Here is a 71712-nt window from a genome sequence, read left to right as displayed (position 1 = left end):
CAGAGGAGGAACCATGATGTAATCCCCAAGGGCACAGCCCCAGGGCTCCACCTCCAGCCACACCCACTGACCTGGGTCTCCACCCCCCCCCTAACCCATTAGAATGGATTTATCCACTGCTGGGCTTACAGCTCTCATGACTCAATTACTTCAGCTGCAAACATTAATAAATGAACCCTTTGGGGGACAGTTTGAATCTAATTAAAACAGATTCCCAAAACTGCTACCTCAGATGGCTTTCCCTAGTTCTTTCAGATGTGACAGCTTTGTTACCCAGCTACATAAAAATATATCTGAAGCAAAACCATGCATATCTCTTCTGTTCCCTACTGTTTCCTGGGCATTCAAGAAATACTTTGAGTGACTAACCACTCTGAGTATAAATATGTGGTTTTAAAATACATTGTCTTTGGTTAATGCATGTGTAAAATATATCAGTAATGCTTCCATTATGACCATTGAGAAGACCAGGTTCAGTGCGTGGTTCCCTGCCTTGTACCTCACTGGAAGGGCTTTAAAGCAAGCAAATTAAAACAAAAACAAAACGCTTCCTAGGCGACTTTGATCGGTCTCTGGGATAGGCTTGTCCCTGACACTGTCAAGCGCAGCCTCAGGCAGTGACCTGTTCAAACTTCCCCAGCGATTCTAACACACAGCACAGGGTGAGACCCTTGACACTGCTGGGTTAGTGATTTAAGTTGTTCCCGGGCCTTCTAAGATAAATAAGGCCGGATCACAGGACTCCCTTCCTTCCCCTAGGGCTAACAACCAAAGCAAATAAAAATTTTAACAGTGAAAAACAGTTTTTAAACAATCTACAGCAATGGGGCGGTGGAAGGAGTTCAACCTTGTTCCGTGCCCTAAGTTTCAAAAGATGACAGCCAGCCAGCTGGGTCAGTGGCACACATCAGTAATCCCAGTACTCAGGAGGCTGAGATAGGAGGATCCTAGGTTTGAGGCCAGCTTTGGCAAGTTAACAAGATACTGTTTCAAAATTTAAAAATAAAAAATAAAAAGGGCTGGGTTCAATTCCCAGTACTGGGGGGGAAAAAAAAGCCAAAGAAAGATAACAGATTTTCTGGAAAGAAAAAACACCTAATCCCCTCCACCACCACCCCCACACACATACACACAATGTACACACTGGGGAATTAGTACAATGCAGAATAAAATCTCAGGGGTTTTTTTTTTTTGTGTGTGTGTGTGTGTGGTACTGGGGTTCCTGGAAGCCCTTCTACCTCCGGGCTACACTCCCACGGGCTACACTCCCAGACCTATTTTTATTTATTTATTTATTTTTTTGGTGGTACTGGGGTTCCTGGAAGCCCTTCTTCCTCCGGGCTACACTCCCAGTCCTATTTTATATTTTTGAAACAGGGTCTCTTACGCCAGCATGGCTGGCTTCGAACCTGCGCGATCCTCCTGTCTCCTCCTCCCAAGCGCGGGGATTACAAGCGTGTGCCACCACGCCTGGCCATAAATCTCAGGTTTTAGAAGGGAATTGGCTGGCTGGGTGTGATGGTGCGTACCTGTGATCTCAGTACTTAGGAGGCTGAGACAGGAGGATGGAAGGTTCGACGCCAGCCTCAGCAACTTAGCAAGGCCCTAAACAACTCAGTGAGACCCTGTTTCAAAATAAAAATGGCTGGGGCTGAATCTCAGAGGTAGAACACCCCATCCCTGGGTTTAATCCCCAGTTCAAAAAGTAAAATATAAATACATAAAAAGGGTGAGATAAGCCGGGTGTGGTGGCGCACGCTTGTAATCCCAGCATTCAAGAGGCCTAGACAGGAGACGGCCTCATCTACTTAGGCCCTTTGTAACTTAGTGAGACCCTGTTTCAAAATAAAGAATAAAAAATAGGGCAGGGGGTGTAGCTCAGAGGTCGGAATGCTCCTGGCTTCCATCCCCAGACCCGCAAAAAAATGTGGGGTGCTTAGATGTGTAGCTTGGAGGTAGAATGCCTGTGTATTTAAGAAAGTTGGTTTAACTTAACTAATTTAAAGTTGGTTTAACTTAACTAATTTAAGAAAGTTGGTTGGTGAGCTGGGGCAGGGGCGGGGGTGGGAGCATCCTCGCCTCTTCCTGCCTCTGAGTGGAGTAACTGTGGGGCGGGGTTGAGGCGGGGTGAGGAAGATGGGGAGGAGTATATACTGGGAAGAGACAGGGGAGACAGGGCAGAAACTAGCTCATCCTTGAAATAAAATAAACACTCACATCCAAGGATCCCCCTCATAATATATAAAAAATATATCTCCCCTTCACTCGAAATTCACTAATTCAGGAGTTAATGAAAGGGTCAGGGGAGAGAGAGCAGAGTGCACAAGCCTCGTGCTGTAGTCTGGAATGTCCCTGGGCCCACGTGTTACAGGCCTGGTCCCGGGACTGTGCTGTCAGGAGGTGGTCGGCCTCCAAGGAACGAGGCTGGGGAGGTCTTCAGGCCATGAAGGCTGTGCCCTGAGAGATGTGGAGGCCCAGCTCTGCCTCTTCTCTCTCTTTCCTCTGGGTTCAATCCCCAGCACTACCAATGAATGAATGAATGAATGAATGAATGAATGAACGCACTGTGTTCTAAGAAATCCAATAGAAAGCACTAGAAAACAACACATCGGATGAAGCTACTAAGCTTGAAAAAGGAAGACATTCGGGCAGAAAAAGCAAGTCACCGAGGAATCTCAGACGTCCTCGTTACGGGGTTCAGTGACAGAGAACCAGGGAGTATTTCCAGTGTTCTGAGTCGGAAAAGCTCAAGCAGGTGATCGCAGCCAAGTCATCAGACGTAATGTCCATTCTTCTGAACAAAGACAGGAGGATGACGGGTTCAAGGCCAGCCTTGGCAACTTTCAAGGCCCCGTTAAAATATATATATATATGAATATAAATACGGCTGGAGCCATATCTATAAATAAATAGCATCACACGGTGTGGTTGGCCCCTGGCACATGCTGCCCCCTCTGATGAGGTGTGTCTTTTGGTTTAGATCTTAGGTGTCCCCTAGAGACCTTTAGGTAAGTCTTGGTCACCAGTCTATGGTATTGTGGGGACATGGTTGACACTATCTCTGGGGCTTAGTTGGAGGACATTAGGTCACTGGCTGGGGCCGTGCTCGACAGGAATGCTGGACCAAGGTCGGTCTGTCACCAAGGTCGGTCTGCCTGTCTCTCTGCCCCTCTCTCTCTCTGCTTCCCGTCTGCTCTGAGGCGAACAGCTCCCCTCCACTGAACCCTCCCACAATGAGGGCCTCCTCACCACAAGCCCAGAACTTGAGGGCCAAGCAATCATGGACCACAGCCATGAACCAAAATAAACCTTTCCTTCTTCGAGTCATTTCTCAGGTTTTTTGTCACAGTCACAGAAAGCTGACTCACTGCAAAACTCCTATCAAGTGACTTTACCGTGTTAACTTTATCTCACCACACTCCTTTTTCCCACTGATAGTTTCTTTCCTGAGCTGCTAATCTTTTACCCACACAGAAAAATTACTCATCTGAACATCCCATTTTATATAACTCATATTAGATGATCTAACATTTTTGGGGGGGTACAAGGAGAAAGCTGAACAGTGGTATAATACCCAGAAACTTGCCCAGCACGTCTGAAACATGAAAATTTGGGGGGAAAACCCCCATTTGGAATGGCTGACAGTCCTCTTACAAGAAGCCAGAAACATGCTTAGCAGCTTGGCAGTTTTGCACATGAATTGGCCATAGTCCATTGGAGGAGCTGAAAGCTTTCTTTATTTGAGCTGCTAGAGTTTAGAAATGAAATGTCAACCCTTCCCCTGCCTGGGTAAGATTGCTGGGCAGTAGAGGACGGGCTCCTGCTGCTCACCCAGCAGATGTGGAGGGGAGCCCCAGCTTTCCGCAGGACGTGATGGTAGAAGGGCCACTGGGCTCCTGGAACCCCGGGAGCCATGCATTCACCTGCTGCTGTGAGAGGGCAGCTCAGGACGTCCTCTCTCTCTCTCTGTCCCACAAAGTTTTAGACAGTCCCAAAGTCCCAAATCGTCATCTGGATGAGGGTGGGAAGGTGCTACAAGATGGTGAGGCCATGGGCCTTATTATTGCCTTCCCAAGGCTGTCTTAAGGCTCAGATGGAGAACTGTGTATAATGTGTGTAGCACAGAGCTTCACATGGCAAAGCGCTCCAGACCCATCCTGGATGTCAGAGCGCACGCCACGAGTCCCCGTGACTCAGGAGGCTGAGAAGGGAGGACCGCTTTGAGGCCAGCCTGGACAGCACAGTGAGACCCTGTCTCAAAATATAAATAAATAAGTAAATAAATAGCCAGCCAGGCATGGTGGCACATGCTCGTAATCCCAGCATTTGGGAGGCTGAGACAGGAGGATCTCAGTTTGCAGACAGCCTCAGCTACTTAGTGAGGCCCTTTGCAATTCAGTGAGACCCTGTTTCAAAATAATGAATAAAAAATAGGCCTGGGGGTGTAGCTTGGAGGTAGAATGCCCCTGGATTCTACCCCCAGTACTGAAAAACAAACAAACAAACAAACAAATAAATAAATATAAAGCTCTGAGCTAGGCATGATGGCATATACCTATCATCTCAGTACTTGAGAGGCTGAGACAGAAGGATGGCAGTTTGCAGCCAGCCTCAGCAACTGATTTATCAAGGCCCTCAGTAACTTAGTGAGACACTGTTTCAAAAATAAAATAAAATAAGGCAGGGGACGGTGCCATATACTTGTAATACCAGCGCTTGGGAGGCAGAGACAGGAGGATCGCACGGGTTCGAAGCCAGCCTCAGCTACTTAGTGAGGCTCTCAGCAACTTAGTGAGACCCTGTTTCCAAATAAAGTATAAATAGGGAATATTTTATACTGGGAGTATAGCCTGAAGGTAGAAAAATCCCTGGGTTCCACCCCTAGTACCACACACACACACACACAGAGGTGGAACGCCCCCCTGGGTTCAATTCCCAGTACTCAACAATAAATAAAAAGTGCTGCGAAGGGGGTGGTTATAATAGTCCCAGTTACTGAGGCTGGGCATGCCGGCGCCTTCCTTGCTGAAGAAGCCTACCTCCTTCAGGCCCCTGGCCCCGCACTCACCTGACACTCCCCACAGACCCGCACTCTCCGTCGTCCAGAGGACAACGTCTGATCCTTTCCTCTACCCGCCTCTTTCCTTTTCCTCAGGAGAACACACATTTCTTTGACCTGGAACTGAGTTCTGCCTGGTGGGCCAGTCCGGGTCCCCAGCCCTCCTGCCGCAGAGCATCCGTGCGGGAGCCAGCACAGGCCCGTCGTGGGCATTGCCTGGAGCTGGGTGCCTGGCACCAGACTGCCCCTGTCACCTAGGGTTACTAACAAGGACGGCAAGCCCACCGAAGCCTGCCCTCGCCCGGCCCCTCACAGTCTGCAGCCACGATGGAGGCCGAGCGGGGAGAACCAGAGGAGGGGGGGAGGATGTGGCTCTGACGTGGAGGCTGGCGCAAATCACGCCTGGGGCAGCCCCACACCTGACTTCCCAGTTACAGAAGCTGAGAAATCCCACTTTATTGGAAGATAACCGCAACCAGTGAAAGCCTCGGACTGAACCCAAGGGCACTCTACCTCCGAGCTACACCCCCCAGCTCTTTTTATTTTGAAATTAAATCTTGCTAGGTTGATGAGAGTCTTCCTAAGTTTCCGAGGCTGGCCTCAGACCCACAATCCTCCTGTCTCAGTCTCCCAAGTACCGGGATTACAGGTGCACCATCACACCCAGCTGCAAATTCTCTTTTTAAGCCTTCTACCTCCATGTACTATGTGGCTGTGGTCTCTTATGGAATTAACAGAAGAAAATTAAGAAGCACATCTCAACTAGGGCCAGCTAGTTTCTGATTTAAGTCACAAAAACTTGGTTCTGCTCCAGCACCAAGACACTGAGCTGAGTTTTGGGGTTTTTACCATCTTCCTAAAGAACAATTATCATCCTGAAGGCTTATGTAATATCCAGCACTGTGAGAAACTTGTGAAGATTATCTCATTTAATCCTCAGAATAACTACGAAGCCGATGCTATTATTAACTGCATTTGTAGGCGACAAAGGGACTTAGAATTGTTGCTTGTTATGCCCAAAGCAAGTGGTAACTTGTGAAAGGTAAGCAGCTCTGGTGGGAGCTAAGCGTTGGCTCTAGGGACAACATCTTGTTTATTAAAAAAAAAAAATTTATTTGGTATTGGGGATTGAATCCAGGTGCATCCTACCTCAAAGATACACCCCCAGCCCTATAAAAAAAATTATTTTTGTTTTGAAATAGCATCTCAAAAAAAAAAAGGACTCTCTGCTGAGTCTTGCTAAGTTGCCGAGGCTGGCCTCAAACCCATGATCCTCCTCTCTCAAGTCCTGGGATTGCAGGCATGCGCCACCAGACCTGGCTGATGACATTACTCTTCTATACCTACAGCTTTTCCTAAATTTCTCTTCAGCTGTTTGATTTAATCTGCTAAATATTCAGGATTGGTAGGAGAGCAAAATTATTTGAGCCAGGCGTGGTGGCGCATGCTTATAATCCCCGCGCTTGGGAGGAGGAGACAGGAGGATCGCGCAGGTTCGAAGCCAGCCACGCTGGCTTAGGAGACCCTGTTTCCAAATAAAAATATAAAAAAATAGGTCTGGGAGTGTAGCCCGGAGGTAGAAGGGCTTCCAGGAGCCCCAGTACCACAAAAAATAAAATAAAATAAAATCCTTAAAATTGGAAAAAAAATTATTTGATATATCTCAAACTTCAGAATAAGATATTTAATCACACAGCCAAATGGAAGATTCTCTGTCGAATGTAGATCCATGCCAGTTCCTGGCATTTTAAGACAGTTCTCTTAGCAGAAGAAAAAAAGAAGCGCGACACCAGGAACAAATGAATACCTGTGACAGGCAACTCCCCATATCGGGTGTTTGCGTGTTCCTAACAGGAGTTAGGAACACGCCCTCTGTTCGGGGAATTTGCAGGCTGAGGCTGAGGCGGGGCATAAGACATGTTCTTGAATGTATGCGCTGTAAAACAGAATGGAATGCAGACTCAGGAAATAGTATAAAGCAAGTGCTGTGAAAACCAGAGGAGAGAGTGTGTCCTTTCAGTTGGGGACATAACAGGCAGACTTTCTGAAGGAGGTGGCCATGAGGTTCCTGTGTAAGGAATCCCGTGCCAAATACTTTTTTTTGTCTGCAAGTAAACCTTAACCAACTTCACACCAATGGACATTTGTAAAACACCACAATTATTTGTGAGTACACATCCTTTTCAAGTACACATGAAACACTCCCCAAGTTAAGACACATGTTGGACCATTAAACAAGTCTGAAATGGCTTATACAAGGAAGGATCCTGGGAAGGGCAGGGAACCGGCCTCATGATCCTTCAGTCTCCTCCGAATGAATTCTTTTTTTTACGAGTCTGGGGATGGAACCCAGGGGCATTCTACCTCTGAGCTACACTCCCAGCCCCATTTTTTATTCTTTATTTTGAAACAGGGTCTCACTAAGTTGCAGAGGGCCTCACTAAGTAGCTGAGGCTGGCCGCGAACCTGCGACCCTCCTGTCTCAGCCTCCCAAGTACTGGGATTACAAGTGTGTGCCACCACGCCCGGCTTAGTCTCCAAATTCTCACATGAAAAAAACCAGACAGCAAACCCAGCTATCAATGAGCAGCTTTTACTACAAAACCAGGTTTTCATGCCCTACAGCAATAGTAAACTACCATCAACAAAGTGGCTTAAAACTACAGAAGTTTATCCTTCTGCTCTGGAGGCCAGAAGTCTGAAATTAGGTGTTGCAGGTGCGTCTCTCTCTAAAGACTCTAAGAAAGACCCTTCCTCGCCTCTTTTTATCTTCTAGTGGTTTTGGCGATCTTAGCGCCGCTTGGCTTGTGGCCACAGAACTCCATCTCTGCATCTCTGTGCACGGCCATCTTCTCTCTGCGCCTCCAAACATCTCTTTCCTTACAGGACACCAGTCACTGGATTGAGGGTCCACGCTAATTCCGTATGGCCTCACTGGAACCTGATTGCATCTACCGAGACCGCCTTCTCAAATAAGGGTGCATTCCCAGGTACCAGAGACTAGCATCGAAATACATCTTTTGGGGAAAAAATTCAACACACAACATGTGGATGTTATTAAATCTGCCAATATGACCGTGAAGGTTATTCCCCTACACCAGGAACAAGATAAAAATACCTGCTCTCGTTAGACCAGTAGAGTGATGGAACGCAATTGGTGTTCCTGATATATGAAGAACTCTAACAACTCCGCAGTAAAAAAAAAAAAAAAAAAAAAAAAAAGATAGAAAAACTGTCAGGGCTAAGGCTCAGTGTGGAACACTTGCCTGACATGTACAGGCCGCCGGGCTCAATTCCTTACACCATCACTCAATAAAAGCACAATGACTTTACTTGATCATGTATTTTACTAATGATTATATACAAATGTTAGTAAAGCACTTAAGGGGCCCAGTATCATCAGTCACCAGAGACATGCAAGTGAAAATTAAAATGAGCTGGGCGTGGTGGTGCACGCTTGTAATCCCAGCATTGGGGAGGCTGAGATGGGAGGCTCAGCTACTTAGTGAGGCCCTCTGCAACTTAGTGAGACCCTGTTTCAAAAATAAAGAATAAAAAATAGGGCAGGGGGTGTAGCTCGGAGGTCAAATGCCCCTGGGTTCCATCCCCAGGCCTGCAAACAAACAAACAAACAAAAATTAAAATGAGTCAGCACTATGCATCTACTAGTAACACACACACACACACACACACACACACACACACACACACATATGTTTAATATATATATTAAATATATATATATTTATATATATGTTGTATATATATATTGGATATATATATATATATATATATATATATATATATATATATTGGTGGTTGGTGTTATTGGGGTTCCTTTTTTCTTTGGAAACAGGGTCTCTTAAGCCAGCGCGGCTTGCTTCGAACCTGAGCCATCCTCCTGTCTCCGCCTCTCAAGCGCAGGTATGACAAGTATGCGCCAGCACGCCCGGCTAGTATGACTAATATTAAGAACAAAATAAATGTTTTTGCTCTTTCTCATGCCTTGCTAAATAGAGGATAAAATCATTTAACCACTCTGGGAATTGGTTCAGCAATTTTATTTAAAGTTGAACTTGTACCTACCCTATGACCCAGTTTGGGTCTAACTGGTGAAAACTCTGAGATTAATGAGTTGCTTTATTTTGTGGGGTTTTTTTTTGTTGTTTTTTTCTTTCTTTTTTGAATAGGGAAAGTAAGGTTTGCAACTCCCAGTTCAAGTTAGGAATCCAATCAAAATTTTATTTCTTCTCAAGTAATTCTAAGTTATAGTTTTCTAGGAAATTGTGCATTTGGTCTATGTTTTCAACTTCCTGATGGTTGGTGTTAGGTAGAATTGTGCATAACAACCCTGAGAACCTACCCTGGACCAGGAGCCAGCTAGGACCGGCCTGCCTTCTCCTAGGGAGAGGCTGCTCTGAGCTTAGCTTCCCACAGGACCAGTGGCTCCGTGCTTTGCGAGGAGAGCCTGCAGCTCCCCACAGTCCTCCTGTGCAGGGCAGCTGGCTTTCTCAGCAACTTCCTAATCAGCAAGTACATCGATCCGATCTGTATCACTCATGCCAAGCAGGCCATTTGCCTCCCACAGAAAAGACTGATTGATTTTCTGGCTCTGCAAGACGGTGGAGTAGCCAGGGGCGATGCTTCTCCATGAAACGCAAGCCTGCGATGGGTCTTGTTCATCCCTGCGCCTGCCCTGGCTCTCCCTGCAGTGAAGGGGGACACAGGACCACGGGCCTCCTTTGCGTCTGCTGACCTTTATATCGTAGAGCCTGTTCCTTATCCAAACTGTAACCCTGTGGAATTCATCCTGAGCCCTGGGCACTGACAGGTGCTGACAGTGAAGAGATCTACCATGGGCAGCGCTTGCACATGGCTGTTCTTGGCATTACGGTTTCACATATCTCTACTATTTTATAGTTTACTGTGTGTCATGCCTGATGTTTGATCTCACTCTCTTCCTCTCAATCAAGTGCCCTAAAGGTTTGTCATACTTATTTTTTACTTTTAGTTTGGAATAATTTTAGATTCATAGAAAAGTTGCAAAGATAGTGCAGAATTTTTGTTGAGGCCGCATCCAGCTTGCCCAATCTCACACAACTGCAATGCAACACTTTTACCTACACTCTTGGCATTAGTCAAGTGTCACCCATTCTTCCCCTTTTTATGTTCCAGGACCCAATACAGGATCCAATATTTTATTTAATGTCACTTTATTTAATCTTTCAAAACACAATTTTATTGAGGAAAAGCATATACCATAAAATCTGCCCACTTAAAAGTATGATTCAATGGTTTTTATTATACGTACAAAGTCATGCAGTTCTCATCATAATAAAATTTTAGAATATCTTTATATCCCATAAAAGACTCGCTGTGCCTATTAGTGCAGTCACTTCTAACCTCTCCCTCCTACCTAGCCAACCACTAATCTGCTGTCTCTATAGATTTTCCTGTGTGTGTGTGTGTGTGTGTGTGTGTGTGTGTGTGTGTGTGTGTGTGTCTGGCTCTGGGGATGGAACCCAGGAGCATTCTACCTCTCAGCTATACCCCCAGCCCTATTTCTTTTTTTAAATATATATATATATATATATATATATATATATATATATATATATATATATATATATATTGTGGTACTGGGGTTCCTGGAAGCCCTTCTACCTCCGGGCTACACTCCCAGACCTATTTTTACATTTTTATTTGGAAACGGGGTCTCCTAAGCCAGCGCGCACGGCTGGCTTCGAACCTGCGCGATCCTCCTGTCTCTGCCTCCCAAGCGCGGGGATGACAAGCGTGCGCCACCACGCCCGGCCTTTTAAATATATTTTTATTGGTGCATTTTAGTCAAACATCACAATAGATTACAAGATTAATAGATTACCGTCGCCGCTGCTGCCACTGCCATCTTGGTTCTCTCCCAAACACCTTTCCCACACGGATTATTTTCCAGAATTCCCGAGCAGTAGCGGTATACCTTTGAGGATATTTCTTTAAAATTATGAGATAGAATGGATTGAATATCTGCCTCTACCAAATGCTGACCACCGCTGCCGCTGCCACAGCCATCTCGGTTCTCTTCAGAGCACCCTCTTCACACAGCATGTTGTCCCAAGTTCCCGCAGCCATCTTGATCCCTCTCCAAATTTTTTTTTTTTTATTAAAAAAAAGAAGATAGTATGTGTGGTTTGAAGAGGTTGTAGATCAAGCACTTGGCAGCAATGAATTTTATCTCCCTTCCAGGAGCAGAGACCCACAGCCTCTCCACGCAGGCAGGATCTACTGTTCTGAGCGCTCCACGGGTCTGGGCGCAGCACAGTGGCAGCTCAGCCTTCCGTCCAGCCAGCGCCGGGCCTCTCAGTTCACGGGTTCGGCTTCCCGCCTGGCGCCGGGTCTCCTGGGATGCAGGCTTGGCCTTCTGCCCTGCGCCAGGCATCCCGGGATGCAGGCTTGGCCTCCCATCCGGTGCCTATTTCTTATTCTTCATTTTGAAACAAGGTCTCACTGAGTTGCAAAACATCTCACTAAGTAGCTGAGGCTGGCTGCGAACCACGATCCCCGTCTCAGCCTCCCAAATGCTGGCGTTACAAGCGTGCGCCACCACTCCCGGCTGGATAGATTTTTCTAATTTGAACCTCTCTTACAAGTGGAATTAGACAATATGTAGAAGTTTATGATTGAATTATTTTGCTTATCATTTTTAGGTTCAAACATATATATCATAGTATATGTATATTTTTGTTTGTTTGTTTGTTTGTTTTGGTGGTACTGGGGTTCCTGGAAACACTTCTACCTCTGGGCTTCACTCCCAGACCTATTTTATATTTTTATTTGGAAACAGGTTCTCTTAAGCCAGCACGGCTGGCTTCGAACCTGCGTGATCCTCCTGTCTCCGCCTCCCAAGCGCGGGGATGACAAGCGTGCGCCACCACAGCCGGCTATCATAGTATATTTTAAGATTTTATTTTTATTGTTGTATAACATTTTATTGCAGGGTGTGTTACTCAGTTCTTCATCACTGTGACAAAATACTTAGGAAAATAAACTCAAGTGAGGAAAGGTCACTTGTGACTCATGGGTCAGAGGTTTCAGTCCATAGTGGGCTGGCTCCATTGCTATGGGCCTGTTTCGGGGTAGAGCAAGTGTCCCGGGAGGGTGTGGTAGAACAGAGCTGTCAGCTCGTGGTGGCCTGGAGGCAGGTGGGGAAGGGGAACAAGGGACAGGATACAGTCCCCAAGGCCATGACCCCAAGACCCATTTCCGCCCACTAGGTCCCACGGCTTAGTTTCCTCTACCTCTCAATGGGCCATTCGGCTATGACTCTGTCAGTGGACGAATCCATCGTCAAGGCCAGAGCCCTCACCATCCAATCACTTCCCAAAGTCCCACCTCTGAACACTGCTGCCCTGGACACCGAGCCTCAACACGCACGCCTGTTGGGGACTCTTCAGGTCCAAACCCTAACATCTGAGTGCACCACATTTATTTATTTATTTATTTATTTATTTATTTATTTATTTATTTATTTATTTATTTATTTGCGGTACTAGGGATGGAACCTAGGGTCATTCTACCTCCGACCTTCACTCCCGGCCCTACTTTTTAGTTTTTATATCTTTTTTTTTTTTTTTTTTGGTGGTGGTGGTGGTGGTGCTGGGGTTCCTGGAAACCCTTCTACCTCCAGGCTACACTCCCAGACCCATTTTTATATTTTTATTTGGAAACAGGGTCTCTTGAGCCAGAGAGGCTGACTTCGAACCTGCGCAAACCTCCTGTCTCCGCCTCCCAAGCGCAGGGATTACAAGCGTGCGCCACCACGCCCGGCTAGTCTTTATATCTTTTGAAGCAGGGTGTCACCGAGTTGCAGAGGGCCTCACTAAGTAGCTGAGGCTGGCCATGAACCACGATTCTCCTGTCTCAGCTTCCCAAGTACTGGGTTTACAAGCGTGCACCACCAGGCCCGGCTTAAGCTTTCTTTTTAACCAGGCCTTCTCTTCCTTTTTTCTTCTTCTCTATCCTCTAGTGGATAGATTAAGTTTAATTCATTTTCCCCCTTCTCATTAGTTTAAAAGTTACATATTATATTTCTATCCTTTTAGTGGTTACCCTCGACATTTTAGCATGTATGCTTAACCAAGTCTAAAGTTTATCAATATATCTTTTCTCCAAAAGAATAAGTGACCTTTGAACTTCAACACCCTCCCACCTCTTACCTTACACATTCCTGTCCTCTGGTGTCTGTGTTTCTTATTTTTATGCATCTCGGATGAGTCACTGTTATCATTCGCAGCAGTAGAAGCCCGTGGCCAGTCAGGCTTACCCACATGTTTACTATTTCTTTGGAGATTATTATTTTTGCCTTCTAACTCTTTCTTCTGGTTTTGACTTCCTCTTCCTGAACTGTACCCATGATAATATTTTCTGTAAGGGGCGAACTCTGTAAGTGGTAAACTCCCTCGGTCTTTGCCTAAAAAGATCTTTCCTACCTCACTATGAACTCTGGCATGGCTCGTTAAAAATTCAAGCTTGTCCACTGTTTTCCCTCTAGTTTGAGGATATTTCCTTTTTGTCTTCTGGCCTCTGTCGAGGCTACTGAGCAGTGCGTTGTCAACCTACCTGTGCTCTGTAGACAATCTCTCTTTCATGTCTGGTCTCACCGCAGGTCGTCTCTTTGTCTGTTCTATGTCTCCCTGAGTTGTGTTTAGTGTGGATTTATTTTCCTTTCTTATGCTTGGACTCAGCATGTGCCTTTATTCTAAGGATGCCTTTCCTCAATTCTGGAAGCGTCTCAGCTGTTATCTCGTTGAACGCTGCCGCTCTGTGATTCTCCCCATTGCTATTTCTAGACATTCTGTTGGCTACCCATCGGACTCTTTCATTGGTGGGGTCATTTTCACCCGTTCCGTGTCTTCATCCTTTTGCTGCTTTTTACATAGTTTCCGGAGATGAGACTTCACATATATTAATTCTCTCTCCGGCTTCTTTTTTGCCAGGTTACTATTTTATTTCAGTGACTTGGGCTGGGAGGTAGCTCAGTAGTTGATCACTTGACTAACCTGTGCGAGCTGGGTTTTATCCCCAGCACCAGAAATAAATAAGTAAATAAAGAACTCTAATGACTCTAGTGTCCTTTCCAGGCATTATAAGTCCCCAGGCTTCTCCTCTGGTGCGGGTGCAGCCCTTCAGACACTGCTGCGGTTTTTACCTGGCCCAGCCCCCAGCTGCAGCAGCGTCTCAGTCTTCTCTCACTTCCCTGCTTTGTTGCCGACACACTTGGAACCTCTGTCTCTTTCTCTCTCTCTCTAGAGAGAGAGAGAGAGAGAGAGAGAGAGAGAGAGATTTTAAATGCATTTAAATATATATATAAAATATATATTATATATATAAAATATAAATATAAATATAAATATAAATATATTTTTATATTTATATTTTATAAATATAAAATATATATGTATTTTAAATGTATTTATTTTATATGTATTTTAAATGCATTTTAAATACATACATATATTATATATATATATTATTTATTTATTTATTTATTTATTTATTTTTGCAGTACTGGGGATAGAACCCAGGGGCATTCTACCTCCGAGCTACATCCCCCCAGCCCCATTTTTTTTATTCTTTATTTTGAAACAGGGCCTCACTGAGTTGCAAAGGGCCTCACTAAGTATCTGAGGCTGTCCACGAACCGTGATCCTCTGGTCTTAGCCTCCTGAGTGCTGGGATTACAAGCATGCGCCACCACGCCTGGCTCCTTCTTTCCTTTCTTAATGCAAGTTAGGTTCTGGAGACTCAAATGAGTTCCCAAGTTAGAGCCTTAAAATTTTTAGTGGAAGCAATATTCTTTAAGTACATTACTTTTGGTGTGTGTGTGTGTGTGTGTGTGTGTGTGTGTGTGTGTGTGACTGAAGATTAAACCCAGAGGCATTTTACCTTAGAGCTATACCCCCAGCCCAATTTTATTTCTTATTTAGAAACAAGGTCTCACTAAGTTGCAAAGGGCCTCGCTAAGTTGTCGAGGCTGGCTTTGAACCTGAGATCCTTTTGTCTTAGCCTCCCAAGTACTGGGATTACAAGCATGTGCCACCACGCCCGGCCTGCTTTTGAATTTTAAGTTTCAAAAGGTTGCACCCTTAAAAAGATCAAAGCCAAAAGTTTGTTGTCAATATATTAGAAAGAATAACTAGATGACTTCTTCCTCCAGAATGAAAATTGCCTGGACTTTAAGTCTGTGTGTGTGTGTGTGTGTGTGTGTGTGTGTGTGTGTGTGTGTGTGTTACTGGGGATGGAACCCAGGAGCATTCTACCCTGGAGCTCCATCTCCAGCCCTATTTTTTATTCTATTTTATTTTGAAACAGGGTCTCACTGAGTTGCAAACGGCCTAAGTAGCTGAGGCTGTGAACCGCGATCCTCCAGTCTCAGCCTCCCAAAAGCTGGGATTACAAGTGTGCACCTCCACACCTGGCTAATCTAAATCTTTTTAGTTAAAACAAACAACAACAACAACAACAAGCCAGGTATGGTGGCACAGGCCTGTAATCCCAGTATTTAGTAGGTTAAAACAGGAGGATCCCTGGTATGAGATCAGCCCTGGTAATATAGTGAGACACTGTTTCAAAATAAAATAGGGCTACAGTTTAAATGTATACCATTTATTTTCCATTTAAAAAGTAAGAAAACAAATAAATTTAAAAAGTAAGAAAACAAATAAAAATTGAAAAAATTGAAAGAAAACATTCAAAATCTATTTAAAAATAATAATATTTATGTTTATAATAAATTTTTAAATTACTTATTATAAAAAATAATAAAATAAAATAGGGCTGTGGGGTGGGGTGGGGGTAGCTCACAGGTAGAATGCTCCTGGCTTCAATGGGTTCAATGCCCAGTACACACACACACACACAAAAAAAAAGATAAAAATATTTAGATATTGGTGAGTTCCTAAAGGGGACATAAAACGTCTGACAGAGGTCACTGATGTGTGAGGCCTGTTGCTTAGAATAAGGTGGGGGTGGTCATGAGGATGTGGGGACTCAGGGAGATGACGCAGGACACGTCACACCTGGCCTACACCTCTCTCCAGGAGGACGGGCCTGGACTAGAGGCCCCCAAAGCCACGATGCCCAGGAAGCCCTGCAGGGCCATTCTGCAGAAAGGAGCCAGGTGAGGTATCCCAAGTCGGGAGGAGCCCAGAGGCCTTGGGAAGCAGGAAAGTGAGGAGTTTGTCCAGCACTTACTTGTTCTTCTGCCATCAGGTGGAACAAGGCCTCACAAGGGATATTAAATTGTGTTACAAGAAAACACAGTCCACCTGCTCACCTCTCTGACTCTGTGACCCGGGAAATGTGGTCCCTAGATGAGGATGACCCCCCGGGGGCGTTTGACATCACCACGCAGGTGGGGTCTCATGGGATCCGGGGGAGCGGGGGGGCCGGGCTCCCACAGGGCTGGAACTGGAAAGCCATGGCCGTCTCTCCAGCCCTCACTGCGGCCCTTCCTGCTCCCCGCTGCCCTCTTCTGAGGTCCAGATTTCTCCATCCCTCCTACCACAAGCCCGAACACAATGGTGTCAGGTCCAAGGTCGCGTGACACAGCTCTAGCCACGCAGTTCTAGTCTTGTGGCTTCGTTTCCAAATTCTTGGGCAGGAATCTGATTGGCCCTCTTCTGTCCCAGCCACGACTTCCGCTGTTCAGTCAGTGGTGGCCCAGAGGCGCCGAGGTGACTGCTGTGCGTCCACCACCTTGGGTCAGGGTACAGACGCCAGGGAGCTGGAAATGGTTGTGAGCCAGGAAGACACTCTAAAAGATGGTGACTTCTCTGCCACTAGGGGGCTGGAGTACTTTCCCCTCTGCAAAATAAAAGGAATACCGTCTATATTTTCTCTGCTTTAAGTGAAGGTGAAAGGAGCTAAGACATACTAACTTCTCTCCATGGACCAGACATTGTAAGAAGTTGACCAGAAAGCCGGGCGTGGTGGCGCACGTTGTAATCCCAGTATTTGGGAGGCTGAGACAGGAGGATCGTGGTTCGCGGACAGCCTCAGCTACTTAGTGAGGCTCTTTGCAACTCAGGGAGACCCGGTTTCAAAATAAAGAATAAAAAATAGGACTGGGGATTTAGCTTGGAGGTAGAATGCCCCTGGGTTCCATCCCTAGTACCGCAAAAAAGAAGAAGAAGGAGAAGAAGAAGGTTGACCAGGTTATCTTAGCACATCCTCAAAGCAACTCTAAGAGATGGGCACTTTAATTTCCAGCTTTATAGATAAGGAAATTGGCACTCACAGAATTTAAATCTCAGAGCTAGCAAGTGCAGAACTCAGATGTGAACCCAGACAGGACCAGCGCTGCTGTCTGGGAAAGAGCTATTATTACGACTGAGATAATGTCTGAGAGCCGAACATTACATTCTCAGCTATTAATAAATGGCCCGGGACACTATCACACATGTAGTAAACGCTCAGCTTTGGAAATCTCATTACCAAGAGCATCTCAGCCTTCAGTTACAGCACAAGTCTTATCGGCCTCGAGTGTTTCGCTCCCGTTAGTCCACCACACACCTCTGTGAAGTATGGCCCATCTGCCTTAAGAGATCTCTGCCAAGACACATTTTATTAAAAACGAAAGGGGAGATAAAAACATAGCCGATCCCCGTTTTAACTGTAATCGACCTTCAGGCATTTGCCGCTGTGGGTTCTCAAGCTTCTGTCCTGCTTCCTGTTGAGGTGTGAATTTGCCTGCCGAGGTTGTCTGCGATCTTCAGGATGTAATCACGTGCTCTGACCTTCCAACCTGAGCGAAATACAACTCTTTTTGGTACTGAGCCGATACACAAAGCTCAGGCTCTCTTTGTAAACAGAGATTTGTCAACAGGCAATGATTAATCACCTACTGTGTTCTCAACACTGAGGATATTTTACTCTAAAATTGTATCTTAGAGTAAAATATTGTATCTTAGAGGAGGATCTCAAACTCTAAGGGTGAGGTGAAGCTCTTAGAGACTTAAGTCTCTTCAATTATCTAAAAGCTAAGAACTAGTAGTTAGGGAAGGGCAAGTTAAAGTCACAGTGAGATACCTCTTCATATGATGGCTACAATTAGAAAAGATAAACCCAACAGGCGATAACAAGTGTTGACGAGGGTGTGGAGAAATTGGAACCTTTGTGTATTGGTGAGAATGCAAAACAGTGCAGCTGCCTCGGATGACAGTCTGTCCTTTCCTCAATAAGATAAACATAGAATTACCACACGCCCCTGCAATTCCACTCCCGGGTGTATCCCAGAAGAACTGACAGGTGTTCAAGCCCGGGCTCATGCACGAGTGACCAGAGCAGCGCTAGTAACAACAGGCAAAAGGTGGAAACACCCCAAGTGGCCATCGAGTGATGAACGAATGGAGAAACCAGATGTGGGGCAAAGGAATATTATTTAACCCTGAGAAGGATGAGGTACTGATACGAGCTACAACATGGGTGGTGCTTGACAACGCTGTGCTGAGTGAAAGGAGCCAGACACAAGATGCCACATCTTGCATGATTCCATTTATATCAAATATTTAGGTAAACCTGTAGAGACTGAAAGCAGACTCGGGTTTCCAGGGAGAATGGGATATGACCGTGGAATGACTATGAGGTGTCTCTCTGGGGTAGTGAAAACGATCCAGAACTAGGTGGTGGTTCTGGTTATACGACACTGTGAATGTACCGATGATCATAATGGTAAACTTTATGTTATATATGTGTTTATAATATGTATATGTATTTTGCCATAATTAATTTTGCACAAAAGCCTAAGAATCTTGCTTTAAAAATTAGCAGCACTTTTTCTTTCTCCTAAGGGCATAAGAGCAAATGGACGAGCTTAAAAGTATGTTTCAGTGTTTCACTGAATTTCTTTAAAATTCTCAGGAGGAAATTTTTATTGCTGAATCCCTCCCCTCTCTCTCTCCACATACCCACAGCTCCTCGTTGCTGGACAATCTGCCATCACATCTCCACGAAAGGCTCTTCATTCAATCTGACCCTCTCAGATTCAGAAATCGCAATCAGAAATCATAAGTTCTGGCTCTTCCTTTCCCCAAATCAATCGTGGTACATTTTGTCATCAGTCTGTTTTACTTGGGGGAAGAATAAAGCAAAACCCCACTCAGAGCCCAAGCTACACACAATCAGACTGGCAAACCGGAATGGCAGCAAGCATTCCCCATGCGGGGAAAACATCTCCAGACCCGCCTGTTCTTTGACCCACACACGTTTCCATTTCCCTCTCCTGGAGGCTGGTCAGAAAGCGGCGGCTCAGAGTAAACATCAGAAAAGATGCTGATCAGAAACAAACGAGAGAGGGGTGGACAGGCCAGAGGGATGGAGGACTTAGTTGATTGACCATCCTCTCTTCATGTGGAAATATGAGTTGGCTGCATTCATTTTTAACTTTCAACGTTTGTTTCTCTGCCCAGAGGCATATTTTGGAAAGGATGATGTTTACATTTCTAAATCAATAAATAATATGGTCAAAGATCTAAAAGTAGCTAACTGCGATTTCCAGGGCAAACGCTGGCCTTGGTGTGTGGTCTGTCCTGTGCTACAGGCGCCCACAGTTCTGCCCAGGCCTCGGGCTGCGCAAGCCATTCTGTAGGAGCCCCGCCCGTCCTGACGTCTGCGATGGCCTCAAGGGAGCTTTGAGCAAGGCTGAGCCAGGAGGACCTTAGAGACCCGCAGGGAAGAACTGTATGTTAGATGTTAGATGTTAGAGTACATATATGTTAGTTACACATACATTTACATATAGTATGTGTGTATGGATGGTCCCTGGCTTGATGGTTTGACTTACTGAAAGCAATACACACCATAGAAACCATACTTCCTGGACCAGAGGTCCTCCTCCTCTATTATTTCTCCTCCTTCTCCTCCTTCTCCTCCTCCTCTTCTTCTTTCTTCTCTGTTCCTCCTCTTCTCCTTTTTTTTTTTTTTTTTTGTGTGTGTGGGGGGGTACTGAGGGTTAAACCCATGGGCATTCTACCTTAAAGGTATACCTTCTTTTTTTTTTTTTTTTCAGTACTAGGGATGGAACCCAGGACATTCTACCTCCAAGTTACACCCCCAGCCCTATTTTTTTTATTCTTTATTTTGAAACGGGTTCTCACTAAGTTGCAAAGGGCCTCACTAACTAATAGCCGAGGCTGTCCACGAACTGTGATCCTCCTGTCTCAGTCATCCAAATGCTGGGATTACAAGCATGCACCACCACATCCGGCTTCCGTTTTTTATTTTGAAACGGGGTGCCACTAAGTTGCTGAGGGCCTCACTAACTTGCTAAGGCTGCCCTTGAACCTGGGATCCTCCTGTCTCAGGCTCTCGAGTATTGGGATTGCAGGCGCGCACTCCCACGCCCGGTTCCTGTCCCATCTCTATGCGAGGCAGTGGCAGGCCCCGGGAACAGCTCCTTGTCTGCTGGGTGATCACACGGGGAACCCCTGACACTCTACTGTGCAGAGCTGTGGGCTAGGATTTCAGTAGATAGAGGGATCAAATGCATTTTCAACTTCTATCTTATCAATTGTGATGGGCTTAAGGAGAGGTAGCCCCATCATTGGTCAAGAAGCATCTATATAAAGAACTCCAAGTGCTATGACCACAGAGATGAGGATGGGGACGTGCAGCTCACGACTCCGCCTGGGCCTCCGCCTGGGCCTCCGCCTGGGCCTCCGCCTGGGCCTCCACCTGATGGTCTTTCTTCTAAGAGGCAGGATCAGGACACACTGGCTTGGGGGTTGCTGTAAGAATTGGTCTATCTGGCTACTCTTACTACGTGGGAAAAAGAGAGCGTCAGATCTATATGCGCATGTCTGAGTGTCCTCACAGCCAGGCCCTAGAGCAGGCAAGGCCTGGGGATTGTGTAAGTGCTATACTTCAGGCTACAATTCCCACCAAGTGTTCCCCCACTCTTTTATTTAAATAGGGCTACTATGACTCATGTTCAGCTTCCTGTACTCAGGGAAGCCACCCCCTTCCAAGGATTTTTTTTTTTTTACATTATGACTGTCTATCTAAAAACCTTATAAAGTTCTTTCTTTACGATAGTACTTTGTGCTTTTGTGTATAGAAATATTATTCTGTCAAAACAGACGCCGTTTGGGAAGTCTTCCCAGCTCCCCCTTGCACTGAGCACCCCCCCGCCCCAGGCTGCTGTGTTTGTGAAGGATGACTGCGCTCTCTGGCCAGGAACAGACAGCGGACCCTGGAGGAGCCTGTCAAGCTGGGGCTGGATTCAGAGATGCTCGTCTAGCTGTGGCCGGGATGGAGGTCAGGGACACTGATGAGTAGAAGTCCTTACTACCCGTGAGCCCGGAGCAGCAGAGAGAGTGGACACTTATTTGTTTGTTTGTTTGTTTATTTTTGTGGTACTGGGATGGAACCCAGGGGCATTCTGCCTCCGAGCTACACCCCCAGCCCTATGTTTTTATTCTTTATTTTGAAACAGGGTCTCACTGAGTTGCAAAGGGCCTCACTAAGTGGAAGCTGAGGCTGTCATCGAACTGTGATCCTCCTATCTCAGCCTCCCGAATGCTGGGATTATAAGCGTGCACCACCAAGCCCAGTCTGAAAGTGGACAATTAAAGAGAAGAAAGAAACGGATGTGCAAAGAGCTAGATGGAAATATAATATGGACAGAGAGAAGGAGCCAGAAAGAGAAGGGGGATGGGGAGGAGAGAAAAATTAATTGCTCCTGGTGTTCTTGTAGTTCCTGGTTCTTGGTCCCATGAGGCCCATTCCTGTCCTTGGGTTCTGTGAGAAACTCTAGATTTTTATTCAGAATTCCCTGACATCTTCCCGCTCTCTTAGTTTAAATGTCTTTCTATTGCTGACAACCAGATGACCTTTGACTAAGTCAACTAGAACCTCCTTCTAGTTGGTTCTGAGCCCTGGAACAGAAAAGTGAACCTCGATTCTCTCTGGATTAGTGAAATACGGTCACAGAGATTTAGATCTGAAGTCATCTAATCCAGCTCATTTGTTTTGTCGTTGAAGTCGTGATGCCCAAGAAAGCCGCGGCCACACTGATAGGAGGGGTGTGACCAGAGCTAAGCCATGGGCCTCTGAACGCCAGTCTGGGTCCTCTCCACTAAGCACTGCTGCCTCGGCGTGGAAACATTTCTCATCACGCTCTCCTCAGAGAACACCTGATTTCTATTCCAAATGGTGTGGTCAGGCCAGCGTTCCCAAGTCGTGATCAGACGTGGGGGTGAGCAGGGGTCCAGGTTCAGCAATTGGGTAGCACGGCCTCTGTGCTAATAACTAGCCCAGAGATGGGCTTTAACTCCAAGCACCTAGATTTTCAGGAGAATAATCGGAAACTCAGAATGAGAGGCTATGAATCTCATTTTCTGAGCTCAGAGAAGCTGTGGACTGTATGAGCCTAGAGCTGCTTGGGGTTGTCCTTTCAGCAGGAGATGAAGGATTGCTGGAGAACAGAGCCAGTGCAGAGGAAGAGAGCTGAGCGGTGGGCAGAGACAGAGACCCAGGACCTTTACGTAGGCACCTGGATCCAGCCATGCCTAAAGTTGTGCATCTCCTGAACGTCTCAGTCACCAGGCTTTTCTAAGCATCTCAGTGTCTGCTTAGAAAAGTTTAAGTAACTGTCTAGCACAGCCATCCCTCAGTATCAGCAGGAGATTTCCAAACCCATGGTCGTTCAAGTCCCTTATATTAAATGATGGAATATTTGCATTTCGCCCATGGACTACTTCCTATGCACGTTAATTATCTCTAGATCACTTATAACACCTAACACAATATAAGTGCTGGGTAGATAATTGTTATACCATATTGTTTAGGAAATAATGACAAGGGAAAAATGTCTGTACCTGTTCAGTTAAAGATGCAATTTTTTTCCAAATAGTTTTGCCCAAGCTTGGTTGAATCTTTGTATACAAATCTCACAGACGAGGCGCTGACTGTATAGGTAATCAGTTAAGGTAGAATGCCAAAATATTGATAACTAATCATAACTTAATTTTGCTTTTTCTTCTCGTTTTTTAAAATAAATTTTTATTGGTGCATTGTAGTCATACATCTTAATGGGATAAAAAAAAACTTGTGGAGATATACATGCACACATCACCCAATCAGCCCCTACCCAATCTCTAATCCCTTCCCTCCCCCTCCCTCCTACCCATGCCTGGCTTCCTGATTGACTTTGATATGTCTAAGTCCATCATGTGCTTTAAAGAGTTTCCCTTCTCCTCCCTCTTATCCCCTCAGATATGTCACCTTCATTGCTCCTCTAGAGGGTCCCTTCTTCATCCAGAGTTCCTCCTGTTACCCATTTCTCCCTAATATTTTGCATGTTAAGAAAAGCATCTGATCTCCTATTTTTTGTGACATTTCACTGTAAATGCTATAATTCATTGTGTACACATCCCATAGTTTTGTAATCCACTCATCTGTTGAAGGACATCTTGGCTGGTTCCACAGTTAGGCAATGGTGAGCTGTGCAGCTATGAACGTGGTTGCTCACGCATTAGTTTGGTAGTTTGGTTCTCATTCTTTTTGGTATGGCGACCGTGGCCACAGCGGCAAGGGTAGGCAGCGGCCGATTAGGACATGTATTCCTCTGAGAAACCCTGGACAGCAGATTTTGGTTTAATATCTGATTGGGACAACATACAGAGACATTTCTTGTTTTTATATGTTACAGAGAGCTGTATCTTTGGGTCATTGCAAACAGATGTTATTAATTTGTGTTAAAGGTTTTATAAGCATGCGTCACTAAGGCTAACCTAAGAGCCATGGTAACAAAGAAATACATCTGTGCCCACTTTTATTTTCCAAAGGAAAAATAACTTTGTCCTAAAGCAGTAGTTCTTGGAGAGAGGAAGAGAGAGAGAGAGAGAGAGAGAGAGAGAGAGAGAGAGAGAGAGAGAGAGGAGAGAGAATGAGTGTGTGTGTGTGTGTGTGTGTGTGTGTGTGTGTGTCTGTATTTGAACCCAAGGCCTCACACATGCTAAGCAAATGCTCTACTGCTGAGCTCCATCCTCAGCCCGTTTTGCATTTTATTTTGAAATAGTGTTTCGCTAAATTACCCAGGCTGGCCTGGAACCTGTGATCCTCCTGCCTCAGCCTCCAGAGTACCTGGGATTACAGGTGTGTGCCAAGGTGCCAAGGTTTCTGGGACCTTTTTTTGTTAGGTTTCTGAGTTTTTTGTTCACTTAGCACTTACTGAGGACTCTAAATAACTATTTTATGTAGGTCAAAGCTATCAATATTTACTGTATTAAATATAGAACGCCCCAAATCTTAATGCTTAGCGACTCATTTGAAAGTACAATGATGAACACATTGCATGTTAATCCAAAAAACTAAAGAGCAGCGCTAATAAGCCAATTTCTATTATTATACTGTATTATTTGCTATTATTATGAAATTAGTTTTGACCCTGCAACCCCACCCCCCAGATCCATCCTAAAGAGAATCTGTGGTGTGCTGTGGGACATGAAAGGAGGATACAATTTGGAACGTGGGCTTAATTTATCTTCATTCATAATACTTGAGTCTGAAAAGTAGATGTGTAGTGGTGTTCAGTGTATTTGAATTTTAGTAAATTTCCCCCGAGTTGGTGGGCTTGTTTTCTTGATTAGCCTTTCCCTACAATGTTACCCATTGCTTGACATGTAATCTGCCTGAATAGTAAAGATTGTGGGTCTTTCTGGAAAAACTTAATGCTCTTTCTCTTGATTATTCATTTATTTATCGGTGCTGGAGGTTGACCCCAGTGTTGTAGTGCACCTCGCAATTAACTGATCACAGAGTCCGAATTGTCACACCAAGTCACACTTTATTGCAGATTCAAATCTGGACCCAAGCTCTTCTGACACGGCAGAGCTAGCAAGGGCCCCGATCTCTTACAAAGCGCAGCTTATATACTCTTTTTCCATCATGCTGACAGGTCATGACTTAACAGAACCAAGCAACTATGCATAGCACACAAGCAGACAGATGTTCAGGAAGATACAAGGCTGGGCGTTTAGCTTAAATTCCAGGATACAGGGGTGGGGTGAGCTAAGTAGAACTAGCTTATCAGAAAGAAAACGTTTCCATCCTCCCTTCCTGTTTATTGAACTTCATGTACGTCAAGATGGAGTCAGAGTTGTTAAACTTAAAAGAGTTATAAAGCTTAAAAGGACGCTTGTCTCTCAAGGATTTTGGGCAAATGCATCACATAACTCAAAAAGGGCAAAGGGATCATCTCATCACATCAGGAGCATTCTGTTTCTGAGCTACACCACTAGTCCTCTTTCCTTCCTTCTTTCCTTCCTTCCTTCCTTCCTTCCTTCCACCCCCCTCTCTTTCTTTCTTTTGCAGCAGGATTCCCAGAGGCATTCTACCTCCAAGCTACACCCTCAGCCCTTTTTTTTATTCTTTATTTTGAAACATTCTGGAACAGGGTCTCACTGAGTTGCAGAGGGCCTCACTAAGTAGCTGAGACTGGCCACAAACTGCTATCCTCCTGTCTCAGCCTCCAAAATGCTGGGATTACAAGTGTGAGCCACCATAGCTCGCTTTACTTTTTGTTTCAAAATAAGGTCTTTCAAGGTTGCCGAAGGTCTTGCTACATTGTTGAGGCTGGCCTCAAACCTGTGATGCCTCCCAAGTAGTAGATTATAGGTCTCTGTCACCACAGTGGACTTGACTTTACCTTTATTATTTAAGGAGGAAAAGTATAGAGTTCTTTGCTTGTGAAAGAAAGAAAGTTATTTATTTATTTATTATTTATTTATTTATTTGGTGGTACTAGGGGTGGAACCCAGAGGCTTTCTACCTCTGGGCTATACTCCCAGACCCATTATATATATATATATATTTTTTGGAAACAGGGTCGCGCTAAGTTGCTGAGAGTTGCACTAAGTAGCTGAGGCTGGCTTCGAACCTGTGCAATCCTCCCGTCTCAGCCTCCCAAGCGTGTGCCACCATGCCCGGCTCCAAGGTTCTTTTTAATCATGTTGCTGACTCTGTTTATTCTTAAATGCCAGATTTTAATTCCAACTAAATAGATAATAAAATATTGTTTCTAAAGAACTCATGATCCTGTCCTAACCAAGAATCCAAATATCTTCTGAAAACTTTTGGTAATTTTTACCCTCCCCCAAAAATGAGAACTTAAATTTAAAAAAAATAAAATAAAATTGGAGCCAGGCGTGGTGGCACACGCTTGTAATCCCTGCACTTGGGAGGCTGAGCCCGGAGGATTGCGGTTCAGGGACAGCCTCAGCTACTTAGTGAGGCCCTTTGAAACTGTGTGAGACCCTGTTTCAAAAGTAAAGAACAAAAAATTAGGCAGGGGGTGTAGCTCAGAGGTCAAATGCCCCTGGGTTCCATCCCCAGACCCCCCCCCCCACAGTATATATACAATATCTGGTAGTATATCCTGGAGGTAGAAAGCCCTGGGTTCTACCCTCAGTACCACCAGTAAATAAATAAATAAATAAATAAATAAATAAATAAATAAATAAAATTGGGATTTCTGGGGGTAACTTTTAATCATATTTTTATCTTTTTATTGTAATAAAATATTTTAAGCCGGGTGTGGTGGCACATGCTTGTAATCTCAGTGCTTGGGAGGCTGAAACAAGAGGATCTTAGGTTTGAGCCCCATCTCAGCAATTTAGCAAAACCACCAACAGCTTAGTAAGACCATATTTCAAAATAAAAAATACAAAGGCTGGAGTTGTAACTTGGAGGTAGAATGCCCCTGAGTTCAGTTACCAGTACACAAACGAAACAAAACAAATGACCATCTTAACCATGTTCACGTGTGCAGAAAAATCAGGATATTTTCACACGTCTTTGAGATTTTCCAGTGTGTCCCTGAAAAGCCACTAACACTAGATATTTGTCTGTCTGTGGTACTGGGGATTGAACCCAGCAGCATTCTCCCTCCAGGCTGCAGCCCCAGCCCTATTTTTATTTTTTATTTTGAAACAGGGTCTCACTAAGCTGCAGAGGGCTTAGCCAAGTTCCTGAGACTGGCCATAAATCTACACCCTCCTGTCTCAGTCTCCCAAGCACTGAGTTAACAAGCTTTTGCCACCACAACTAGTTTGAGACTGGTTCTTTCATCTCGTAGGACCCTAGGTGCTGGATTTCTTTAATGTGTTGCTATTGTAGGGTTTGCATGAAAAGGGTGATCAGGTCAGAAGAGAGGCTCAGCCTTTCCCGAGGCTAAATTTGTATCGATAAGAGCATCACTGATAAACATATTTCAGAAATGGCTTAGGAAGCCCCTGGAGATTTTTCAGCACCCTGACTGTCATGATTTGTTCTTATCCTTTAGAAAATGCTGACCAAAACTCTTCTGACATATTTTTGTTGTGTTTTCCTATATTTATCAAAGTCCTGGCACAGACTTTGCCTGGATTAGACGCCAGGATCGTGGTGTTCACAATCCTAAATGCAAATTCTAGTTAAATTCTATTACCTTGCGAGACACAGTGGTGCACACCTGTAATCCCAGTACTTGGGAGGCTGAGACAGGAGATCCCAGGTTTGAGCCCAGACTTTGCAACTTAGAGAGACCTCAGCAATTTAGTGAGGCCCTGCTTCAAAATTAAAAAAAAAAAAAAGAAATAAAAGAAAAGAAAAGGCCAGGGCTATAGTGTTTTTGTTTCTTTTCTTTTCTTTTTTTTTTTTTTCTTTTTTGTACTGGGGATGGAACCCAGGGCATTCTACCTCCAAGCTACACCCCAGCCTTATTTTTCATTCTTTATTTCGAAACAGGGTCTCACTGAGTTGCAAAGGGCCTTATTAAGTAGCTGAGGTGGTTTGCGAACCAAGATCCTCTTGTCTTAGCCTCCTGAATGCTGGGGTTGCAAGCATGCACCACCATCCCCGGCTCAGGGCTGTAGTTTAGAGGTAGAATACCCCTGGGTTCCATCCTCAGAACACCCCTTCCAAGAAAAAAATGAAGGAGTGGGTCTGCTACTGGCAGATGGCAGTTCTGGTTAGCAAATTGCCCGGATACGCACCTTTTCCTAGAGGAAATCCCACATTGGTGGACGAGTTCCGGAGTCGTGCTCTTGGGACACCTCTCCAGAGGGTGAGCTCACACAGCTGCGTCCCAACAGGCTCCAGCAGACAAGAAAATAGAGGCAGAACTGTAATTGTTATCAGAGGACAAACAGAAAAACGCACTAGCAGAACGGCTCTGCCCCCTCAAAAGCAGTGAGATACTGTGGAAGGGGAAGTTCGATGTGTTTTACTTTACCCAAGAAAGGCGGCACAAAGGATTAAACCAGGGGGAAGGAGAGACTATTTTGGTTGAAACTGAGGGAAAGGGGAGGAAATGACTGAGCAAACTAGAATCCCGAGTGGCAGGATAAGATGATAAAATTGAAAGACAGGTTGGAAGTAACTCTTTGTTTCTTTGACATATATAAAAGGAAATGCACGCAGGTGCTTTGGATTAAGGGGGCGTGCTCTAAGGCCCATGCAGCTAAGGGTGGGACCCATGACTCCCTCAGATTCAACACCCAAGCCTTAAAGATGCAGGATGACTCTGCCCAGCCAGAGAGTAGGAAGGAACATGCAATAAATCCGTCTGGGCTTTATTGACATTCGGGTTAAATTGCAGTGACTCATTCCTGTCGATTTTGAAGTTTTGCTGGCCTCCCAATTTCATTTTTCTTCTGGCTCTAGTTACAACAAAACAAACTTTGGCCTGAGCTTCCGTCTTGCATCTCTCTGTCCTCTGCTCACCCCCTGGGCCTGCTCCTGGGGTCCCAGGGCCTGCAGATGCAATGCCCTACCAGGGAGGGGATGGCCCTCATCCTTCTGTGTTGCTTCTTGAATCCCTGGGTCCCTTCCCCTCCTCCATCACTGCTGAGGCAAATCACACACTTCTCCGCCTATCTCACCTGCTGGCGTTTGGGGCACACCTTTTTTATTTTTAATTTTTTTTGTGTGTGTGGTACTGGGGTTAGAACCCAGGGGTCTTCTGTCTTCTACCTCCAGGCTACATCCCCAGAACTATTTTCTATTTTTTATTCGGAAACAGGGTCTCACTAAGCTGCCGAGAGCCTCACTAAGTAGCTGAGACTGGCTTCGAACCCGCCTGATCCTCCTGTCTCAGCCTCCCAAGTACTGGGATTTAAAATGTGCGCCACCACGCCTGGCTGGGGCACACCTATTATTGACTGCACTGGGCTCGGGCCAAAGGCGCATATGGCCACCAGCCTCTCTTCTGCTTCTAATTCCTCCTACCTCAGAACTGGAAGACTGTATACACAAAGAACATTTACCCAACAGCAAGGCTAATTAAATGCACTTCAAAGCGGGAGCGAATATAAGGTCAAATTGTAGGTGAACCGCAGCGCGAGGCCCGAGCTGACTCAGCGGAGTCTTAGGTGGGCCCTGCCCTCCACCTGGGCCCCGGGACCTAGGCCAGCGGGGTTTGCACAGGCCTTCTCTTCTTCCCCAGGACAAATGGCGCTTTTCAGAGAAGGCAAGTCTTGACTCATGAAGGAACAGAAATGTTTCTCTAAACACAATGAAGCCTGTGCAATGTTCCCCCAACCAATGAGATATGTTTTCATCTTCCTTCTATTTCCAAACTTTGCCCCAAACCTTACGGGAACAAAAGAAAGGGGTCTAGAGAGCCCCTCATGCTCCTTCACCCGCCAGCAGCACAGAAGCCCTGGAGGAAACTCGGAAACGGGCTCTGTCCTGTACCTGTGGCTGTAAACATCCCTCTTGTGGTCCTCCTGGGGAGGACTCTCCCCGGCAGGAGGGACCAGGTGGAGATGTGTGATCTTCACATCTCAGCAACCAGTGACATTGCCAGTTGCCTTATGAAAAGCATCATGCAAGTGACTCCTGTAGGCCGACTTCCCTGGCTGAGTTTCGGCTGATTTATAGCCATCCCTTTCCGACAGTTAATGAGAATTATCAAAAGAGAGCCGATGCAAGGCTTTCTCTCTGTTGTTCTTAAGTGGGAGCAATTGCATCCTCCAGAAGACATCTGCAGATGGGGTTTTCAGATGCATTTGGGGTTTTCAGAAAGGGAAGAGGGGAGCAGAGAGGGACATGCTACTGGCAACTAATGGGTAGAGGCTACTGGCAACTAATGGGTAGAGGCCGGCCAGGGTGCTAAGTGTCCTGCAATGCGCAGGAAGCCCTTGCAACGAAGGATCATCCCACGCCAAACGTCAGTGGTGATCCCGTTCAGAAACACTATCCTAAAGACTTGGAAAAACTGAGCCTGTGAGCAGTACTGACCATGCTATCACCACCGTGACTAGTACTCACCGTGACTACAGAGGGAGGACTCAGCCCAGCGGTGTATCTCTACTCCTCTGCTCCTCAAATTGATTCCTTCCTTCGGAAACCAACAAAATCCACTCAGTTCATTGAAACATTGTTCTATGCCTGGGAAACCTTTTTTTTTTTTCATCATGAGAAATACCTTTTTTTTTTTTTTTTTTTTTGCAGGTCTGGGGATGGAACCCAGGGGCATTCGACCTCGGAGCTACACCCCCTGCCCTATTTTTTATTCTTTATTTTGAAACAGGGTTTCACTGAGTTGCAAAGGGCCTCACTAAGTAGCTGAGGCTGGCCATGAACCGCGATCCTCTGGTCTCAGACTCCCAAATGCTTGGATTACAAGCGTGCGCCACCACGCCTGGCTGAGAAATACTTTCTGATTTAAAAAAAAAGTGCTTGTTAAATAAGTAGAACTTTAAAATTATGGTCACCTATCACTTGGAGCCAACTTGATAGGTGGGCTTTTAAAAACATACAGACTTAGCTCCTTTTCCAAAAAGGAGAAAAGCAATGTATTTTTACATAATTTCACCTCAAATTTAAGGATTTTTCATTTCTGGAGTTTACAGGCTGGGCTGACATATATTACTTTTTTGTGTGGTACTGGGGTTCCTGGAAGCCCTTCTACCTCCAGGCTACACTCCCAGACCTAATATATATACATATATATATATATATATATATATATATATATATATATTTTTTTTTTTTTTTAAACAGAGTCTCTTAAGCTAGCAAGGTTGGCTCCGAACCTGCGCATTCTCCTGTCTCCGCCTCCCAAGCGCGGGGATTACAAGCGTGCGCCACCACGCCTGGCCATATATTACTCTTTAAATGGCAGAACCAGGTAGAGTGGCAAGGAAATGTGCACTATCTTGAGGTGTGTGTGTGTTTAACATATAGACAGGGCTCCCTGGTCCCTGACAGGTGGCCCCCTCCATCTCCAAAGCCATCAGTGCAGGGAGGACCACTTCATGCTCTACATTTCTCTTCAGGAAGAGCCCAGTTTAAGAGCTCATCTGATTAGGCCAGGCCCATTAAGGATAATCTATCTTAAGGTTAATTGACTTGGGACTTTAATTATGTCGGCAAAAATCCCTCAGAGAAGCACCTAGGTTGACATTTGATTGAATAATTGGGAGAATATGTGTGTATACCCTGAGAAACAGGGATCCGGGAGCCATCTTAAAATCCTGACTAATTCAGAGTCTATAAGCTCCTCAGTGGCCAACAGCGGGCCTTGTGCACCTCTGTCTGGTAGTTGCTCCATAGCGGTTCACTGAGCTAAATTGCCTTAAAGGAAGACGGATGGAGCCAAGAAGCTTTTTCACAGGAGTGTGAGCTTTTAGGTAAGGATAGCTCTCAACAGGAAAGAAGATCAGAAAAGATGCAATGCCCAGGATGCCTGTGGGCTGATCACTATTCAATTTACTAAGGGAGGAATTCTTACCCCAGATATGTGCAAAGTGGGCAATTTGTGGTATCGCATCTGTTCCACTGAGTAAAGGGTGTGTTGCACGGGTACGTGTTGTCGTGAGTGACTCTTGGCTAATTCATGAGCTCATTGAGGGTGGAGATACATACCGGTCATATTTCTATCCCCAGGGCTAGCACCCGCGTCTGGCTCAGAAGACACCCCTTAAAGATACACGCTGACTAAATGTTTATGGAATGAATGTTATTTAACGTGTCTTGCATGCCGTGCGGGCGAGGATTGTCTTAAGCATTTTCTGCAATCCAGTAATGCCTGTCGGATACCCCCAGCCAGAGGGCATTCAACAGGTGCGATCGCCGGGCCCTGTACTCTTATTTTAAAAAGTACTTTCTCTGCCTCCCAAACGGCAGTTCACCAGTCTCGGTTATGCACCACGAATTCAAGCTGCATAAAACCCAAGCTAGTTTTACGTTTTACGAGGCACATTTCTAAGAAACACTCGGCTTTATGCTATGCAAAAACCCCTCTCTTTCCAAATCGACATTCCTGTCTGTGTCTAGTAAACGCACGGAGAGACTTCTTTTACATGAATGGGAGGGAGGGCAGAATTTTACCTTCTGCAAAATGAAGAGCTCTGCTTGCCGTACATTTTTCCAGTTCCTCTGGCGAGTGCCAGCTATCTGCAGTTCCGCGGGAGTCTCTTGCACGTAAATCGCGATCGGAAAATCGCTCCTGGGGCTAACTCCAGTAAGCCCCATCCCCGGGCCAGGCGAGCGCCCCGCGAGCGCCGCGGCCGCCCCGCCCACTCCGTGACGTCACCGCGCCGGAACCCCGGGATTGGCCAGCGCCCGTGACGTCGCGGCCCGGGGCGGCCCCGCGCGGACTAGGGCCGCGGGAGGCTCGGGCTCCGCTCGGAGATAAAGGGGTGGGCAGCGGAGGAGGCGCCGCCGCAGCCCGCGGCCCCGACTGGGGCGGGAGGCGGGGCGGAGGAGGAGGAGCCGGGCGGCCGCCGCCCGCCGCGCACCGCGTGTAAACAGAGCCGCCCGCGCCGCGCAGGGAGCGGGGCCGGAGGGCGAGGGGCGGGCGGCGCGATGGATTTCCAGCAGCTGGCCGACGTGGCGGAGAAATGGTGCTCCAACACGCCCTTCGAGCTCATCGCCACCGAGGACACGGAGCGCAGGATGGACTTCTACGCCGACCCCGGCGTCTCCTTCTACGTGCTCTGCCCGGACAACGGCTGCGGCGACAATTTCGTGAGTGCCCGCGGGGGGCCCGGCGGGGCGGTGGGCTGGGCGCCCTCCCGAGCCGGGCTGGCGCGGGGCGTGGCTCCCCGAGCCCCCCCATCCCCGCCCCGGGCGCCCGCAGCCGGCGTCTGGTGCCCGGCTGGGAGCATCCTGGGGGTGGCCCCCGCGGGGCACCGGCCGGGCCGGGGCGGACGGACCCTCCCCAAGGCCCGAGCCTCCTGCACCCGGGCGTCTGGTCCGGGGAGGAGTCGCGTCCCCCTCCCGGAGCACTGAACAACTCCGATCGCCCCGCCCGGGAGAGCCCCCGCCCCTCCCGTTTGGACACAAAGCCTCTGTCCACACTAGCGATGCCCCATCTCCTGGACATTCTTTGCGGAATTACACCCTGATCTTAAAAATGCACGCGCGCGTGCGCGCGCGCACACACACACACACACACACACACACACACACACACACGCACACACACGCCTGTCCCCGTGCCCCAGTGCGCCCATCGCCTCTCTAAGCCGCTAGCGAGCTGCGTGGCCCCTGCGGGTTCTGACCGGCCCCGAGGGGGCTGCGGCCATGCCGAAGCCCTCTGGTTTTTCTAGGGGAGGGGGACCACCCCCGCCCCGGGCTCGCAGGCCCGGGGACCTGGAACTGCAGTGCGTGTCTACACCTTCGACTCTGAGTCCTGCCCCGCTTGGGATGGTGGCGCTGACAGTTTGGGAAGAGGATGCGAAGGGCAGGGGAGTTGCAGAGGGAGGCGCGGAGACCGGGCGAGGAGGGCGTTCCTCGAAGTGTTTGTAAGCACCAGGAATAAATAATGGTCCCCAAATGTAAGATGGAGGCGGCGTGGACGCGGGTTACCGTGTGGTCGCCGGCCTGAGCCCGGTGCTGGCGCTGCTGCCACCTCTGCGGACGAGGGGGCGGCGCGGAGGCGCGGCCTGGCGCAGGCTCCTCAGGTGGGGGAGACACAGCCGGCCCCCCAAGCCACCCAGGAGAAGTTCGCGGAGAGGTGGCAGCCCATGCACACCTGGGCTGTAAAGCAGGCCCCTCCCACTGTCCCCACCCTTTAGGAACCCACAGAGCCCAGACCGGGGAACCCCCAAAGAGGAAGGGTGGCGTGGGGTGACCGCTGGGTTTGACTTTGGCTGCGAGACTGTGGCTAACTACACTCCTCTGAGCTCAGTTTCTCCATCCACAAAATAAGTTTAATAATAGCAGCTCCCTGGTGATGGTGTAGATAACACACTTGACAGTCTCTTCAGGGAAGACGCCGCAGAAGTGGGAACCAGGGACAGAAGTGGGAACCAGGGACCTGGTGTTCCCCCAGAGTTTAGAGCTTGTCTCTATTTTAAGAGAATCTTGTTTTCTCACCCATAAAATGGGTTTTCACAGGGGACTTGTGAGGAGCAAGTAAGCTATTAGTACCCACGGCACAGGTTCACTGCCATTAAATACCCAAAGAAGTGTTATTGGGAGAGTAGGGGGTCAATAAAAGGAATTCACTCCATTGCAAAAGTGTGAGGAAGCGCCCCCCCCCCCCCTGCAGTGGAAAGGGCCACCCAAGTGTAAAGCTCCGGGTGTGATTAGGAGTTTCTTCCTGCTTGGGGCTGCCTCAGGTTCCCCTTGCCTTTTCCCCTCCCTCCTGTGTAAAATAGGGCTCCTGGTTTCTGGATTGTATGGGCGGTTCCACACAGCCTTCCAGCGGGGGCTGTTCGGAACCCCCTCACCAGACAGGACTCCAGAGAAAGTAAGGTTGTTGTCTGCTTGGGGTGTGTATCATCACGAACAAACATTGCTTTCATCCGTTTCCCGGGGCCACCCTTAGTTTTAAGTGTTGGCTGACAGTTTCATTGGAATAGATAAGAAAGATGAAAGGTAGAGTGGAGGGGTAGAAAAGGAAGGTAGAAGATTTAAAAAATGACCCCTCAGATGAACCGGCACTTTCTCCAAGTTTCTGGAAGCCATAGTGGACAAGATAGCCACTGTGGTGGTTTTCTTAGCCGAGCCAGGTGCGTCAGACTGCTGTTTGCTTCTGTAGGTCAGTTCTTTTCCTTCTCCCAGAAAAATCTGCTCAGCATCAGAACAGATTTGAGTTGAGGGGAAGCCCTGTGTTTGAAGGATTTGTTAACAAAAGCCACATTACATAGCATCTTCCAGTTGACACAGTATTTTCACATCATGTATTCATTTGACAAACATTTTTCGGCTCATGGCTCTCTAGTATACCAACAGCCCTTATGCTCCTGGGGCTCTCCGAGGAGATCGTGCATCATAACGGTGATCATAGATTCTGGGGTCCCACATCCCAGCTTCTCACTTCCAGCTGTTGTCTTGGGGAAGTCATTTAAGCCCTCTGGACCATGGCTTCCACATCCTGTCACCTCCCTAGCAGGGTGACCTGGGATTGGTGCTTAGAGTGGGGGTGATGGTATTAGTGTCCAGCAGAGTTGCTTGAGAACAACAGTGCCTAGCTTGCAGGAAGTGCGGGACTGGATAGCCCAGGTGCTTGAGCCAAAAATCCGCGGGACATCCTTAAAGCCACTTTTCACAACTCCCCGCATCCAACTAACTGCAGCCGGAGCCAGGCCTGGAGGCGCACGCTTGTAAGCCCCGTACTTGGGAGGCTGAGACAGGAGGGTTGCAGGTTCACGGCCAGCCTCAGCTACTTAGGCAAGGCCCTCTGCCCTGTCTCAAAATAAAGAATGAAAATAGGGCTGGGGGTGTAGCTGGGAGGCAGAATGCCTCTGGGTTCAATCCCCAGTACTATAAAAAATAAGTAAATCTGCCACACGAAGCTCCAGCAGAATACACGTGGGATCCAGGTGTTCCCCTCCACGGTAGCCTACCCACCATCATTTCCATCTGGTCTGCCAGCTTGTCTCCTTGCTTAAAGCCCCCACCTCACCCCAAGCCAGTCTCTGCCCAGCGCCTGCTCCAGAGCTATTTGGAATATGATCTGGCGGGATATGTGGGGCACATCTGTAATCCCAGTACTTGGGAGGTAGAGGCAGGAGGATTGCAAGCTTAGAGGCCAGACTCAGCAACTTAGAGAGACCCGGTTTTAGGATAAAGAATGAAATAGGGCTCAGAGGTAGAATTCCCCTGGGTTCTGTCCCCAGTACCAAAAATATATAAATAAATATATGATCTGGATGTGCACAAGATTTAAAATGTAAGTAGTGGTGGTGGTGACTGTTAACACCGCTTGCTTCCCACCTCACCTAAACTAACTTCCCATCCCTGGTAATAAAGCCCACACCCTGGCGCTGGCCTCCGGGTCCCCAGTGCCTGCTCTTGACTTACACTGCTCCCACCACACTGCCTCACACATGTGAAGCTCATTCCTGCCTCAGGGACTTTGCCTGCGCTGTTAGGTGATTGTAGGTGCTCACTACATATTTATAAGAATGAATGAGCCAGGCATGGAGTTCCTTGCCTGTGACCCCAGCAACTCCAGAGACTGACACCGAAGGGTCAAAGTTCAAGACCATCCTGGGCAACTTCTGGAGGCCCTGTCCCAAAAGAGAAGATAAGAAGGGCTGGGGATGGAGCTAAGAGGCAGAGCATTGCTGAGTTCAATCCCCCCAAAAAAGAAAGAGAAAATGAATGAGTAATATTTCTGCCTTGGTGGAGGACAGGTGCTGAGGAACCCAGCTTTGAAGCAGCAGCACCATGGCGCCGTCCCAGATCCTTTGCACGTTGGCGTGCACGGAATCTTAGTAACCTAAAGAGATGCTCTCTGTGATGACCCCTGCCTTACAGAAGAGGAAACCGAGGCACAGTCGGGTTTACGAACTTTCCCAGAGTTGGTACATGGATGGGCAGCTTGAACCGCAGCCCCGACTGAAGGCCTCAGGAGGGACAGCAGAGCCAGGGCTCTCCCAGGACTCACACACAGTGTGTGGGGCAGGTGTCCTTGTCTCCGCTTCCTAGGCGAGGAAACCGATTACATCACTCATCCAGGCTGCAGAGCCAGACCCGAGCCTTTGAGGTGTAGCATGGCCAGAGGCAGGATGGCCCCTGCACACTCTCCCCGTCTCAGTTCACAGGCCGTCACTCCGTCCCTGCCCAGACTCCTCCTGACCGCAGCCGCCTCCCGTGAGCAGTTCCTGGGATCCTAGGGGCTTCTGGGTGGCTCAGGCTTGGTCTGAGGGGCAGAGGGCTCAGTCAGGCCCCAGGAGCCACAGGCCTGACAGTCGGGGTGCGTGCTCCCCAGGATGGGGACTGCTGCCCTTCTGCCTTGCCCTCAGCCAGGAGAAATAGGTGCTAACGCCTGCAGGACCAAGGGATTCGGTCCCTTACTGTTCCACCTTCTCTGTCAACCCCTCAGAAATACTTTTAAACCTAACATTTTGTAGCCGGGCGTGGTGGCCAGCTGCGCTGGCTTAAGAGACCCTGTTTCCAAATAAAAAATATAAAATAGGTCTGGGAGTGTAGCCTGGAGGTAGAAGGGTTTCCAGGAACCCCAGTACCACCAAAATAAACAAACAAACAAACAAAAAAACAACGAAACAAAACAAAACCCTAACATTTTGTGTAGTTTAACCCACCCGCAATCTTTAAAAAAGATAAGAGTTGTCATGTTATGAAAGAAAAGAACTTTCCAGCTTGGTGCTGGGGTACGTGCCTGTAAACCCATTATGTGGAAGGCAGAGACAGGAAAATCACAAGTTCAAGGCCAAGTCTTAGTGAAACTCTCAGCAACCTAGTGAGACCTTTTTTCAAATCAAAAAATAAAAAAGGTTGAGGGTGTGGGCTGACATAGAGGCTGAGACAGGAAGATTCAAGGCCAGCCTCAGTAACTTAGCAAGACTGTGTGTGTGTGTGTGTGTGTGTGTGTGTGTGTGTGTGTGTGTGTGTTTAAAGGTCTGAGGATATGGGTAGAGGTAGAATGCCACTGAGTTGAATCCTCAGTATCAAAAGAAAAGAATGAATGAACGCATACTGTATTGATGTTCTGGCTCTGCTATTGCTCCCAGTGTGACCACAGGCAAGCGTCGCCACCTTTCTGAACCTCGGTTTTGTCCCTGGTAGAATGGCTGGGTCAGAGGTTGCCAGGAAGCGCAAAGCGCAGGCTCGCATGAGGGCTGACCATGCTAGTCCCCCGAAAACAGATACGCTGGGTGAGCAAGGTGGCTTGTGCTTTTTTTTTTTTTTTTCTGTCTATTACATGGACAGAAGTCAGTTTTGGGCTAGTTGCACCAATTCAGAATGGGTTGGGAATGGCAGGACACCCATACTTCAGTAAAGCTGACCCTCGGTTTCTTTTGGGGCACTGGTTTTAGGATCCTCCCAGATACCAAAACTTGAGGCTACTTAAGTCACGTCAAATGACATAGTATTTGCATGTGACCTGCGCACATCCTCCTGTATGCTTTAAATCACCTCTAAATTACTTATAGTACTGAAAACAGTGTGTTATGTAAGTAGGTATTATACTCTATTATTTAGAGATAAATGACAAGAAAAAGTGTGTACATAGTAAGTACAAATAGTTTCCCTCCCAGATAGGCAGAGTCTGTGAGATTCAGAACTTGAAGACTGACTCCCACACCGGGAGGCCCATTGCCAGGGCCCAGCCCAGGTGTCACACCAGAGTTGTGTTCTTAACGTGCCCCAGACCTCTACTAGCATAAGTGTCAGGAAGCCCCACAGCAGGCCCCCAAGACTTAGAACCGGAGGAGCACACAGCTTGTGCCTCCCTCCAATTTTATGGGATGAAATTACTCAATGACCTAATACCATTTTTTGATATTGACACTATAGGGAAAAAAAGGCTCTCACTTACCTGTTTGCGAGGGACATGGTTATATCATCTTAGCTGGGTGAGCTTTTGTAGAAAACCTTGGCCCAATTTAGGAGAAAGAAGGGCCCCAGATGGCCTGCATCGAGTCGAAGTTCACTCCGGCGCTGGTTTCCTCTAGGAATGAATCGGCTACTCAGGACAGAGCAGACAGGCGAAGGCTGCTCCGCTGATGGTCACCAACCTGAGGCTCGAGTTGACTGCATTCAGTAAGAGTGTCACCTGAATTCTTCCAGATTTGATCCTCCTGTCTCCCCAAAAAAAGGCATGCACCACTTGGTCCAGCTTATACTGTTCTTTTAAAGTGTACTCTGGCTTTAAATTACAAAGTAATTTATAGGAAAAAGTATATCACTTAAGCCAGGCATGGTAGTGCACACTTGTAATCCCAGTATTTGAGAGGCTAAGACAGGAAGATCACGGGTTCATGGTCAGCCTCAGCAACTTACTGAGGCCCACTGCAACTTAGTAAGACCCTGTTTAAAAAATAATAGGATAGCTGGGCATGGTGGCACACACTTGTAATCCCAGCATTTGGGAGGCTGAGACCAGAAGATCATGGTTCGGGGATAGCCTCAGCTACTTAATGAGGCTCTCAGCAACTCAGTAAGACCCGGTTTCAAAATGAAAAATAAAAACAAAAAACAAAAAACAGGGCAGGGGGTGTAGCTCGGAGGTTGAATGCCCCTGGGTTCCATCCCCAGACCCCCCCCCACAAAAAATACTAATCATATTAATAAGGTAAAATAGGGCTGTGAGGGTAGCTAGGAGATAGAATGCCCCTGGACTGAATCCCCAGTACTAAAAAAAAAGTGTATTAAATCTTAGGAGAATCACAATGTATCCACCGTTCCCTGGAGAGCAAACAGTAGACAGAGCATTTCTAGGCATCTGTAACCTCATGAAAACATTGTTCACACCGCAATTCCCCTTCTTTCACTTTCGGGGTTACTCATTTATGACTGTATGTTGGAGAAGGAAGGCTTAAAGCCCGCTCAAAGGACTTCTGCCTGAGTTCCCCTCATTTGGCTGTCTGCCTGCCCCTGGATTCTCAGAGTTGCTGGTTTCGTGGGTTTATAAAACACTTTAACTGAATGGCTGTCCGCGTGATTGAACTGAGGGACACGGGGCTTAAAGTGAGACCCAGGTGGACAGCGCTGCTTAAGAGACACCGTCGCTAACTGTGATTGCGGCGTATCAGTTGTCAGAGCAAACAGGACTCCATCTTATTCCAACTGCTTCTTTCCAGAATTAATCAAGGCAGCTGGCAAAGTGTGGAAGAATACAAGACAAGATGAACAGAAAAATAAGATTGCGTTCGGGGGAAAATAAGGACAAAGGGAAATAAAGGAACAAAACCGCGAGGGAGAAGGGGACCCGCAGAGCAGAGGAGGCCCAGCTGCTTGCTTGTGGTGGGACAGATCTGTCCCTAATACTTTCTAAGCGGCCTGTGCAAAGAAAGAAATGCCAACTCATGGCAGTGACGGGTTCTTTGGGAAAATCAACAGGCCAGGGCCTGGGGGCAGGGTGGTGGTTCTCTTAGGAAAGAGGAGAGGCCCACGCTAAAACCCAGGGAGGCAGAGAGTGGGTCTCGGGGCTGGGCAGATGCTCCTGTAAAAGGGATTTGGTGTCTCATAGCAAGACAAATGGGTGATCGAAGACCCAGGGTCCTGGGCCACAAGGCAGAGCCACAGTAACTTCAACTGGGAAAATATTTCAGGCATGTAGAGCCAAACACCCACTCTGGCTAGGAAGTAGCTACGGGAGGAAGAAGAGAACGTCTGGCTTTCACAGTGCCATGCCCTGGCAAGCCCGAATCAGGGAAGGAGATGTACTGGCCTTCTGACGGGTGGCCGGGGCAAAGGCAGCCTGCAGGCCTCCCCACGAGGGTGGGAGATGCCAAGAAAAGGCTCCAGAGAGTGGAGGAAGGCGGCCTCCTTCCACTTAGTGCCCTGGGCATCACCCAGAGGGTCTGCAGCAGGAGTGCTGGGCCCACCCGGGGGTCCCGAGTCAGTATGTTTGTGTGGGGGGCTGGAGGGGAGCTGAGAACTAAATATCCATGAAATGCTTATGCTGCTGGTTTTGCAGGCACACTGAAAAACACGGGCAGAGCAGACCTTTGGCTAACTGCCTTTGGAAGGGGGGGCGGGGCATAGCGTTATATCTAAAAGTCTTTCTGGATGCTGGTCATGGTGTTGCAGGCCTGTGATCTGAGTAACAAGGGGGCCGAGACAGGAGGATCGCAGGTTCGAGGGCAGCCTCAATCACTTAGCAAGGCTCTCAGCAACATAATGAGACCCTGCTTCAAAGCCAAATTAAAAAGGGTGGGGTGGGGTGGGGTGCGGCTCGGAGGTAGAAGGCCCCTGGAAGTCCAGTGGCAGGTGGACAGCTTCGCCCGCCGTTTCTCCCTGCATCCTCCTGCAGGTGGAAAGGCAAGGAAGGTTCTTACTGGCCCACGCGCTGGACGCTCTGCAGCGGCCCGGCCCTGTGCTGAGCGCTCACGGACCCTCAGCCTTTCCACGCCCCCGGCCATCACAGTGACCCCGGGGAGGGCAGGCTTCGGGCTGTGGTGGTGTTAATCCCACCATCCAGCTGGGATGGAAACAGGAAGTTAGCCGGACCCCCACACATGTGAATTTGAAAATGGATGCTGAGCAGCCCTCCTGAGAGCAGGGCTTTGTCATTCTTGCTGAATCTCCATTGATTAAGAATCATGTGAGGTAGATAATGGATATGAAAGCACTTTGTACTATTAGGCTTTTGTGCAGTGTAAGAGACTCTTACGTAAGTGACATTTCAGGGGCTTGACAGCTTTAAGGGTCTCTAATTGCTAGGGAAGAGTATTTGGGCTGCTCTCTACAGCTAGAGGGCCTGGCTGCTGTCTTTATTAGGCCAAGGAGGGAGCTCTAGAGAATTCTGGTAGAATTAGAGCGGCGGGTGTTGGAAACAGACCTTTACAACTATGAAACGTCGTTAATTCGGGTATGAAAATGGCACATTAGCGCCTAGCTATCCTCACCCGGACCTGAGCGGCATTTTACGTCTACAGATCTAGTTCTTGGGAATTCTGTGGTGAGAAGGGAAGGCTCTGGAATGTCTCATTGAGTGACAAGCATAGAACTTTCTAGGGTGATATCCTAATCATTCTTGTGAACAGAGCAAAGCAAGTGCACGCGTCACATGGGCTGTTTCTCCAGAGTTCTCATCCCCGGCTGCCTCAGTCTTGTGACTCCCTCCAGTGGCCCAAGCACCCTCCCCTCTCGGGACCCCAGCGCCGTTTGGCCAGTGTTGGACCATTGGTAGTTGGTGCCCATGAAACAGACCCTTGGTACTGACAGATACCTGGTCATCCTCAGAGCTGGTGTCCCCACCTCGCTCGGATACGCAGAGCCACGGGCTTCTGCTTCCAAAGCTATCTAGCCTGATTCTTGTGCATATACCAGGTCCTTGAACGTTTTCAGGAGAGATTTGCCTAAAGATGTGCGACAACAGATATCCTCACTTGGACCAGCCTTACTCAGTTTCCTCTCCACATGCGTTCCACGGCTCAGAGAAGCTTGGGTGAGATTGTCCCCAGAAAGCGTGTCCAGGAAGGCCGCTCTTTGCAAGCCTCCAGTTCTAGGGATGGCTTGGGGGACCTTCTTCTGTTCTCCCAAGTTCATTTTGTTTCAGAGCACATTTACACCACCCCTACTCACAGGCTGATCTGAGTAAAGGACGTCTCGTTCTGAGTTGATGGTTGCAAACTATGCTTAATTAATCCTTCGGCCATAGCTGGAGGCAGAGTTAGGGAGTTTGAGGTGGAGGCCCTGACTTCTCCCCACCCTTTGCCTGTGGGAAGAGGTGAGCGTGAAAGTAGGAGTGGAGGAATCCGCGCCCTCCCGCTCCTGCCTACTGGCGAGCCAGCGGGGATTGCAGCAGGTGAGACTAGGAACAGCACACGTGGGGGTGGGCTGTGGACTGCACGTTGTCCAGCCCCCTCTGTGCAGACAAACCGAGAATGACTGTGTGGATTGCACGCTGCCCTCGAGGCCGCCTTCAGAGCCCCCCACTTGTTGAGAAGCGTGCGCGGGTTCCGGCTTCACCACAAGGGTAGTGACCTGTGTCTCTTTTCTCCTTGCCCGCCTGGGCGCACAGCACGTGTGGAGCGAGAGCGAGGACTGCCTGCCTTTCCTGCAGCTCGCTCAGGATTACATCTCCTCCTGCGGCAAGAAGACGCTCCACGAAGTCTTGGAGAAAGTCTTCAAGTCCTTCCGACCTGTAGGTGCCGGGCTGCTGACGCCAGTTTGCTCTGAATAACGTGGAGGGTGGGCAGAGTGGGCAAAACCCGATGACTAATTGTTTTTCTCTTGTCTGCCCTGTGGCGCAGAGGGGGGGGGACAGGAAGTGACACAGATGTTTGTCATGGGGATGAGGGTTATTTCTAGCATCACTTGAATTGAGAATCCCTGATGGGGTGGGCAGCAAAGAGATTCCTTGCGAGACAGCGGGGTGCTCCTGTCTAGCCCAGAAGACTGAGAGCCCAAAGGCTTGGAAGCGGCTTGGAGGTTTTTGCTGTAGTGGGGGCTGTGTCGGGGGACGGCCAGAAAGCTATCTAAGGCTATCTCCCCATGTTCGCGGGTGGGGAGGATGAAATTGGACACGGGTCCTGTTCACGTCTCTTTTTCCATTCTCTCTGCAGAGCTAGCCCACTCTGGGATTTAGGAATCTCTCTTTCTAGGGCTGGCTGGTGGTCTGTTTTTGTGCTAGCTGATAGACATGTGAAATCAGTACTCACCCCTCTTAGGATGATTTTGTATTTCCTTCCACCTCTATTGGTACAACACTTCTAATCCCAGTACTCGAGAGGCTGAGACAGGAGAATTACAGGTTCACAGCCAGCCTCAGCTACTTAGTGAGGCCCTCCACAACGTAGTAAAACCCTGTCTCAAAATAAAACAGAATAAAATAGGACTGGGAGTGTAGCTCAGAGGCCCCTGGTTCAATCCCCAATACTACAAAAAAAAATAATAATAATTGATTCCTCCAAATCTTAACTGGGAAAAAGTGACTGTCAGCAAGCGGTGTTCCTTCTGTCCCTGATTCCCCCCAGGTGTCTGTTCATTAGACTGCTGCCTGGTTTTCTTTACACAGATGTTGTCCATGGGGTCCAAAGCACCTGTAGAAGTAAGCTCCAGCTGGAGTTCGCTTTGCTAGTTCTCTTTGCCAAGTCTGGTTTTATTTCCAAAACCAGGTGGCACATCCTTGTAAGCCCAGTACTTGAGAGGCTGAGACAGAGGATCGCAGGTTCGCGGCCAGCCTCAGCTACTTAGTGAGGCCCTCCGCAATTTAGTGAAACCCTGTTTCAAAATGAAGAATAAAAAATAGGGCTGGGGGTGTAGCTTGGAGGCAGTATGTCCCTGAGTTCAATCCACAGTACCGGAATGGTTGGTTGAGTATTCTTTTTCAGATCAAGCTGTGTGTGTGTTGAGACAGACTCGATTCCATGGTGTTGTGCCTCCCCGTTTCTTTACCACCAGGAGTAGGGTGGTTCTGGGCAGGGATCTTACTCCCTGGAGCAGAAGCCTTGAGCTGGCACAGGGCCCCCTCTGGTGGGGAAGGGTATGCAGGAGGTACCCATCCTCAGAGCAGGGGCTTTGGGCTCTCCCAGGCAGGATGTGCCACAGATCAGATGAGAGGGGTGTTACCAACCCCTTAAAGGACCGTAGAGACGGGGGTGGGGGCTCAATCCTGCTCCATCTCTACTGAGTAGCACATTCTTCCCAGTGTGTTTGTTTTATAGAGGAGAATTTGGAGCTTAGAAAGAAGACATGGCGGGGGGGGGGGGTCTGCTGCTACTGTCCTGCTTTACCCCAACGCTACAGGTTTACCTGTGGCCAGGCCAGCTTGTCGTTCTGTGGATCTGGAACTTCGTAGTAATGGGATCCGTGGACACAGCTGGTGCTGCTATCCAGCGGGGCCTCCACGGCGGAATCTTAGAGCAGCTGGTCCTGCTTTGAATCCTGTCTCCAGTGGTCTGGTTACGAGCCCCTGTCACCCGTGGGAGCCTCAGCCAGGTCCGCTCACCTGACCCACTGAGGCCCGGCGAGCAGGGCCTCCCACCTTGCTTGGCGACCTGCAGCAGGGCTCAGGCCGTCCAGCCCATGCACCTGGCCCCTTCCCCATCCCTGCCAGTCCCCCAACAGTCAGTGTCACAGAGCTCTCCTCCTCAAGAAACCTGTTGTTAGATTTTCAAAGACAGAAAAAAAGTCATGCTTTTTATTTTCTTTTTAAACATCGCTGATTTTTTCTTCTATCTTATCACATTTTCAACAAATATATCAATCAGCTCTTGCAAAGCCCTGCTCCGGAGGGTGAGGGGCAGGGCACAGACTTCCCAGTTGTTCTCAGGGAGCTGGCTGATAGGAGAGACGGCTATGTAAACAGAGAGAAGCCCCCGGTACCAGGCAGAGCCTGCCTTGGCCAGGCGTTCTGCCAGCTGCTGGGCAGGACAGGTGCAGGAGCCCATCCCTGCTCAGCTCATTCTCGCTGTGAAGTAGTTCTAAGAGACATTTGGGGCATGTGCGTAGCGTGTTGCCTGAGGTCTGTTAACTGAGTTCTGTGGGCTCTGGATACTAGGTGATTAAGAACCCAGGCTCCGTGGGCAAGCTGCCGGAGCTCCCATCCCAGTTCTGCGGGTTGCTGGCTGTGCACTCCAAACAAGTTACTTAATTTCTTCAGTGGTAAATGCAGGAAACTAATGATGCTAGTTTTCCTAAGGTTGCTATGAACATTCAACAACACAGTCTTGGCGGAGTACTCAGTACTCCACTGCGCTGTGTGTAGTAAGCACTGGGGGGATGTTAGTGTTGATGTGGGTGGGATAAAGGCGCAAGGCAAACCCCGTTGAGGAGAGAGGACTTAGTGAACTTCACTGGGCGCCTTAAATTTTTTTTTTTTTTTTTTTTTTTTTTGCGGTACTGGGGTTCCTGGAAGCCCTTCTACCTCCGGACTACACTCCCAGACCTATTTTTACATTTTTATTTGGAAACAGGGTCTCCTAAACCAGCGCGCGTGGCTGGCTTCAAACCTGCGCGATCCTCCCGTCTCTGCCTCCCAAGCGCGGGGATCACAAGTGTGTGCCACCACGCCCGGCTGGGCGCCTTAAATTTTTGCTGGAGAAAGAAAGCAGTTTGTGAAACGACTTTGACACATTCTCAACAGAAGCTTGTGGCCCTGGTAAGGAATTTTTCAGAGGTGTCCGAGGGCAAAGGCACAGGTTTATCAACACTAGTTTGGACCAAATAATAAGCACACGTTGGTTGCTGGCTTACCACATAACTCTCTGCGTTAGATGCCAGGACCACAAGGGACGCCAATGGGCTCCTGCCCCCAACAGGGGCGCTGGACCAAAGAGCTTCAGGCTGGTGGGGGATTTTTTTCTTCTTTACCATATTTTCCAAGTTTCCTGCAATGACTGATCACATAATCAGAAGATATCTTTTGCCCTTTAAAAGCTGTATTATTTACAATGTAGTACAAGTGTCAGAACCGCATGGCTGCCTGAAGAGCCTGCATGTGAACACACAGAGTAGAAGCCCAGCCAGGCCCACCGCGGCTGCCTCAACGAGGGTCCTCAGAAATGTCCCCCGGTCCTGCCGCCCTGACCTCCCCCGTGCTGTGTGTCCTCTTACAGGTGGCTCACCCTGCTTCCCACCATTAAAAAGGGTGTCGAGCTGGGCGTGGTGGCGCACCCTCGTAATCCCAGTACTTGGGAGACAGGAGGATCGCAGGTTCAAAGCCAGCCCCAGCAGCTTAGTGAGGCTCTTAGCAACTTAGTGAGACCCTGTTTCCAAATAAAATATAAAATAGGTCTCGGAGTGTAGCCTGGAGGTCAGAGGCCCCTTGGTTCCATCTCCGTACAACAAATATTTAAAAATAAAATAAAATAGGGGTGTCACCAGCGTTGCACATTTTAAAAGCCCATATTCTCCAGCAGAAAACATTGAAAGCTCCAGTTCATTGACGCAGTGCTGACAGTTTCTCCAGGGCAGCCTGGTGAGTAGGCATGAGAAGTCTGCAGTCAGCTCACCCGGCTTTGGATTCTGGCTCTACCAACTACCGGGTAATAATAGCATCATGTATCCTACAGGATTATTATGGGAACCACAGGAAGTAACATGGAAAGATGCTCAAGGTAGTACCTGGCAGATAGTAAGTTGATCATATAACTGTCACCATCACGTCTTTCATTGTCTGGTTTAGTAAGATGCTTACAGCAAGTCTGGGAATCAAAGGAAAAAAACTGACAGATTGAGGTTCACCTCCTCTCACTTCCTGGTGTGCTGATCACAGCAGGGTGGCCAGCACCCAGCAGGGCAGGGGGGAGAGGCTGCCAGAGGAGCAGGATCTGAGGTCTCCTGAGGCAGCAGGGTCTCCCTGAAGAACAGCTGGACGTGTCTTGCACTTGGGAAGCAATATAACCTGGCTTGGTGCGTTTCCGTGAGGCCATGCATCGCACAGACCAAGGGGCCTGTGCTTTCTTTGAGCTCCACGGTCACTCCCAGAGCTTCCTGACGGCTGGCCCAGCAGACACAACGGCTTGTCACACATTCCCCCAGAATTAACTAGAGCCCTGGCTTTGAAGCTTCAGGTCCAGTGTCCCTTTCGTCACCACGGCCTTTCTGGTAGATCTGCAGAGCCCTTGCTAAGCGTTATCAACAACTAATTCTCTTTCCCTCCACCATTTTGGAAATGCAAGAGGTAGGCGACTTTGGAAAGAGCAGTCGGAATGCTTTCTGCCCACGGGAAGGGTCTACCTGCAGCTGGTGCTCGAGGACCTACTGTGTGCCTTGAAGGCAGCGTAAGGTTAAGGCAGGGAGCTAGGAGGCAGAGTGGGCCAGGGAGGGTCATGGTGTCATGCTGGGCTTGCTGGTCCTCTTCAACAAGGCGGGCTCAGCTGACGGGAGAGGGGTTGAGCGCTCCTCATGGCTCGGATCCCTGCACGTCACCAGAGGTTTTGTGAGGAAGAAGCCTCCATGGTATGTCTGTTCAGGACAAAGCTGGCAAATATGCAGATGTGTGCCTCGCCTGTGCCCCTCTTGTCCAGAGCAGAAATCTCTAACTGACCTTAATATTTCCCGCCGAGCCTCAGCATCCTGAACCCAGAGCTGCAGGGAGCCACTGCAGGTCAGGTCCATTGAGGAGGAACCTGTGGCCCTTTCTCTCCCTCTTTCCTTTCTCTCTCCCCCCCCCTTCTCTGTCTCTCTCTGTGTCTGTCTGTCTCTCTCTCTCAATTTCTTTTTTTGGTATGATACTGGGGATTGAGTCCAAGGTACACCCCCAACCCTTTTTGAAACAGGCTCTCACTAAGTTGCTGAGCCTGGCCTCGAACTTATGATCCTCCTATTTTGGCCTCCCAAGTACTGGGATTATGTCTGGGCGTATGCCACCATACCCAGCTCTATTTCTGCTTAAGTGGCATCTTTCATTGCAATCTTCTTTGGGTGCTTAGGTGTTCAGGAAGGTGGCGGCAACATTATCTCTGTGTTGCAGCTGATTTAAATGTTACCGTTCATTAGACACTTCCACTTTGCTGGGTAAACAAGCAGCTTTTCTAGTAAAAACAGGCTACCAAAATAGTGCTCCGCTTCAGTTATTGTGACCAGCCATCTTTTCTTTCTCTTTGGAGGCAATCGTATTTTATTCCATCCATGTGCATTATTTTGATGAGGGTGGGGAGACTCTGCCTACTCTTTCCCGGGATGAGCAGTTGGGAGTGGGGGAAGTCGGGATATAGACGGAGAGTACAAAGTATACCGAATGGTCAGGCTTACTTTTAGCATTTGGGCCACTAGGGTCACTCGGTGAAATGGCCTGAAAGTGGTCAACTGGGAACCCCTATATAAAAAAAGTTCTTTGGGCCAGGTACACAACTGTCATCCCTCTACTTGGGAGGCTAAGGCAAGAGGATTGCAAGTTTGAGGCTAACTTGGGCAACTTAGCAAGACCCTGTCTCAAAATACAAACTATTCTGCTACTAAAATATAAACTAACCGGGCGTGGTGGCGCACGCTTGTAATCCCAGCATTCGGGAGGCTGAGACCTGGAGGATCGCAATTCGCGGACAACCTCAGCTACTTAGTGAGGCCCTCTGCAACGCAGTGAGACCCGGTTTCAAATAAAGTATAAAAAAAATAGGGCAGGGGGTGTAACTCGGAGGTCAAATGCCCCTGGGTTCCATCCCCAGACCCGCAAAACACACACACACACACACACACACACACACACACACACACACAAATATAAACTAAAAAGGGCTGGAAAGCCAGGCATGGTGGTGCATGCTTATAATCCTAGCACTTGGGAGGCTGTGACAGGAGGATTGCAGGTTCAAGGACAGCCTCAACATGTAGTGAGACTCTCATCAACCTAGCGAGACAGTGTTTCCAAATAAGAAATAAAATCACTTGGGGGTGTAGCTCCGAGGTAGAATGCCTCTGGGTCCAATTCTCAGTACCACACACAGAAAAAGGGGCTGGGGATGGAGCTCAGTGTCAAAGCATCCCTGGGTTCAATACCCAGCACCCCACCATGCACACATGCGCACAGCCCTTTGACCTACTGTGGCCTGATCATCACAGATGAGCCCAGGAGCCCTAATGGCCAAGGCTTCCTGCCAACTCCAGAGCCTTCATTCACGTCGATCAGGCCTGGCAAATGGCGCTCCGTCCCTCACTAAAGACCAGTCATTGCCTTTAAAAAAATATCAATCATGAATTTACCCTGAATTTCTCTGATCATAATTATAGAGCATCGGGAAAATATAAAAAGATCAAAAGGAAAAAAGTATTCATAGCCCCATAGTCTTAAAAAATAGATGTATATCATAGAAGTCTTATTTATGCATCTGTGTGTAAGTTTTAAGAGAATCTGTATTGCAGTGAAAATGCAATTTTACCATGCTCCTTTTATACTTGGGTACAAATATATTTATATCATTTATATGCTATATATTTATAGCATTTAAGTGGACATATAAGTTTCATCTTACTAATGCACCAAACTTCAACCATTTTGCTACTGAACATGTTAGTTATATCTCAGCATTTTTATAAGTGTGCTATTTATAATAGCATCTTGTGTATTTAGGGAAGAAAATATAATAAGGAGTAGATTTTTTGACATCTTAATGGGAAGTCAGCACTGTTGTTCATCCACTACCACCCCAGCTGTGTGTGCGTGCACACAGATAGTTTAACCCTCTTCAGGTACGCTGAGTGTGCTCCACTTTGATACTTAAAAATAGAGACTTTCCGGGGTCCTCAGTTAAGTCTAGCACTCAGAGCACTAATCCATGAAGGATCGTCATTCCCTTCTAGTAAGTTGATAAACACAGTGGTGGGGGCCAGGGCTTGGGAGTACACACCTGTTCTCCCAGCTGCTTGGGAGACCGAGGCAGGAAGATAGCAAGTTCGAGGCCAGCCCAGGCAACTCAGCGAGACCCTGTCTCAGAATAAAATTTTAGGACTAGGGTGTAGCTCAGTAGTAGAGGGAGCCCGGGTTCAGTCACCAATATGCCAACAAAACAAAGACAACAGTAATAAAAAGAAAACGGGTGGGGTAGGGGCTCCCTTGGCCGCCGTGTCCCGTGAGTTGCCGTTTAATCTGACCGCGGTTTCTTGGGTAGTCTTCCTGTTTGGACCCATCGACGCTGACCGAGGTTTTTCTCTTGTTCTCTCCTTGCAGTTACTGGGGCTCCCAGACGCAGAGGACGATGCTTTTGGAGAGTACAGTGCAGATGTGGAGGAGGAGGAGCCAGAGGCAGACCACCCCCCAATGGGGGTCAGCCAGCAGTAAACCCTCCAGGGCTCCTTCTGGAGGAGAATGAGCCGCAGTGCCCTAGGTGGGGCCACGTGCTCCTGGGTTAGTGGTTCCCATCGGCACTTGGAAACAGGACATCTGGCTCCCAGCCCCCAAATTGAAACGAAATACCTTTCTAACGACCACAAAGTATCTGTGATGAGCTTTGCTCAGCAGTGACCCGCGTCTCAGCCCCCGCTTCGGTGGGGCTCCTGCGGGGTCGTCTCGGTGGCCTTTGCCACTTTCAATTTAGAGTCCCCTTTGTGGCCGCCTCTTCTCTCTTGAGTTTTTGTTGGGGAATTAGCATTCGCTGACTGGAATGCAGAGAACTCTGAATGTATGAAGGATGCGTTTGGAATCCTCACAGGTGACTGGCCGAGGAAGAGCATGGCAGAGAAGAAATGTCGTCTGCACTTTTTATTGTACCTTCTAAGTGTCTGTAAGTGAAAGGTTTTGCTTGGAAAGCATGAGTTGTACTGTCTAGTCATTAAACTGCACAAGTGAAAATACAAGGGCAGGAAGGGAAAATCACTTGGCTGTGGATTCAGAGGGGAAGGGGGCACAAAGCCTCGACGCCTTTCACCATTAACTTAGTGGCCCAGACGCCTAGCAAGCAGCTGGTTCCTGGTTAGGTCTAAATGTTACTTGCTTGTTCAGTTGTTTCAAAACATGCTAAATCCAAAGCCACTTTTTAAGTCTAATAGTGGAAACTATCAATGGGGCAAAATACATAAATTAGTGATTTCTGTAAGCTGTTTATAACTGTCCCACGTCTAGAACAAAACATTTACCTTCTCTCTTTGTAGAGATGGCAACTTGTTAAATCGTGAAAACACCCAGAATCTAAGTAAGTGCCGCTTAAACTTTGAAGCCATAGTTAAATTTAATAGGAAAATAAACCGGGATAAAAAGTTTTTTGATATGATGAAATTATTCCTTGCTTTCTTAATCTTGTATTCTTAAAAAAAAGGCAAGAAAAGGCTCCCATTGTATAATTTGTTTGAAATTATAATCAAGTACTCAAAGGGACCAACAGCAGTGAGCTTACTCTAAAGTAACATGAAAGAATTGTAGTCGTCGGGCAGTTTGGGTGAAGGGGACATCTTACTGGTCAAGATGTTCAGACAGCTCTTAGAAACAGCTGTACCATCACTTAGCCAACAGATACTAACCTGGGGCCTCCTCTGTCATGCTGATGTGGAATGATTATCACACTCATGGTTTTGGACGCTTCCACATCTCCTGTTCTGATTAGGATGCTCAATTCTTCCCATCCCGCGCTTAAGTGCTCCTAGCATCTGGGTTAGGGATATTTGAAACATGGACACTGACCTGCTAGGTCATCAGCATTTTGAATTTAAAAAAGAGAGATGTGAGGAAATCAAGACCTGGCAGCAGCAGAGGCCGCGGAGCTCGTGTGTGTCTTCCTGGCGCGTCAGTGGGACCCCGACCGTCTCTGCATTTTCTGTCTAATGGAGTGCTACTCTGAGAGTTTGGTTACTCCTGGTCACACAGTGAACTTCAGTTTTCAGTCATCGGGGAAATGACATGGTGGTTTTTATGGACGTGCCAGTGCCCACACTTTCTTCTTTTCTTGGGAAAACATATTAAAGGTTCATTTCAAGTCACATCAGTTTTCCTTGGGTAGCTTATTAGCAAAACCAGACTTAGCGTTTACACATCAGGGCGAGCGGGCCCTGCCCTGGGAGGCCCTGCCTGCGTCCCCGCCGGCTCTGCTCGGCAGCAGAGGCTGAGCTCTGCATCCTGAGGCCCAGGCTTCATCACCTCCCTTGCCGTAGAGTGGGCACAAGAAGATCTTGGGGGGCAGAGATGAGGACGCTTGGTGGCTCTCACCATTGCAAGGTAAACTGAAATCTTAGAGGCTGCAGGGCTGAATTTACATGTGTTTGGAGATGGTTGTTAATATAAAATGTGCTTTATCAAAAAAGCGTTTAGACTTTGACCAAGTACATTTCGCTATTAACACATTAATGTCTCTGTTTATAAAAATCGAGCCGTGATGGGCTCGATGGGCTCGGTCAGTGGCTGATGGGAATTCTGGTCCTTGTTCTGCCTCAGGAATTGAGCAGAGGGAACATCACCAACTGTGACTTATTTTCCAAGGCCAAACCCCAAAGGCATTAGCAAATCTGATTGTTTCCTCTAAAACTTCCTTTTCTCTGATGGTGTGCATACCCGCAGTGCTCCCACGCGCACACGTGCGTACACATGCCGACCGTGCTGTGAATCCTCTTCCTGGGGTTGTGCAGTGCCTGGCTGGCCAGCTGTGGTGTGTTATGGGTAGGGTTCTGAGGCGAGAGGCGCTCAGAACCTTCCTTGTCTTCAGGCCCCTCAGCAGGAGGTGGCAGTGTGGGGGGAGGACACCCGCCTCCTGCTCTTGACTCTCTTCCACTGCGTCTGCTCTTCCAGCTTTGAGAATGGTCCTTCTGCGCCTGCCACACCAAGCGTGCACACATGGGAGCCAAAGGCGGGGACACAAAAAGGAAATTCATTTGGAATCTTGCCAAAGAGCCATCCTTAGGGTGCTGACCACGGTGGCCTGTCCGTGTCCAAGCCCCCGGGCCTGATATAGCTGACGAAATCCCGTTTGTGCAGCAGAGGGCCGGGCAGGCCCCAGCAGGTGTGGTCTCAGCTGTGCGCCCTCCCCTCCGGCGGAGGGTGGAGCCTCTCGTGCCTGCCACTGGGGGCTTGGGAAGTGGTGTGTGTTAAACTTAACAGAGGATGGGTTTGCATGAAGGATAGTTGGACAAGAGAGGAGGCATGATTTCACTTTGTGTGATTCAGGAGAAAGTAAGAGGAGGGTGTGGGGAAGAGGGGGCAGAATGGGTGATTGCTTGTTGATCCTGTGACCAGTTGTGAAACCTGGAATCATGCCTGTGATAATGTACAGACCCCTGAGGTCCTGGTTGGAGTGAGTCATGGAGGCATGGTTCTTGTAGCTGCCCGGTTACTTTTTTGGGGAATCGAGCCTGGGAGAGTTAGCTCTGAAAAGTCAGGTCTGAGTTGGGAATGGGATGGGGAGACAGTTTATGGTGCCACGCAGTGCCTGGCACCGCCATGGGTCTGGTCACACGGGGTGTGCACTCATGTTTCCCAGGCCCACAGCAGCACATGGTACGTTTCGTTTATCCACAAGCAGAACACAAGACATATGTTACAGAGGGAGATGCTTCTTATGTCCTGGGGCCAGAATTAGGCTTCCAGTGTGGTTAAGTGAAGACATCTCTTGTCCAGTAGTGACCCTCATTGTCCATGCATAAACAGAGGCTGTTCTGTAGCACAATGTACATCTCTGAATACTGTTGCAGTTTCTGAAGAGCACAAAGCGTGTGGTTCCAAGGGGGCTGTGGCCCCGGAGCATCCGTTTATATTTTAGGAACTTGCTGTGCATGCTAAGATTTGCAAACTGGGAACGGGGTCTGAACACAGCCTGCTTCCTGCAGTGAGACGCATGTAAGAAGAGAAGGGACTTGATTTGGGGTGGGAATTGATGAATAGGGACGGTGGGAGAGTTAGCTCTGAAAAGTCAGGTCTGAGTTGGGAATGGGATGGGGAGACAGTTTACGGATACCATGAGGTGGCTTTGTAACTTTAAAAAGGACCCCCAGCCAAGGACATAACAGGTATCTTGCACATCTGATGGGTTATTTCCCTTAATAAAACCAGCTGCCAGCCAGAGAAGGCCATCTTCACAGAATGCTGACAGGTCCAAGAGCGGCTGCAATCCCAGGCAGGTAGAACAGGAACCACACTTGGCTCTGGCCAGGGCTGTAGGGGGCGGACTGGGAACACCCCCCCCCCCCACCGCCAGCTCCACCTGCTTTGGGACTGCCGGAAAAGCACAAGGAGAAGCCCAAACGAACAGGACCCCACTCTTCCCTGGAGTGAGCGCCCGCCAACTTCGAGACAGGCCTTGCTTGGCCTGTTGGTTGTTTGAAGCCTTGAAATTTTTTTTTTTTTTGCATTAGAAAGAATCTTCTTTCATAAAGACCCAATCTGTTATATTTATTTATTTATTTTGGTAACAGGTTTGAAATGGAAAGCCGAGGTCTTTTTAGATTTTACACAGGATAATGCTAAAACTTATCAGAATGCCACTAGCCCGTGGTGTCCATGGCAATATTTTGTGAGCATTTCACGTGAGAAACCCCATTTATAGCACTGTAGTGCTGAATAGGCACAAGCAGTCAGAAGTGTGCACCAGGCCACATAAAAATAAACACGCAATTTGCTCAGAATGACTCGAGTTGTCTGGTAGGAGCCAGCAAGCTGACAGTCTGCTCTTCGCAGGCTGCCTTTCCCTTTCATTCTGTTTTTGTTTCTCAAGGCTCATTTTTACCAGGTACTTTGTGATCCAGGCATAAAAGAGGCAGGGACGCGCTCGGTACAAATGTCAGCCTCTTGGAGGAGGAAGAAGTCTGCGATGCCAGGGGGATCTGCAGTGCTGCGTGCGCTTCAGGCCTGATTTGCATAGTAGAGAGAATTCAGCCATCTTCACCAGAAGCAAAAGCAAGGGGCGAGTTTTTGGTTTGGTCGGTTTGGGTTTTAGTCTTTTCATTTGGGGAAGCAGCGTTTCCTGTCTGGCGTGTGTGCTTTCTTTGCCTTCCTTTGCTTTCAAAGAAATCTCTTGTAAATCCCAAAACTGTGAAATGGGTTGCTAAAAACGGGCGCCCTTTGTTGAGATGCCTCCATCTTGGAGCCTGTCCGCCACATCTGCCCCCTCTCTCCTCCCCCAGGAGAGGACCTCATCCATCCTTGTAATTACCATACGCTTGCTATTAAAGAGCCTTCCAACCCTGCTGGTGTCTGCCTCTTTTTACTGTCTCCACCAAGTTTGGTCCTCAAGGACACCTAATGACATCTATAAATGAAGGACCTGGGGCAGAGCGGGCAGGGAGGGGAGCAGGGTGGGGCGAGAAAGATGGAAGGCGGTTATGTAAAACACTGACGTACATTCAGAGGCTAATAATTATGTTTTTGCGGTATTCCTCTACCTGGTCTGGTGCTGTGGATGGGGTTTAGTAATTTTCCACTCTTCCCTCAAACTCCCACTTTAGCTCTGCAGGTGAGGCCTTGCTTTTCCCAACCTCCTTAGCAACCCTTTGTGGCACAATTACTAATCCGTATCCTGTGGCCCTTCTCTGCTGACAGACCTCTGTTTCCTGCCATTCCCCAGTGGCTGCTGTCGCAGAACACTGGCATTAAAATAATAAATAGGAAAGTTAGTGGTAGGTTTTCCTTATTTGATTAAGAGCAAACTTCCTACTCCAGTGAATGATTCTCCATTGATTTTTTTGAAGATTTTATTAAAAATCTTCAAAAAGTTTTTTGAAGAGTTTCTTAAAAAGATAGAAATACAGAAGGTAGTTACAGCCGCATGCCGTTCAGGAGTGGCGGGGGTGGGGGATGGGGGTTTGAACGAATTCACCTCTCCATGGATTACTAAATTCGGTCTAAGAGTGGCTGACTGCAGCACAGAGGCGGTGATTAACTTAGAGTTCTTTGTTTTGGGGGTGGCTTATCAAAGACTTACTTTTTTCTTACTTTTCTTTCTTTTCGGGGTACTGGGGATTGAACCCACGGGTGTCCTATCTCTGAGCTACGCCCCAGTCATTTTTACTTTTTTATTTTCAAATAGGATCTCACTAGGTTGCTGAGGGCCTTGCTAAGTTGCTGAGGCTGACCTCAAACCTGTGATCTTTCTCAGCCTCCCACATACTGGGATTGCTGGCATGTGCCACCACCCCAGCTTGTTGTCAAGAGATTTTAACCAGGCGATGGGCTATTTGTAAGCATGCCGGACCTCACAGGCCCAAGACTGACACTAATGGACTGCTGCAGACAAAGCCTTCCTTATGAGGAAATTCCTTTGTTACTGTAATTTGGTCACGCTCGTGGAAATATTTTATAAAATGCAGAATGGCCCCTTTTAAGTGCAGAGACTGGTATTAGAAATACATTTCCAAGCCTGGCTCCACTTGCACTTAATTTCCTAAAATCAGTTATCGGGGAAGGTTCTAGGCTAGACTTGCCCTGTTGGACTGTCCAACCCCCGACATGCCACCCCACCCTTGCTTCCATGTCTGTAAGAGTGGGGACCCTTCCAGTTCAGTTCCTTGCAGGCTCTGGCATTGGAGAAGGGCTCCCGGGTATGCAGCCAGCAGGGGAGGGAAGCAGTCACACAGGAAACAGCAGCTCGTGAAGCCAAAGCTGAGGCTGGCCCCCGCCATGGCAAGCTGTTCTCCGCTGTGAACCCAGTGTCCCCAGGAACCCTTTAGATACAAAAAGCCCTGCGATAGCCCCGAGGCATATTAGCCAAAATGCAAGCATCCCTCCATGTCTCCCTGCTCCTTCATTTTCCTTTTCTTTATGATAACAAGGAATCAGAAGCTATCACAAAATGGAAAGCATAGGACACCTTGCTTAGGGCTGCGACAAACAGATTTCCTCGAGAAATGGGTCTCCTTTTTATAGTAAAGCCGGGCGAGGTGGGTGCTACAACATCCCCAGGGGTCATTGTGCACACGTGTGGTGTGGGTGAGTGTGCGACACAAAAAACAAACCCCACGCACCCTTTTCCTTTCACCAACCCCCAAAACAGTGACAGGTGTACAAACCCAGGCGAGCTGTAGTTAGCCCCAAAAAAGGCAGGCATTTCTTATTAGGGAGAGTTCAAAGTAGCAAAGATTTTCTCCTTATTTTCTAGGGGAGATGCTACTCCAGCCCCGGATGTGAAGGTCAGTGAGATGGAGTGAGCCTTTGGGATGCTTTCTGATTGGAAGCCTCTAGAGGTCAGCAGCGTGTAAGAAAAGGACTTCCCAGGGCTGGGCACCCATTCCCTTCCCTGTGGACTCCTGGGAAGCAGAGGGCCAGGGATGTCCAAGATGGGACAAGAGGAGGGCTAGCCCTGCTGGCAGAGGAAAGTACTACACTCTACTAAACCTGGCATTGGACTCCTGTTGTTTGCTTTGAGGTTTTTTGTTTGTTTGTTTTCTGTTTTATTTTTGTTTTCTGCCTCTTTCTCCACAGACTTCTTTCTTGTAGGTTTTCCCTAAAACATGGTACAACAATTACTTACATAGCATTGACATTGTACAAGGTATCAAAAGTAAGTTAAGAGATGATTTAAAGTCTGTGGGAGAAGCTGGCGCCGTGGTGCACGCTTGTAATCTCAGCATTTGGGAGGCTGAGACAGGAAGATTGCCGTTCTTGGCCAGCCTCAGCTACTTAGGGAGGCCCTTTGCAATTCAGTGAGACCCTGTTTCAAAATAAAGAATAAAAAATAGGGCTGGGGGCGTCTCTCGGTGGTAGGATGCCCCTGGGTTCCATCCCCAGTACCACAAAAAGTAAAGGAAGGAAGGAAGGAAGGAAAGAAGGGAGGAGAGAGAGAGAAGAGGAGGAGGAAGAGGAGGAGGAGGAAAGAGAGAAGCCAGACATGGTGGCACAGGCCTGTAATCCCATTATTTAGGAGGCAAAAGAGGCTAAAAGGAAGATCGCAGGCTCGAGGACAGCACAATAACTTAATGAAATTCTTTTTTTTTTTTTTTTTTGCGGTCTGGGAATAGAACCCAAGGGCATTCAACCTCCGAGCTACATCCCCTACCCTATTTTTTATTCTTTATTTTGAAACAGGGTCTCACTAAGTTGTGGAGGGCCTCACTAAGTAGCTGAGGCTGTCCACAAACCGCGATTCTCCAGTCTCAGCCTTCCGAATGCTGGGATTACAAGCGTGCGCCACCATGCCTGGCTAACTTAATGAAAGTCTGTTTCAAAATAAAGTCTATGGATGGGCATGCATAGGTTATATGCAAACACTGCAGCCTTTTATTTAAGGGGTTTGCTCATATGAGGGTTTTGGTATCTGCAAGAGGTCCTAGAACCAAACTCCCATGGGTACCAAGGGCCAACTGTAATCTAAATTTATTATCTGAATTTAATATGAGGCATCAGTAAATCCTATACTAGATAGCATTATTACTTCCAAAGCAGGTTCTTATGTACAAGTGGCCTGAGTTTTCAAACCATACTGGGGCAAAACTCTGTGAAAGTGACTGCCCTGGCCCAGGCCATTCGCCAGCTGGCTTGCACAGGCGGCTCCCGGCCGCGGCTGGTGAGAACACTGGCCATCGTTTGCAGCCCTTTTCCTCCTTGCTGGTAGGGATGTGTGAGAAGAGGGTGTTGAAAAAGTGGAAAAGGGATGAAGTCATCTATTGGCTCACACTGTTTCTTTGTTGTCTGGTGGAGATTGCAGCCCCAGAGGCCTGGGGCCCACTGGTTACATGGGATGGGAGCGCTTGGGGCTCGTGTGGCCTAGTCCTCTGGGTGGGGACAGAGGGCGCCTCGGCCATTCTTTGCAGCTCTTGCTATGGTCAGATATAAGAAGAGTCAGTCGGTCAGCAGCTTCAGACAGGTTGCTGTCAGGAACATTTCTCCTCCCAAGCTGCAGACTCTCTCTGGCTTCTCCCCATTACTCATCCCCAGGAAAGAGCTGGTAATTTGGCTAAGAAAGGGGCTATGCGTGGTGGCAGAGTGCAGTCTCCTGATCTCTTGATTTCCCCTTCCTTCAAAGACTTCCCTGCTGACCCTGGTCAGCTCCCGTCATTGGTAATGGAAGGACTGAGATACTGAATCTCTTGGCTGTGGAAACTCAAACCAGTGCCTCCCCGGGTGGGTGGGAAGCAGCTCTGTACACATCTCACAAGCTCTTGAAAGGTACCCGCTGTCCTGAAGCAAGCCGAAACGTCATGCAGCTCGGTGCCAGGGAACCCGTCTCACCCAGCCTGGGTGCCATCTCTTCTGAACTCTGGCCAGCACTTGGCTTCGTGCACCGAGTATCCCCCGGGGTGCATTTCAGACCTTGCGCTGACCCCGTGCCCTTGCACTCTGGAAGAACACAAAGTCTGCCGCCTGCTCTAGAAAACAGTGCACTTGGAAGCTGGTGGTGGCAGCCACAGGTAGAATCTTGACAAAAGCAAACGGATACTCCATAAGGTACGCTGCTGTCCTAGAGGGCAGACTGCGGAGGAAGAGTGTGACCCGTGGGAGTCAAGCAGAGTGGCGACTGGGCAAAGCAGTGACTCGGGCCTGGGATTCCATCATGGAAACGAGGGCGCTCTCGAGAACCCTCCAGCAGTAGAGCCTTTCATTTGGCTTTGGAGTCCTGATGTCACCGGGGAGCGGGCACGGGGTGGGGGCATCCTCTGGGGCAGGGTGACTCGTTCTGTTTCCTGACCTCTCAACTTTGGTTGATGTCACCCATCTTCCTAAGCCACATGTGGGAAGAGAACTGCGCACACAGCCACCAATTCACAGCTCTCTGACTCTGTCATTTGACTTGCTTTGGGGATTCCCAGCCCTGCTCAGATTTCTCCAGGATATTGTGGGGGAGGTTCCTCAGGGGCTGAATTACAAATGTCCTTCTCCTCCCCTCCTCCTCCTCTTCCTCCTCCTCCTCCTCCTCTTCCTCCCCCTCTTCCTTCTCCTCCTCTTCTTCCTTCCTCCTCCTTCTCCTCCTCCTCCTCCTTTCTTCTCTTCTTCTCTTTCTCTTTCTCCTTCTCCTTCTCCTTTTTGTGTTGGGGATTGAACCCAGGGGCATCCTCCTCCTCCTCCTCTTTCTTCTTCTCTTTCTCCTTCTTCTTCTCCTCCTTTTTGTGTTGGGGATTGAACCCAGGGGCATTCTACCTCTGAGCTACATTCCAAGCCCTGTTTTATTTTCTAAGAGTCTTGATAAGTTGATGAGGCTGACTATGAACCTGTAGTAATCCTCTTGTCTCAGCCTCCCAAGTACTAGGATTAGAGGTGTGTGCCAACCTCCCTGGCTTTTTGTTCCTTCTTGACATGATGATCCTGAAGGCCATGAAGCCCCAGGGCTTCTCAAAGTGTGGTGCACGGTCTGCCTGTATCAAGACCACCTGGAGCATCATCATAAACAAGCAGCTCCTGGGCCCAGCAGACCCCTGGGGAGGGCTCAGTAACCCACCTGCTTCACAAGTTCTCTGCGTGGTTCAAAAGAGCCTTAAAATTCGAGATTTGCTGGTCCACAGCTTTGATTAGTGAGTTGTCTAGGTTCTTGTTATTCTGAGGGTTAAGAAATCACTTATAAGCCAGGTACAGTGGCACACACCTGTAATCCCAGTACTTGGGAGACCGAAACAGGAGAATCACCAGTTCAAGGCCAGCTTTAGCAACTTAGCGAGACCCAGGCTCCAAATAAAAAGGGCAAGGGTTAAGGCTCAAAGGCAGATCACCCCTTGGTTCAATCCCTAGCAGAAAATAAAAGTCATTTATAGCATTTAATTCTAAACATAGTAAGTGTAGGAAGACTGCATCTACAGCAGTTGTACCGAAGCACCTCCTCTGCTAGAAGAGAGACTTTGCATCCTCTGGGACCTCAGCCTCCTCTGCACTGCCTGAGCCACCTTCATTCAGCACATTGGGGTCACCCAAAGGCATTTCTCACTATATTACAGGCGGCATCAGCCAGCTGTGGCATTTCCAGGCTTGCTGTAGGGCAGGAGGCAGGCCTGCCGGAGCTTGCTGACAAGGAGCTGAGCAGGCTCTGCCGGAGAGCTCATCTTAAGGGGCACACGTCGGCTCTCAAGCTGGGCTCAGGGGCCCAGAGACAATGTTGGAGGAAAGGTGATTCTGAGCCCATCACTCAGGGCACCGTCCAACTGCTTAGACTCATGTCCCTTCTGTGAGTGGCTGGAATAAAAAATGAACACAGGCTGAAAGAGCTGCCACTGGGCATCACCTTACTTTATGACACCCTCAGTGTCCCTGGCATCGGCACCCTGACCACACACCCAGGATCTCTGCCTCACACTGGCAGCCTGGAGGCAAATCCTGGCAGAGGGTGCAGCAAAGTGGGCACCTCTAGTGAAGGACACCCATGCCTGGTACAGGGCAGAGCCCTGGCAACCCAGCTGCCACCTGGGATTCTGCAGCCTTAGCAGAGATAGCTGTCAGGTAAAGACATAAAGGAGAACACCAGATAGCTCAGAAGATGAACTGTAAAACATACCCAAGTATAGCTCAGTGTGGCGGTGCACACCTGTAAAACCAGTACTTGGGAGACTGAGACAGGAGGATTGCAGGTTCAGGGACACCCTCGGCAATGTAGCAAGACCCTCATCAACCTAGCAAGACTCTGTTTCAAAACAAAAAAATAAAATAGGGCTGGAGGTATAGCTCAGAGGTAGAATGCCCCTGGGTTCAATTCCTAGTAACATGTGCACACACGTGTGTGTGCACACGCATGTACACATGCACGTGCACACACACACACTCACTAAGAGCCAAGATTCATCAGAAGGTTCCTGGGTGCCAAGTGCTGGACAAATGCTTTCCTGATCCAAATAAATCTTATTCCACAAAGAGAAAATCTTCATCCAGATGGCATCATCATCTCCATTGAAGTCTCAGGACTTGGGGTCCAGAAAGGGAGCCCTCTGCGCACACGGAGGCAGAGCTGGGGCAGAAGCAATCCTGCCTGACTCCGAGGCCTGGTCTCCTGCTACCAGATGCTCCTTTTGTGACACGTGGGGAATAATAATGAACATAGGCCACATTATCTGTCAACAGTTGGAAAAAACACTCCCCTCAGTACATCTATTGGCTACAACAAGGAAAGAAAGAAAAGTGTTGCAAAGGGGCCAGAAAGCCAAAGATTTGATCAGTGGACTCCCTGGGACGCCTCTTCATGAGATAATGTGCCATGAGATGGGCCAGTAGATCACACTACAAGACAGAAGCCAGCCTCTTTCTCCAAGTGCCGTGATATATTTATTTCTTTGTTTACTTTTGTTTCGCCTCTCAGCCCCACTGGGTCAGAAGCTGCCTGAGGACAAATATTCTGTCTGTCCTCTTCTCCAGCTCTCCCAGGGTTTTGAGAAACCTTTGTGGAGTGAATGAATGGTGAAGTGTGAGAAGAGGAAAGCAATGCTGTCTTTCCCGGGGATGCAGGGAGCCTGCTTTGTGCATACCCACATTGAGTGGCGAGCACTGGAGCCGGATGGTCCAAGTCATGAGCTCCCACAACCCTGACTTTGTCCGTGTCTCCAAGAGCTGTTGGTCAGTCCTGGAGATACTCAGCTGTATCAGGGAATGGGGACGGGAGTGAGTGGGAGGACGATGCAGGTTTCTGTGCCCCCACCCCACGCCCCTGGGTGACCTTCTGAGGAGCGTTGCCAGCAGACAGGAGAAGGAGCATCTTGAGATATAGCTCCTCCTGCTCCCTGCACATTCTCCACCAGAGACCATCCCAGGCAGGGAACACCTTCTGGTGGCTGTAGCAGCCCCCCAGGGCTGCAGGCCTATGCAAAGGCTCAGAAATGGCCATCAGGGTGGCCCTGGGGCAAAAAACAACTCCTCATGATTCCCAGGCAACGGGGGGGGGGGGGGGGGGGCACAGCTTTGCTATCATGAAGTCACCTACATTTCTACATCTTCATCAGAATCGCAGAAGCCCACAAGGACTCTCTTTAGACACCCCCTCTAGCCGGGCAGGGCAGTACACACCTGTAATCCCAGTACTTGGGAGGCTGACAAGGAGGATCACAGGTTCAAGGACAGCCTCAGCAACCTAGTGAGACCCTGTTTCAAAACAAAAAGTAAAAAGGGCTAGAGATGTACCTCAGAGGTAGAATGGCCCTGGGTCCAATCCCAAGTACCACAATAAAGAAATAAACACTTTCTCTTTGCAAGGATTTTCTGGGAACCCCCGCCATCCATTTTCGGGCTTCACAACTTCATGATGGCCACCGGCAGGCTGGGTTCCTGAGGGCCTTCCAGGGCCAGCCCTCCAGGAAGCTGTGGGTGCGTCCTGGGATGCTGTGCCTGCCCTCAGAACCTCCTGTCCTCCCTTCCTCTCGTCCTCCCTTCCAGCTCCCTGGGTCCCAAGGCCAGCTTTAGGGCTCCCTTCCCAGTACAGTGGGGACACACGCTCCCTTTGCTGACTCGTGGGCCAGCCCTTTTTCCTGGTGTCTTCTAAGCAGACTTTGTTCATTAGCTATGGTCACCCCAAAAGATAGACCTAACCCTTCAGGCCCCAGGAAGATGGAATGGCATTGCCTTTACACAGACCAGACTGGGAACGGGGGTCTGGCGCCTTCACCACTGGGTGGCTGAACTGGGCCCTCAGTGCGACCACGCAGCAGAACCTGTCACATCTTCACCGGCAGAAGTCTGTGTTGACCTCCGTGGACCTCGAGTCATGCCACCTGCTTGTAAAAACACAGCCGGAACGGTGTCTAGGTAGGTCACTGAGTCTGGAGTGATGGACAGAATCCAATTTTTTCTCTTGCCAGTTAACAAAACCCTTGACTTGCTTAGACTCCTTGTGAAACTGGTGGCAGCTGCGGGCGCGGGTCTGTGATGGCCGCGGGCCACCGGACTTGGACAGCTGCCTCCCAGCGGTGCCAGCTCCTCTCCTGGGATCATCATTCCCCACAGTGCCGGCAGCCGGTCCTGCACACAGTGCACAACACGGTGCCCATGCGGTTCCAGCTGCCGGCCGGGTGCAAGCCTGCATAGGACTTCTATTTCTAGCGAGGGCATTCTGTGAGCCCACCCGGCGCTCTTGCCTGCTGGGCAGTCTGCAGGTCCCTGGCAGATGCCAGAGTGGGGGGACTGCAAATCTCCTCTGGCAGGGAAGGGCTTTGTTCTGCCACTAACAATGGCGGGGCGGCCCTGGCGTGACAGCGAGCCAGTTGACAGCAGCACCTGCCTGCGCGGTCCCTCTCCAGTGACAGCTGAGAGCTGCCAAAGCCAGTCTTGGGTTTGGGCTTTGGAAAAAGAATTGCACCAAAAGGCAGGGCTGCCTGGCTCCAGTTGGCTTAGTAATAGATGGCTGCAAGCCACCCGTCGTCACTTAGTTTTTGCTGCCTGCGTCTTCAGAAGCCATGTAATTACTAAAGGCAGAAGAACGGGCAGCAGGAGGCACCAGGTTGGCCAGGTGGCCCGACCGATAGGCCCTTCCTCCAGGGGCCTACCTGGGGGCTGGGAACCCCATGAGGATCTGGAACATACAGCTGGGCTGTGTCAGGTAAAAGTAAGAAGGGTTACATGTCTGCAAGCCAGGGATACTAGACTTTCTTTCTTCCTCCTCCTCCTCCTCCTCCTCCTCCTCCTCCTCCTCCTCCTCCTCCTCCTCCTCCTTCTTCTTCTTCTTCTTCTTTTCTTTTTTCTTTTTTGCGGTACTGAGGATGAAACCCAGGGGGCATTCTACCTCTGAGCTATACCCTCAGCCTCATTTTTTATTCTTTATTTTGAAACAGGGTCTCACTGAGTTGCAAAGGGCCTCACTAAGTAGCTGAGGCTGTTCATGAACCATGATCCTCCAGTCTCAGACTCCCAAATGCTGGGATTACAAGTGTGGGCCACCACGCCCGGCTTCATTAGTTTCTTTATGTAGGCTCCAGGTTCCAGTTTGTTTGTTAACCCTTAGCATACCTGAGAAAGCAGAGCGGCACTCTGCTCCTGGTTACTGGGAAGCACCTTGGTGAGAGTTGGGGCCAGGCTCAAGTCCTAGCTCTGCCACTTACTAACAGTGGGACTCCAGGCCAGTTAATTTATCCAGACCTCTGATTTTCCACTAGCAATTTGGGATAAATAACCCAATAGGAAAAAGAACCAAGGATACAGAGAGGTAATTCATAGAATTAAAAACTATGGCTAGCCAATAAATACATGAAAATGTGTTCGAGCTCTCTAGCCAGCAGGGGACTGGAAATTAAAACGACCTCATCCTTGGGAAATTTAAGAAGATTGATTATGTGCAGCGGTGGCAGAGAGGCATGCTACATGGGAATGGAAATGGGCTCAGCCACAATAAGAGACCTTTTATCAAGTGCTGTGAATGGTGTATGTGCAAACCCTTTGACTTCATAATCCCACTTCTAAGAAGCTTTCCCGAAGAAATAATTGCATGTTATGGATCTACAGTATTGTCTGTAGTATTTAAAAGGGAAGGGAAAAGAGAGAAAAGGAAGAAGGAAAGGGAAAGGGAGAGGGGAAATGGAGGGAGAACGGAAGAAAGGAAAGAAGGGAGGTGGAAATTATTTGTTCATCCATAGGAAGATGGCTGGGGAGTATTGAGTAGTGATCGCAGATAAAGCTACAGGTTCCGGTGCAGAGACAATTCTAATACACATGATGAGAACAGGCCGAGAAATAATGCCTTCAAGTATTGTTTAAATGACACCAAAATAAGTGTCTGTTTTCACCTGTTTAAGTGAGGGCAGGTCAAAAGCCCAGAGGCCTCACGTTCTGCTGCGCTCGTCCTCGGCTCTAGGGAGGGAGGGAGAGCTGAGAAAGGAGCAGAAGACTCCCCGGCAGTCTTCGTGCCTTCCATCACCCAGTTCCTTATAAAGCTGTCAGAGAGAGACTGAAATGGGCACATCTACAGCGGGAGTGGCGTTTGGGTTTCAGATCTGCACAGGTTGAACCTGGTGCCCACTAGGCCGCTTAGTGCAGAATCTGAGCAGAGGTCTAGGCTGGAGAGTCACGGTTGAGGATGAGTCCCCTAGGACCTACAGACAGTGCGAGAAGAGTTCTCATGACATGGAGTGGGGGCTCAGAGCCAAGGGTGGTGGGCTCCCAAGCCCTGGATCCCAGGGCCGGGGATGGAGCTCAGTGGCACAGCCCGTGCCTGGCATGCTCAAGGGTCCCATCACTAGAACAACCCAAAATAAATAAAATAACTCAAACCAAGTCCTGGGTGCCAGTGCTTTGGACACGAACCAACTTCCGCTATGTATCTAAACAAGTGTGGCATCTTAATTAATTCTTCCCACTTATGGCCGCTGCCGTGTCATATAAAAGGCTCCCGCTCTCTTACTCTTAGTACTATGCCCTGCTTTTCCTGTGAACTCATAACTCTGTGTGATGGCTCTTTTGAGGGTCCCTGAGGTTCCCATTTTTGCCTACTCTATGCTGTGAAGTAGCCCCGCCCACTCCTGAGTAACTGCTCTGCCCCCAGATGTTCAAGCTCCGCCCCGTGGAGCCCAGACCCCTTACTTATACGGAGATTTCAATATTTATGCACTTCTTTTACAGTTTTCCATTTAGCTGCCAAAGGCAGATATAGTATTATCATTATTTTTATAATTCCCGCCCTCTTGACAGACAAGAAAATGGAGGGTTAAGATGGGAAATGTAAGCTGGGCCCGATGGTGGCGCACACCTGTGACCCAAGTACATGGGTGGCCGAGACGAGAGGACTGCAGATTAGGGGCCAGAGTATGGTAACTTGGCAAGATCCTTTAACAAAATATTTAAGGGCTGTGGGTGCAGCTCAGTGGTAGAGCACCCCTGATTTCAATCTCCATAAAATTGAGGCTTTCAAATGAGCAGTGTGTGTGTGTGTGTGTTACTAGGATGGAGCCCAGGGGTCTTCTACCTCTGGGCTCTACCCCCAGCCCTCTGCTCCCAAGCCTATTTCTCAGGCTGAGATCACTTTATTTCTCTTGACCCCTATTCATCTTCTCCTCTGGTCCTTTTTATCTCTAGCTTGATGCCCAGTGTAAATACTGATTTAATAACAGTGTATATACTAATTTAATACAGTGTATATATTGATTTATTGAAACCTCAGTAGAGGCCAGATACCCATCCAGGGACTGAAAAAAATACTCCATGTGTATAAAACACCAGTTTGCCCTTCTTGCCGCAGGAGACAGCTGGGAGGAACGTCACCTGCAGCACTTAGCACCGCACCCCACACAGAATACTCACTGGGCACTACTTGTGTGCACTCGGCCAGGGCCTGGGCCCCTCCCCACAAACTGTAGTCTCCTTCACCGTTACCCTCCACCCCTGGCACAGGCCTGGCAGGCGACAAATGCTTAATAGATATCTGTCAAATCGGATAAAAAGTGAGTAACACCGCAGTTAATGACAAAATATTTACCGGGTGCGACCTTCCCATGAGCGTAAAGATCTCTCAGGATGACTTAATTATGTTTCAAAGTCCACCTGGATGATTAGTAACAAGTACGATTGTTTAGCTGGGCATCTGACCAAGGCCTGATGGGCCAAACTCAATCTGCCTACGGCTGTGCAATACATCTGGCTACAAGGTTGGCATGGCGATAGGGTTGCACTCAGACCCTTGAATTCTGGGCTCATTGCTTCTTACCCATCCAGTATGTTAACACCATATTCTTGGTCCAAGATTAGCAAATAGAGAGAATCCCTCCTGAATGGGTGCTTTCTAGTTCCGGTGACCAGGAGTCATTTTGGGACGGAGCAGGGGTGGGACCATAGCTAGCTGCCCGCTGCTATTGGTCAAGAGCATGGCCCCACATCTCTGCAGAGTTGGAGCGGCCCAGGGCGATTTCCCGGCATAGCGGTGGTGGCTCCCAGCATGACCCATTCCAGTCCCTATTCCTGGAAGCTGAGACAGGTCTCAGTGTCAGGTGATCTGGCTTCTAGTTCCAACCCCACTAGCTGAGTGACCTTGGACAGATACCTAGATTCTTTGCACTTTTATTTTCTCATCTGCAAAGAAAGGAAAGCCCAGAGATGGCCCATGCCTGTAATCCCAGTACTTGGGAGGGTGAGACAGGAGGATTGCAGGTTCAGGGCCAGCCGCCCCAACTTGGTGAGACATCCATTATTATTATTATTATTATTATTATTATTATTATTATTATTATTTGTGTGTGGTTCTGGGGGTGGAACCCAGAGGCTTTCTACCTCCGGGCTATACTCCCAGACCTTTTTAAAAATATTTTATTTGGAAACAGGGTCTCACTAAGTTGCTGAAAGCCTCACTAAGTAGCTGAGGCTGGCTTCGAACCCGTGCGATCCTCCTATCTCAGCCTCCCAAGCGCGGGGATTACAAGCGTGTGCCACCACGCCTGGCCAACATCCGGTAATTTAGAAAGACTCTTTCAAAATTAAAAATAAGAAGGACTGGAGAGGGGATTTAGCTTAGTGTTAGAATGCCCTTAGGTTCAATTCCCTAATGTATGCTGTGGCGTTTGGGTCTGAACACAGGGTCAGTATTTCTCACTCTTCATAATGACAAGCCCAACAACATCTTCTAATTCACTATTTTCCCCTATAGTCTGGCCAAATTCCCATTCACTTTGGGATTTATCTCAGAGAGCAATTCTTTTGTGGTTTTGTTTTGTTATTGTGGAACTGAGGATTGAACCCAGTCTCATTCTGCCTCTGAGCTACAAGCCCGGCCCTATGTTATTTATTTATTCTTTGAAACATGGTCTCTGCTAGGTTGATGAGAGTCTCACTACTTGATGAGTCTGCTCTCGAACCTGCAATCCTCCTGTCTCAGTCTCTAAAGTACTAAAATTACAAGTGTGCACCAGCACGCCCAGCTAGGGAAGCACTTTTTTGTCAACCAAACATAACATGGAATGGAATCAAAGTATTTGAAAGTGGTAAGACTGAGCTTGCCTGTCAGATCATAGCTGGGAACAGCCTGGATCTGTCTGCAGTCTGCCCCTCAGTGTTTTGCGGTGACTCTAATGTATCTCCCTGACCCCCAGAACTCCCCAGAACTTAGCTGGAAAACAACGGAACTACAGTAGTATTCTAAGATGATTCTCATCAAAGTAATAATAACCAGCCAGGCATGGCGGCTTATGCTTGTAATCCACGCTCTTGGGAGGCTGAGACAGGAGGATTGCAAAGGTTCGAAGCCAGCCTCACCTACTCAGTGAGGCTCTCAGCAATCTAGTGAGACCGTTTCCAAATAAAACATAAAAATAGGTCTGAGAGTGTAGCCTGGAGGTAGAAGGCCCCTGGGTTCCATCCCCAGTACCACACACACACACACACACACACACACACACACACACACACACACGTGATAATAACATCAGCACATCATTATAATAGAAAGGCTAGATAGTGTCACTTATTTTTATTACATCTGTCATTTCCTTTAGTGCCTCTCAAACCTTAGCTTGCGCCAGGAAACCTTGCTAAAACACAAACTGCACCACAAAGGATGGTGCACACCTGTAATCCCAGTACTTGAGAGGCTGAAACAGGAGGACCACAGGTTCAAGGCCAACCTCAGCAACTTAGCAAGTCTCTCAGCAACCTGGGGAGACCCTGTTTCAGAACAAAAAATAAAATCAGGCTTGGGTGTAAATGAAGGCAGGATGCCCCTGGGCTCAGTCCCCAGTTACTAACACACACACACACACACACACACACACACACACACACACACACTGCTGTGGCATTGCCTCCAGAGTTTCTGATTCAGTACATTGGGAGTGGGGAGAGGCTGAGACTTTGCACCTCTTACCCATCAGTAGTGATGTCTGCGCTGGAAAATGGGTGCATCCACGCCTGAGAATGACGGCGATCTCCAGCTCGCTGTAGGATAGGCGCTGTGCTGAGCACTCCCACATGGGTGGCTTCACTTGGGGCTCACAGCTACGAGTACATACCGTGCTATTCAGATCCCTTATTTACAGATAAAGAAACTAATGACGTCTAAGTAACTTGCTGAAGCTCTTACAACGTGTAAGCAGCAGATTCCAATCCAGGTCTGCCTTCAGTGTCCTAACTCTTAACCATGAGGGTCACACGTTAAAGTGTAAACATATTGTAATGACTGGATCGCACTATTTGCACTCATGGAGCCTCCAAAAATAGGTTCATGGAATGGACTGGATCTGAGCATGAGTGTCCTGATGTAGTCTGACATTTCTGGAGGACAGCAGACACAACCAGAGTGCCTGAACACCAGATCCCACCAACAGAGACAGCACCCGCAGCCACGGATGGGAAGAAACATCAAGGGGGCACTTTTCACCTCTTTCACTTACTTGTTACTTTACTAAATTACAAAATATTTACTGAATGCCTATTGTAAGCTGGGTGCTGTATGCAATGGGAGTCAACATAGGCCTAGTCCCAGCCAGGCATGGTGGCACACGCCTGTAACCCCAGTACTTGGGAGGCTGAGATAGGAGGGTCACAGGTTCGAGACCAGCCTCAGCAACTTAGTGAAACTCTGTTTGAAAATTTAAAAAAATGGGACTGGGGTGCAGCTTGGAGGTAGAATGTCCCTAAATCCAATCCCAGGAACACACACACACACACACACACACACACACACACACACTAGACATGGTCCCGTGTCCCTTGAAGGTCACAGTATACGCAACCATATTAAGTCAAGGAACAATTGGCCCAAGTCATGAAACCCTGATCTTTGGCTTTGGCCACGTGATTCTCTTCTGTTCCAGCCCTTTGGGTTCTGGTTCTTCTGAGTCTCATTACCTTGTATTATTCACTCTGTTGACTTGATGAATTTCCACTCTGACTCACACAGTTCAACCCAGTCCTGACATCATGATGTCAGAGCCGGCCTTGTCAACAGATGGTTTGCTCTGTTCTCGACTATGGACAGGATTTGGCTGGTGTTTGATCACTGGTCACTTGCAAATATGACTAATGGAAGGAGGTTTTTAATTGGTCCGCTCTTGTGTTCTTACTCATGGTTGCTAATTACCAGTGCGTCTGATGTGCCAGGTAGATGCTTAATGGCTGGTCTAATGCCTGGATCTGAAATGTCACACTCAGGTTCCAAAAAACCACAGTCCTGGGAGGGGGGTGGGAAGGAGGCCATGCTGGTCTCCATTCCTCCATCAGCAACTTTGCTTTTAGAGGGGGTTGGGAAGGCAGAATTAGGTCCTGAAGATGATAGGCTTCTTTTTGAATCTAAGGAAAACTTCTCTGAATCCGGGGCTTAGCATGTTTTCTATGAAAACTCATTTTGGGAAAAACACTTAGTTTTACTTGTTCTAAGTTAGATGTGCTTACACTTGAAAAACTGTACCTGAGCCGGGCGTGGTGGCACACACTTGTGATCCCAGTACTTGGGAGGCTGAGACAGGAGGATCACAGGTCCGAGGATAGTCTCAGCAAGTAGTGAGACTCTTATCAACCTAGTGAGAACCTGTTTCAAAAGAAAAAAGAGAAGGAGAAGGAGAAGGAGAAGGAGAAGGAG

At 48.3% G+C, this 71712-nt stretch overlaps 1 protein-coding gene across 1 annotated transcript; it reads left to right on the top strand.

Annotated features, from left to right (window-relative positions):
• Positions 1-32908: 32908 nt before the first annotated feature.
• On the top strand, positions 32909-50693 carry MTURN (maturin, neural progenitor differentiation regulator homolog; the record flags this gene model as incomplete). Its single annotated transcript, XM_080700847.1, has 3 exons — positions 32909-33070; positions 42993-43115; positions 50583-50693. The coding sequence occupies 3 exons, from the start codon at positions 32909-32911 to the stop codon at positions 50691-50693; spliced, it is 396 nt and encodes a 131-aa protein (XP_080556973.1).
• Between the last annotated feature and the right edge of the window lie 21019 nt (positions 50694-71712).

The sequence above is a fragment of the Muscardinus avellanarius genome (assembly GCF_963383645.1).
Source record: "Muscardinus avellanarius genome assembly, chromosome: 9".
Lineage (NCBI taxonomy): Eukaryota > Metazoa > Chordata > Mammalia > Rodentia > Gliridae > Muscardinus > Muscardinus avellanarius.
The sequence above is the reverse complement of the archived record's forward strand: the minus strand, read 5'-3'. Positions and strand labels throughout refer to the sequence as shown.